This window comes from Haemaphysalis longicornis, unplaced genomic scaffold (assembly GCF_048455015.1).
Source record: "Haemaphysalis longicornis isolate Haplotype H1 unplaced genomic scaffold, Haemaphysalis longicornis Haplotype H1 scaffold_11, whole genome shotgun sequence".
Taxonomy (NCBI): domain Eukaryota; kingdom Metazoa; phylum Arthropoda; class Arachnida; order Ixodida; family Ixodidae; genus Haemaphysalis; species Haemaphysalis longicornis.
In genome coordinates this window covers 100,919,988-100,988,679 of record NW_027526214.1, presented here as the reverse complement: position 1 = coordinate 100,988,679, position 68,692 = coordinate 100,919,988, and the positions used below count along the sequence as shown (strand labels likewise).

The 68,692-nt window shown below is 47.4% G+C and overlaps 1 protein-coding gene and 1 pseudogene across 1 annotated transcript; both read right to left on the bottom strand.

Annotated features, from left to right (window-relative positions):
- Positions 1-23,602: 23,602 nt before the first annotated feature.
- LOC144160733 (uncharacterized) lies at positions 23,603-26,963 on the bottom strand. Its single transcript, XM_077691922.1, has 7 exons — positions 26,866-26,963; positions 26,030-26,254; positions 25,389-25,564; positions 24,518-24,804; positions 24,372-24,433; positions 24,043-24,245; positions 23,603-23,979 (listed from the first exon to the last, which is right to left on the bottom strand). Exons 1-7 carry the CDS (start codon positions 26,961-26,963, stop codon positions 23,603-23,605), a joined length of 1,428 nt encoding a protein of 475 aa, XP_077548048.1.
- A 22,772-nt stretch (positions 26,964-49,735) lies between these two features.
- The window catches only part of LOC144160732 (uncharacterized), a 129,604-nt pseudogene continuing 110,647 nt past the window's right edge, over positions 49,736-68,692 (bottom strand).

Below are 68,692 nucleotides of genomic sequence, written 5' to 3'. Positions count from 1 at the left end.
CTTGCATTTGTCAAGCTGCGTTCCTTTCATGGAACCACAGGGACGCGAAATTGGCGGCCGCTGAGTGCATGCACGGTGCGCCTTCCTTCTGTGTGGCAAAATAGGGAGTTGTCTAGCCCGAGTACCTCTGTTGGTATGCGATCGTTCGGCGACGAGCTGAAGGGAGGCGAAAGGGCGCCGTCTCTTAGTATCGAAAAGTCGCGCGGCGTAGTTTTTGAGGATTTGCGAAGCCTGCGTCGGCGCCGTTCATTGATGGGTCGTTCGCCTCGAAGAAGGTCGCCTGGGCTTGGAGCAGCTCTTCCCGTGGGTCCGACGGCGGAAAGTGGCGTCCCTTAGGCTGGGAGGGGATTTGCCAAGACTCGCTCATTGTGCCAGCGAGCGCGCGAGGGCAAATGTATAAGATGTTAGCCGCGCAAAGACGGTGTAAGTGGTAGGCTTTGGCTTTTGAGCTAGCGCCACCCGCTTAACGTAGTGCTTTGACCACTCTGCACGGCCAGTGACTTTAGGTGGAAGATATCTTGTATTTGGTTGTCGGTTGCAAGAACGTGAGTGGGAAACGTACTATAAGTGCATGAGAGAGAGTGTTGGGTCACGTTACCGCAGGTCAAGACAAGTGTGGAATTGGCTGGTAGTGTGGCCAATCAATGCTTCATATAAATATTTTGAAAGGGGTTTCCGATGTTTCTTGAATGCCCCCTTCGGAGGAGTGGTTTTTGTGTTCAAAACCGGAGTGTTGGGTTGTTTCCGTGGTCTGCCGAGAGGAATCTTGTTCAGTATAAATCTTGGACGAACAGGCTGCTCCGAGCAGAGTGATAATGTAACCGTCATTCTCTCCAGATGTACATACTTGGAGTAATGTAAATAGTGTAAATAAACCTAATATTCAGCATGAAAGGCCGCCCTCATCCTCCACCTGCTTCAAGCATCAGAAGTCGGTCATCGGAGCGAGTCGCGATCGTCCTCTCGGCTAGAGCATTAAAAGAACATCATTATTTTGTCGTCATCGTTCAACAACAAGATGGAGAGACGAAATCTAACTGGCACAGTGGACAGGACGACCTCGATCATGTGCTGGAGCTGGTGGGACATACTGGAGAGACCGCTTCAATGCAAGGTTTGGCTCCGGGCAACTACGAGGCAGACTCCAAGCATCGATGAGGCGGCACCTCAAAGGGAGGCCTTGTGAGTTCCGGCTCAGTGCAGCGGCAGCCGTGATTCAACGGCAACAGGCGACACATCAGCAGGAGGCCTTGTAAGCTCTAGCTCGAGGTTGCGGCAGCCGCGATTAAACGAGGCGGCACCTCAGCAAAGCGTCGTGAGCTCCAGCTCCAGGGTGGCGGAAGCCGTGATTCAATGAGGTGCAACCTCAGCGGGTGGCCTCGTGAGCCCTGGATTAGGGCGGAGGAAGCCGCGATGCAACGAGGCGGCACCTCAGCGGCAGGCCAATTGAGCTCCGGCTTAGGGCACTGGCATCCGCAATTCGACGAGGCGACACCTCAGTAGGAGGCCTCGTGAGCGCTTGCTCAAGGAGGTGGAAGCCGCGATTGAACGAGGCGGCTCCTCTGTGGGAGGCCTCGTGAGCCCCGACTCAGGTAGAACGGCCCCATTCCAGTGACTAGAGTTCCGCATCGGGTCTGCGAGCTGCCTGTCAGCGACACACGACCAGGCCGAACCCGGAGTGAGCACAGGTTGGCCGTGATTTGTTTTCTCCGGGTTCACCATGGCCACTAAGCTAACGAGATGTCATGGCACCGACCGTAAGGTTAGTGCCATTGTGCTCGATATTGAGGAGTTGAGAGCTGAATTAGCTATCAAAAATGCTGAGAACGCTATAGAAAAAGCAAGGCTGGCGGGTATCGCGGGCGCCGGTAGCCCGTCCGAATGAACGGCTGAAGAGCTTAGCTCTCAATTATCCCAAGGAAGTGTAGAGATCGCTTACGAGAAAGCGAAGCTCCGCAGGATTGGTACACACCATGAGGACACCAATGTTTTCACAGTGTTCGTTCTCTCGTGGGCGCTTAAAATGCCGCAGGGTGAGGGGAGTGGTAATGCAGTTCAGGTGACTGAAGCCGCTCCAGTTGCTGACCTACCCCTTAGCGTGCCTACTGCGAGAGATGAGATCACCCGATCTTGTGAGACAGCTGTCCTAGCTTCTGAAATTCTTTCTGTGGAAGCGGACAATATACAGCTGTCTGTTGCCGAAGCAGTACAAGCAAGTGTTGATATTAGAACCTGCCCATGCCCCGATACAGAGTCTGCGGCTGACCGCCAGGAGCCCCTCGTAGATGAGTTGGTGCAGAGACCGAGCGAAGCTGAAAAAAGCATGGTCATCTCAGAGGAGGTGCAGGAAGTGCAGGGGTCATGCAAGGGCAGCGGAACGGCACGCCTAATTGTCGAAGTTGCGTGCGCGAAGGATGAATGCACAGGCGGCACGCGGCGTCATGCGCGTAGGTCTATTCCGATGGGCCCGAGAACACGAAAGGCGGCGGCAGGTGCGGCGACATCGTCGTACGCGTTACCGCCGGATAGGGTGTTCCTTTTTTCGCGGGGGCACAGGACATCGCGAGCCACACCAGGGTTTGTTTAAAATCAGTAGGTGGTGCACGAAGCGCAATCAGCTTCCCTGCGACTGCAGGTATGTGCTGCCGTGGAAAGGGGTGTTTGCGCTGAATAGTGTGCAGTGCTAGACAGGAAAAGTCAGTGTTTGGCACACACTTAGTGTTAGGGTGTTTTGATTTGGGTGTGTATTGATCGCTCAGATGAGAATTATTGTTAGTTTTATTTGCACTGTTGTTCTCCTCGTTGTTGTTATTTTTTTGCGCATGTTTTGGTTGCGTTCTGCTGACCTAAGGCGTGTTATTTGCGAGTTGCGCAGCTCTGCGGTTTTAACGCTGTTTTCTTCAGGATTAGAGTTGCTGATATACCACAATAAGGGGTTTACCGCTGGGTACGAAGGCGAGTGTCTCCGATTATTTACGTTCGTTGGCATGTGGTCATGGTGGGCCATGGATGTACAAGTGGGGCCCCCTTGTGGCGTGCGTGTGCGAACTAGTGTCGGAAATACTGACAAAGGAACTTTCAGTACATCGCAAGTGGGCAGAAACTGAATCGCAACGAGGCTGAACAATCTGTGGTGCATTCTGAAAGAACAGGTGTCCGTGAGTGCGTGAAGAGACGCTGAGCTTTCTCAACCGTTTTGTTATTGGTACAGGAGTAGCCTCTTTTTGTATTTTTAGTATGTTTAAGTGTCCTTTTCTTTCCTTAATAGTGAAAGAATGTTCCTGCATGCGCTTAATGTGGCTGGTGTTATTGATTTAGTTGTCAAGTTTGAACATTTACTCCCGTCATGGGGATGGTTGTCTTTATTGGTAAGGTTGGCATTACATTGTTCTCATGGGCGTTGTACATGTGGTTGAGCGCTTTAGTTTATTGTTTGAAGTTGCGGAAGGCACGGCTAGGCCAACGCACTAAGTGTGCCGGGTGGTTTCCGTTGTTCGTGCAGTTGGGCGGCGTTTAGTGTTCGTAGCCTTGGTGTGTACCGTAATAATATAGTAATCTCGTAGGCGACGGGGAATGTTATTACTGTGCCTGTTACCTGGGATGTTGCGCATACAACTCGCGTACCTTATTGAGTGTATTCCGTTTCGTTCTGACGCTGAAGTTTGACATAACCTGCAGTGAGAATAATGTTGTACATACAGCTGGTGTACGAACAACATTGTTGGTGCGGAGGTGTTCTGGCTCCTCATTTAGTAATGAAAGCCGCTGGTCGCCTCCGCTTGTAGCTGTCACGTTGCGTTCCTTTCATGCAACCGCGGTGACGCAAACTTGGGGGCCGCTGAGTGCATGCTTGGTGCACCTTCGTTTTGCGTGGCAAAAGACGGGGGTGCTTAGCCCGAGGACCTCTTTTGGTATGCGGTCCTTCGATGACGAGGTGACGCGAGGCGAAAGGGTGCCGCCTCTTAGTGTCAAAAAGATGCGCGGCGTAGTTTTTGAAGATTTGCCAATCCGGCGTCGGTGGCGTTCGTTGATGGGTCGTTCGACTGTGATGGTCGCCTGCGCTTGGAGCGCTTGGACAAGTGCGTAAAATGTTAGCCGTGCGAAGACGCTCTAGGTGGTAGGCTTTGACTTTTCAGCAGACGCCACACGCTTAACATAATGGTTTGACCACGCCACAGTGTCAGTGATTTGAGGTTACAGATGTCTTCTATTTGCTTCTCGGTTGCAATAACGTGCTTTTGAAACATACTATGAGTGGATGTGAGACATGGTTTGGTCACATGACCGCAGGTGGGGTCATGTGTGGAATTGGCTGGTTCTTGTGGCCAATAAATTATTCATATGAATTATTTTGAAAGTTGTTTTCGCTCTTTCTTGAATGCCCCCTTAGGAGGCGTGGTTTGTTGGATCAAAACCGGAGTGTCGGGTTTTTTCCGTGGTCACCTGAGAGGGATCTAGTTGGTTATAGATCTTGGCAGAACAGGCTGCTGCGGGCAGAGTGACAATGTAACCTTCATTCTGTCCATACGTACATACTTGGAGTAATGTGAATAGAGTAAATAAACCTAGTATCCCGCAAGAAAGGCAGTCCTCATCCCTCACCTGCTAAAGCATCGGACGTGGGTTATCGAAGCGAGGCGAGATCGTCCTCTCGGCTGGAGCACCAAAGACGACCTTTCATCATTCACCAAGAAGATGAAGAAGCGAAGTATAAATGTTATTTTTATTGCATATTTCGTGGGTGGAGCCATCTGTTTTCTTTTGCATGTACTCGTCCGCCACGACCCTACAAAACGCGAAAGTGTTTTCTGTAGAATTCGTTTTAGGCAGAAAGCTGCTTTACCACTCGAAATCAATTTTGCAAAAGGATGAAGGCTTCATTTTTAAAAAAAAACTGTCAATTCGAGGTGCCTAATGCCTCGTTATGCCAACTCTACTATTATAAAGCGGGCAGTTCTGGATCAGATGTTCGTTCTATAAAACTTTTTAATAAATGCTGGGTGTGAGTGAGAAGATCAAAATTGTTCGGAGGAGAGGCCAAAGTTCCCCTTATCCTTCTCGTTAGCGGTACACTGAATACGAATAAATTTCCCATCATTTCTTTTGAGTACAACGTCAAGACATCTACGTTAGCTGCAAGTTGCTTATATAGAAGCCTTTTCTGGCCCATTGAACCACGTTGTCCAGTGTTTCCTTTATGTTAATTAAATCTAGTTTGTGTACTTTTCCAAAGAGTAACAGTGTACTTTTCAAAAGAGTAACAACTCGACGAATTTTGTGCAAAAAACATTTTTTTTTCATTTCATTTGAAATTTTTTGCTGTTCAAGTGAAGCTAGTGAAATGACGAAGCACTTCGTCTAACCAAGGTACTGCGGTAGCCGACGAAAGAAGACAACACCTTTATTGCTACGTTAAGTGTGCGAAATTGCCACACAGATTTTTGACAACCTCAATTTACCATCTCTATTGTGAGCATACAGGAGGTTTCAGAGCTTTTCATGACGCTTTTCATCCCGCTTTTATTCCAGAGAGGCTCCCCGTATGTTTAAGCTACGTCATCGCTATGAAACAAAAGCGACAGCAATGTCAGCAATGACAGCAATGTCATCGCTATTTACAGACATGTGTTTAGATCGCACCCGTGTGGTTCATGCTGCAGTAGGACAGATTCTAAAGAGATACATTCAAATGAAATGATCTTAACCAAACGACGACAACCAACTATATATAGCCACGTTTTACACTCCACCAGACTGCCATAGTTGAGATGAAGGTGTGGCATCCAAAGCAGCGAAGTTTCTTGTGTCCTTCAATTGGCTGAGAATAGTGTGAATACGTGCAACAGTAGGCAAAGGTGTCGCCTCGGGGTGGGTGCAGCGTACGAATGAGGGTAGCAACTGAACACGAGATGTTAAATTAAGCAGCCACATAGTCTCTGACTGACAAGCGCAAAGGGATCTGTATTCAAAGAATACAGCACGGACTTGCCAGCTCTTTCTGCAGTGCTCTCGTCATTTGGTGACGCTATCCAAAATACTTTCTGGCGCCTTGACAACAGACCCGAAATTACCAGTTTGTGGCTAATAGCTCCTCCAAAATGCATCTCGCAGTATACATTTCCAAGAAAGCCATTACAGAGAGCTGGAGGCTATGAAATATTATAAGCTCCACAGAAAACCGGGCATCACGATGGGATGGCAATTAGGCTGAAATCATGTTATGTCAAAGTGTCTATAAATACGGAAATACTTCCGGCCTATTTTTTTGTACACGCTTAGCCAAAAGGGAACAACGAGGTGTCAGCAATGTGCTTTTATGTACGCAATTTGTTGCCTCTAGCGATAGTGCTTATTTGGACTACCAGGAAGAGTACGAACTGTTCGTCACTGTACACTAGGTACCTCAACGGTTCAATTGCTGGTACACGATAAAGATTAACTGTTGGCCGCTTGCTGATTGACTGTTACACTGAACGACATTTCGTTCAATTGATGAATTCTTCAATTTGTCAATTGGTATATATTCTATTGTTCAATTGGAAATATATTCCATCATTCCTTATGTACCAATTGATGCTGTCTTAAGACCTAAAGTTCACTTTCGCAATTGCTGCCCAGTGGATTGACCGTTCATACAAAAAGATAAATGTTTACCGTGCAATTGCTATGTGCGGAGTAGAACTGCTCTGCAATAAGATAAACTATTCACAAACCGAACGTAAACATACCATACCACAGACACTAATTGGCCTCCTTCATATTCATGACAATGAACGTGTCGTTTCCAATCTTTTACTGCAGCACAGCGTGGGCCACATACAGGACAGAAGACGGTTTTGTATTTTGAATGCTAGTGAGGATCTTATTCGAAGGCCTGTTAGGCACACGTTGTAACGGGGGTCTGAAACGCCAATATTCGGCTATTAAAGATTTTTAGGGGGGTGACATGGCTGCTGGCCTCCGCGATATCGTGGTCCACTTCCGCCATGCGATTGTCTGTTTAGAGGGCGCAATTTCCCTCCATGTCGTTGTCGCAAAGGGAGCACGTGGCCGTGCTTCTTTGAAAACAAACTAAAGAAGCAGACGAAGTGTTATGGTGGCACTCGAAGATAATTTAGGTATGCAGGGACCTCACGGCACCAAGATAACCAAATTACAAAGAGTCGCGATGCGGGAAAAAAACAGTAAACACGAGTTGAAGATTGCAGCTGAAACAAAAAACCTTACTTAAGCGTATTATTATCGTAGATAAGAAATGTTTACAATGTTTCATGCTTAAACATAAATGTGATCTACGTTGCTCTACAAAAAGATTGAAATCAAAGTATTTCTTTGTACGGCACAAAATTGAGAAAATTTAAGTTTCTATCTGACGTGAAGATCATCCGTAAAGCCTAAAGAAGTACTCATAAAAGCCAAAAGATAAAAAAACTGAGAGTTTTTCTACTGCAGCCAAACGTAAGCTACAAGGTGAACTGAGTTCTGGCCTAGGGAATAATTACAGTCGTGGCGCGCGGTCGTTAAGAAGCGAAAGAGTCTTCTGAACAGGATTTACCATTTTAACCGCAGAATTGCTTAGGCTCACACTAACTCAAGCGTCGTAGACAGAAAACCCGAAATCGGAAGCAAGAACTGGTTGAGATCCTAGGAAATTACCGGAACCTCCCCACCGTTTTACCAGCAATGGAGCCACTGGGACACCCCAGGGGCGTGAATGGCATGAGTTAGCAGTGGGGGAACAATGCCGTGCGCAGACAATTGGAAATAAAGAAACGGTTCTCGTGGTCGGAATCAATCCTGAGTGCCTCAAGTTATAAAACTGGCGCCTGACCAATGCAGCTCCTATCGCATTGTAGGAGCATAACATTTGCTTTCGGTTCACAGCACAGTCGATGGCCTTGACCGTGACGTCATGTTCCAGCACGTGGTAACGAAGTCCACTTCGGGGGAGCTGATAATGCCTGTTAAAAAAAGATCTATTCCTGCAAGTCATACAGAACGTAATCGGCAAGTAAGAAAAAGGAAACTCGGAAGAGCGGAAACTCGGTGGCCAGCTAAACAACTTCAAAATCACAATTAGGCCGGCTCAATGAGCCATGGAACGAATAATGTTGGGAATATCACTTGGAGACACGAAACAAACTTCCTGGATCAGATAACCAAACAGAGTAGAAGATAGTGTTCAAATAAAGAGAAAGAAAATCACTTGGGCGGCCATGTAATAAGGCGAACTAATATTAGGTGGATTACCAGGGTGCCAGAGTTGACACAGAGAGACCAGTATAGAAAAAGAGGAAGGCGAATTACTCGCCTGAGGTGAGAAAAAAATTTCACCATCTTCGCATAGGGCGACCCTGAGTAGTATGCGAAGCAGCCATGGGGTCGACTGAAGTTCCCATTAGTTTGCCGTTCGTCGCTTTAGTTGACGTTCAGGTCTGCGTGCCTTCGTGGTATCAGTAGCTTCTTGACGTAGTTTGAATACGTAAAGGACACAAGGGGTGTTCGTAGCACCTCCTCCTGTCTCGGTTTGTAGCGCAGTGGGAAGAGCGCCACGTACCTCCCGTTGCGGCCATAGAGTCGTGGGATCGAAACCGGGTGCCCCGTAACATTCCTTTTTATAGTAGACTGCGCTGATGTCAGCCGAAAGGCTGACGGAGCTGAAGAAACGCGCATGCGCAGTGGAGTGCGGATGGCGGACAGCAGCAACGACAACGGGGGAGGGAGGGACACAACCCGGAGCATGAGATGCTTCACATCTAAAAGAAACTCGGAGGCAAAAGGTGTACTCGAGTGGCACGGTTCACAAGTCGTTGGAGATGTTTTTGTCTTCTCTTGTACCCAGCGGACGGCTGCTGCTTCTGATGATGTAACTGCTCCATCTGCGATGAAGGATAAGGAGCTAGGAGCTCTGCTGTCTTTGCAGCCTTGCACCAATAGTGCAAGCTGCGGTAATGTTGTCTGCTCCGGGGCGCAGATCCCGAAGTGAAACCTGCAATGGCTGCTTGAGCCTTAAGCTTCCAACACAAAAAACTGAACCACTCTAGTAGGTGTACACAAAGGGTGGCGCTATAGAGATATCTCATTAGCCTCATGCAGGTTCGCAATAATGCTGAGGGAATTACGCAGCAGAAAACAAAGGCATCTGTCTTTTTCACGAGACGTGTTAGGAAAAAGACAATGTCAGCAGACAGTTTAATAATGGTATTACGACAATCAACAATAGGACAAGGAGAAAAATTGTTTCAATATTGGAATGAAAGCTGCCTACTTTGGTTTAGTTTGTAGGTTAGGCAAAAATATTTATGTTGTCCAGCTGTGATATCGCAAATTTGTATTTTCAAAAGCACACAGTGCCAATTTTTATAACCGTTTCACCAGTTTTAAAATCGTCGTAATTTAGTCCACATATCTTTGCCATTACATTGATCAAGCAACTTTTCAAAAATTAGCTTCAAAGTATAGCTGCTACTTAAGTGGCACTGCATCTTGCTAAGGCTAATTTCCCAATTTTTGTGCGTAATTTTTTACTGTTTTTATTATCACTGGACGCCGGTCTTGGTGCTGACCAGACAGGCGCTGTTATTTTCATGCGTGCGGGTTTACTGAGTCAGAATATTGGATGCCCATTCCACATTGTCGGCTTTAAATTTATTAACACTGAAAAACTGACTAGCGGGTAGTGCAGGTTGTTTTCGCCGATTCTTTTAATGTCGTTTTTTATTGAGGGGAGACCAGGTGTGCTGTAAAAAACCTAGATTTGCTGCTCAATATACAGCAATATTTAGTCGTTAATATCTGGTATTAATTTGGCTGTGATAGCAATTATAAGGCATGACTACTTTTTGCCTACTCTGCTTTAGCAGGTAAGCACCTCTTGAAGTTTTCGTGTTTTGGTTTTTAGATGAGAAACATCTTTTGTTCGGGTGGATGTCCCGCGTCCGTGCCCCGTCACAGTGCCTCTGATGCTGGTTGTGGCAGGACTCCCCTAGAGATTGGCCAACCAAAGATTCCATCACGGGATAACTTCGCGTTCAGATGCGAAGCATCTCCTGCTTGGGGGGACGTCCCGCGTCCGTGCTCGTCGGCAGGGCCTCTGATGATAATTGTGGCAGGATGCCCGTAGGGATTGGCCAACCAAAAAATCCATCACAAGATAGCCTCGCGTTTAACTACCGTCGTCATCTTCCCGTAGGGGAACCGCTGAAGAAGGAGAAAGAGAAGAAATCAAAGCTGCGAAGAGGAGGGCGTGTACGTTGCTCTGAGCTGGTGCACCAACGTCAACAACCTTGGTGCACCAAGGTTGGTGCACCAAGGTTGTTGCACTTGGTGCACCAACCTTGCCAAGGTTGTTGCACTTGGTGCACCAACGCCACGGAGGCGTTGAAGGAGAGAGACGACCAGACCACGTAGCAAGGCCGGTTTATTCCCAACGCCGTGGGGTCTCTACTGATGCCAGGGGCGCACGAGCCCTCCGGCGGGTGAGCGCGCTCGTGGGCCTGCGTCACGCTGCTGCCGCTGGCACTGTGGCTTGTCACTACATGGCTCCCCCCCAAGAGAGGAGCTGGTTCGACGCTCTGATGAACCCAACGTACATGATGGTCACGGTGGTGTGCAGCCACAGTGGGAAGACTCGTAGGGTTGATGTCGGCGGCAGTGACGTATGCCGGCTTCAGGCGCTCTAGGGCTATGTTGTCGTGAGAGCCATTGATGTCGATGACATATGTTGACGAGTGTCGTTCTACCACTGGGAAAGGGCCAACGTAGTGTGGTTGCAAAGGGCGGCGCACGGGTCCTTACCGCACAAACACATGTGTTGCCTGTTCAAAGTCCGGAAGCACATAAGGTCCTCTGGGTTTTAGTTCCCGTGTTGGCTGCGGTCGAAGGTCCGCTAGGATCCATCTCAGAGATTTCACGTAGTCCGCGGCGGAAGATGCTTGGGACGGTACCTCGAACAGGTCGGCTGGTAGTCGAAGCTGGGTTCCAAAAACGAGTTCAGCCGAAAAACACGTCAGGTTAGTTTTGAAGGCGGTGCGTATGCCCAGAAGTGTGAGGGGCAAGCGCTGGACCCACTGTGTTGGGCAGTCGTGTGCAGTGAGCGCGGCCTTAAGTTGGCCGTGAAAGCGCTCGACGAGTCCATTTGTTTGTGGCCGGTACGCTGCCGTGCGCAAACAAGTCGTGCCGAGGAGGTGAAGGAGCTCGGCGAACAAAGCCGACTCGAACTGCCGTCCGCGGTCGGTGACGATGGATGATGGGCATCCGAAGCGCGCTACCCACGTCGACACGAATGCTGACGCTACTGTGGGCGCGGAGATGTCGGGTAGCGGTGTGGCTTCAGGCGAGCGTGTGAATCGGTCCACACAAGTCAGTAGGTAGCGGTAGCCTTGGCAAGGGGGCAAGGGACCGACGAGGTCGATGTGCACAACAGCGACGCGCTCATCAGGTTGTAGGAACGTCTTTGCCGGCGGAACTGGGTACCGGTGAACCTTTGCGCGTTGGCATGGTGCACACGCGCGAACCCAGTCGCGAACATCAGCGTTCATTCGAGGCCAGAGAAAACCAGCCGCGATGAGTTTCTGCGTGGCACGAATCCCAGGATGGGCCATGTTGTGCAGGGCGTCGAAGAGCTCGCGACGGCAGGTTCTGGGTACGAATGGTCGTGGCTTTCCGGTCGACAAGTCGCAAACGAGCTGCTGTCCGTCAAGTGTCACGTCTTCGAGCTGGAGCGCAGTTGGGGATGTGCGCTGGGAGGGATATCACGTCCGGGTCACCAACTGTAGAGCGCATGCCACGGAGGCATTGAAGGAGAGAGACGACCAGACCACGTAGCAAGGCCGGTTTATTCCCAACGCCGTGGGGTCTCTATCTACTGATGCCAGGGGCGCCCGAGCCCTCCGGCGGGTGAGCGCGCTCGTGGGCCTGCGTCACGCTGCTGCCGCTGGCCCTGTGGCTTGTCACTACAACCTCACCAACGCTGAAGGAGACTACCGAGTCTACCACACAAACGACAACGTCAACAAGATGATGATGCACGAGTTTCGTCACCTCAAGAACCACCGTCCAATCACCGTAACACAACAGTACTTGCGTGCCTGTGCCACCGGTGTGGACCCCGACACGGAATCACTCTGGAGCTAATAAATACTAGATCGCTCTACATAACGGCAACACAATGAAGCACACGGAACCCCCATGATGCTTCGCATCCTCATCAGGGTTCCCTACAGGAAAATGGTGTGATTTTGGTGTTGTTTTGTACGTAAAATAACACGTCTGAGTTTACCGTTGGTCATGTATGCATGGTATTTCTGTATCATAAAATCGTGGCTTTTGTTACGTTGGAGCTTGTAAGTAGAAACGTGGAACCCTTTCAGGGGTTCGACGGTATACACGTGATATGCACGTTTAAACGTTTTCTAACTTACAAGTTATCCCCTTATTTACTCGCGTAATGATCGCACTTTTTTTCAAAACATTGATGCAAATTTAGGGGCGCGATTTTTACGAGGGGTAAATTTTTAGGGAAACATATTTGACCACAGGAAACGCAACAAGCTGGCGGTCAATAATTTTATGATTGGTGTCATGAACATATTACCGAAATAAAAAGCAAGTATGGTTGCCTTTGTAATAAAAGCCCAGATCACATGAACAGCACACCGACATTTTTATTAATTATTTCTCGTTCAATCACCACTCACATTTGGAAACGTCAATAAGTCCACACTGACGGGACAGAAACAAAAGTGATGGAACGAGTGCAGAGAAAAAAAGACGGGACGGGATTTAGCTAGACTTGGCACATGTAAGACCTATCGCTCCAGCAAGTTCGGGGTGTGATGACTGCGCGGGAAATAAAAAAAAACAAATTTCGGCGACAAATTTCAGTGGTGCGATCATTACGCCAGTGCGATCATTATGCGAGTAAATACGGTATTCAAAATTTTCAAATACAAAGTCAGCGGTTCGCTTTCTCTTTGGAAGCTGGTCTTGCTCGTGTGCTTATTGGCTTCGTTGTTCCGTCGCTGCGACAAAAACTGTTTTTTTCCTGTCATTGGATTAGTCAAAACATTTCGTAAAATCAACAGAAATAAACTAAAATTAGGTCGTCGTTGGTAGTAATGAGTAGCGAACTGAATAACAAAATCGTACGCTCTCAGGCTTAAGTAAACGATTACAAGCTGCCGCGGCAATGCCTAATTTCTGCGTCGCCGAGTCCCCGGCGCACTGAACAAGTAGAAACAAATCTTTTGGCCACTGTGAGCGATATAAATAGCCTCGTCGAAGGAGTAAAAGGCGCTGTTAGTCATTCTGTTGGTCCCAATAAAATCCATGGTCCTACTTTCGGTCCGTCAATATTGCACGCGGCTCTTAAGGAGGCTCGTTTGGTATTTAAAGAGCTCATTGTTCTTCACAAGGGCTAAACGCAGCAGCTGATCTTTTGTCGGCCATTTTGGCTAAGCGTATGCTCACTGTGTAGTAGCTTATAGGAAAACAAAAAATTACAAAACAAAAAAATATTGGTAAATACCGTTATTATTTGTCTTGCCGGTAAAGCTGATACTTCTAATATGATCTCAATTTTTATTGTAGTGTTTCTGACGTCTAAGGCTGTAGGAATATATGATAAGAACAATTGTAACTCGAAATAGAAATTTCAGGGCTAGAAGGGATAGACAAGCAGAGCAACACTAGTAGTCTAAGCTCGTTTCACTTCATAGCCATGCCAATAATTGAACTGCCGAATTCCGAACAATTGAGGAAATAAAATTTAGATGCATGAGTTGTCTGGTGGATCAACGGGTAGCATTTATTTTACATTTTTGAGAAATTTGAGCTATGTGGGACTGCCTTCGTTTGAATTTTATATTTCGTGCCCTTGTTTGAAGTAGATTAGAATGTGGTATTCCTTATATTCCCGTTAAATTTTGAAAAGATTTTTTCTGCAATGTGTTATATATCTCATCAAACAGTCCGCCAGTTAATATGACTTCAGGTTAAGTAGGTTTAAATGCACATATATTTGCCAAACTGCACAAATTTTCATCGTAAGGCCAGACAATGTGGCTGTCCTTGTAACCACAGACATTTGTGTGAGAGATCAGGTTGGTTTTACAAATAATATATTTTTAACCGTGCCAATTTATTTTTTTATACTTTACTTTTCTACAGCCTATTATATTGGTAAGACTTCTGTTAGGTGTTCTTGAAGCTACTTTTTATGTGCTTGCATGCTCAACCTTCCTTAGGTCAGCTGAGTTCTCTTATAAATGCTTTGTTTCATGAGAACTGCTGCCCCTGAAACCAAGCTTTTAACCTCTAAATGAATAGGAATTATCTCACGCAGCACCAGTGCATAAGTTTGTGCCAATTTTATTTTTATTGGTTCTTGTGAAAATTTGTGAAGTTGGTTTCGTTATGTTTAATCTCCGGGTAAATAAATATTTCATCACGCTATTGGTAGAAACATGTTACTTAGAAATTTTGCAATCCCGAAGCAAATGGTATAGTACGTATTGTCACTTTTCTGCTCGAAAGGTCTCCGCTGTATTATTGTTGAAGAGTTTGGTCCAGAACAGACACATAATTGAATTTATAAAACGCATGCACAAAAAGAAGCAGTGTGTCTTAATTCAGATTGTCATGCCCGCCAACCACCGACGGCGTTTGCGTGAGTAGGCCATAACCTTCTTTATGCTAATATTGCTGCCTTCCGAGCATCGATAAACCTCTTGCAGTTTTTCCTTGATTTATTGTAATCAAGTAAAGCGCTTCGCAAGGCTTCGCGAGCGCTTCGCAATATAAACCTACTGGCATGAAAACCATTAGTGTTTATCAAGTGGCCATTTTACAGCTTCAATATGTTTCTAATGTTTATGCAAGTGCCCGAAAATGAGTACTTATATGCACTTGGCTAGCGATGTTGCCTTTGTGTGTGATGGTGTGTTTGCTGCCCTTCTTCGTTTTTTTCTTCAGGAAGGTTACACCCCAAATGTGAGAGATTGGCAGGTACTCGTGACAATGTGGCAGACGTGCTCAATAAACATTCCAACATTTCACCATCTCTTGTTGTAAATCAGCCAGATGCATAAAACACGTGTTTAAATACTAGCTGCCGCTTTCGGGGTCTTGTGATTGAGCTCTGCATCTTTGCTATTCAAGAATGTGCGCAATTAAACACGATGACGAGATAAAGAACGCTTATGTGCGCAGCCTGGTCAAAAGTTGGACTTGATGCAGTGCGCATGGTGCCGTTATTTCAAAAACACACCTACGAAGGCGTGGCCGACTGCACAGAATATTTCTACCTCGCATCCGTTTGAAGCAAACAGGCGAACCAGCGCAAAGAGGAAGTCAGCCAGAATATATCAATCAAACCTGCTGCCATAATTGGTGCATCACACACGAATTTGCAAGAGTTTGAAGACTGTTAATTGAAATGTATACCAGTAATGATCGGGAAAACGACAAAATAATTGTTCTCAGATTAGGGCTCAACAACAACAACATTGAAAATATTTCCACAGCTCAAGCGACGGTTATGAGAAAGATACAACGAGAACGCTCGCAGTAAGACGTGGACTTCATGTACGTCAAAGAAACCGAGGCATTTCTGGAGGTAAATGAGGTTAGTGCCGAAATTCATTGAGAATTTGAAAACCCTTCTTTAACTGGCAATAGTCCGCGAGCCTGACGCTACGCAACTACGGGAATGCGACACACAATATACGTAAACCACCGGTTTATTCGAACAAAAAAAAACCGACTTGTTCGGAAACATCTGCATCAGCGTCCAGACAACGGTACTCGTAACGGTTAAGGGAGCGACTTGACCCCGAATAACGCTTTGCGGACATTGCGCACAAAACTTACGGCTCTATCCTCGACAATAACGGGATTTGTCATGTCAAAATCCTTTTTTGAAGCTGCATTGGGCGCGCCACCACAAGTGCTCTCAGTTCCAGCTCTCCGAGGGTCGTGCTTAAGTGGTGTTTCTTTCTGCTCCCATACGGGCCATTCTAAGCGGCCAGCGTATTACTTGTAACTACTCAGTTCCACTCGTGAAAGCATCGTTATGCGGAATGTGTGGTGCGATTGTGAATGGCTTCATGCGCACTACACACGTGTTCGTACGATCTAAACCTTTAACACATGTGCACCAACGGGGCGCTTATCATAAGCAGCTGACATCTTTATCTGTATCCTTTGCGCGCTCTCTTCACCTTCATACATATAAGTTGGGAAAACAATACCCAGTAGCTGCGTTTCTACAATGCCCTTCCGCGAAAGCAGGACCGCTCCTGATTTCCCCTGGAGTTGAAGGCAGCCTGCAGCCACAGAAGCATCGTTTTCCGGATTCTAGATACATGCATGCTGCGTGGGTTCCCGCACCAGCACTCCTGCTATACCATTTAGCTGCCTCCAAGAATATGACCAAGATTTGCTTTCTTCTCCAAAGGATATTTTACAATATCAACTAGGCCCAGAGATGTCTATGGGGACAGCTTGCAACATACACAAAAATGGGCTCGTTGCAGATTGGCAAGAACGTAAGCTGAGATGTCCAGTTTAAAGCCTCAAAAAGACCTTCGTGTTTGCAGTCAAGGAAGGAGAAAACAATTTTTCTCCATCATTTTGCCGATGAATTTCGTGTAATACCGGCCCAAGAATGCTGAACTGTTTCATGACAGAAATGTTTCATGACAATCATATTTGGTATAGACCTATCACGCCACACGGTGGCGTCTGTCAAGTGAAATGGCTGCCAAAAGACTTCCTAAGGGTAGGTGGTTTGCATCATTTTGTATTTAGACACTGGGAAATGATGAGCGTGAGAATATTCTATAAACGGGCTATCACTATCTGCAAAGCGTCGCTATCATACCGAGCGCGACACCACTGTTGCATACGAAGTGCATCTTGTCCCGGTAACCACCAATGGGAACAATTAATGAACTAGGTGGAGTGGTCTGGCCTCCTCCGTTTATTGAGAGTGCGTAAGCTCGTAGTGAACTTAAAGAGGGAAGACAAGCGAGAGGCAAACCGTAGTGTTCGATCTGGCACTTGCCGATCCTCGTGCTTTATTCCTAGTGGCTCTAGGGGGAAGCGCTGTAGGGGATGAACCACCATTTGCATTGAGAGACACTATCATCACCACCGCACACCACCACCATTTAAAAGAGTGTATGCGCTGAAGCATGATCTTTTTCACGTGACAGATGGAGAATGTTGTGGGTCTGGGTGGTCGTTTGTCTCTGCCGCTTCCCGTTCAGACCGGGCATACACACCCAAACAGTAGGCCGCACCACACCAGCGAGTCCACGGCTCCTTCCTTCGTGTGGTGACAAAGTTGTTCCGAGCCTGTGACCCGTTCTGTAGTAAACCAGCATGGCGGCGTGTGACACACCAGTACCGGATTTCGAGCAACGCTGCATCAGAGATGGTTTGTCGAACTTGACGTCGCTTCCTTGACAAACCGTATAAGTATAAAGCCTTTTAGGCGCTCATGATTTTTGCCTACGCTACCTGTTGAGCTCTGCTGGCGGTTCTCCCCACCACTCAATGCAACCCCTTACTAGAATATTTGCGCTGCCGTGCTCGCGCAGTACGGCATCAGGGTGCACAGCATCAGCGGAAGATATGCCCGGGTTTTCTGTGCACACGTCGCTGGGGCCCATTGTAGTTTGTGCACAATCGACCTTATCCGCTTCTGTATCTTTATTGTCCCCCTAGAGCCCCTCGCCAGCATGGCAGCTGCACTTGCAACGACAGCGCTTGCGGCTGGTAACATTGCGGACGCGCAAATTCAAAGCCTGCCTGGCTCACTGCCGCCACCTCAAGAGAGGGCTTTGGTGAACGACTTAGCCCAGTGACTACAGAATCCCTACTAACCTTGACGCCTGATACGCCACCGTGGAACGTCGTTTCCGACAGGACATTGACTCAATGTCATCACCTACTACAGTCGCAGCATAACTAGGGTAAGACCCAATGGGTTGCTCTTCGCGCCAACTCCCTGAAGTCTCGTCTACCATTCTGATACATTCTATAAGCGCGCATAAATGTTCGATGGAGGGAAACTACACACCAAGACGACTACAGTTTGAGATGTCAGCCACCACAGGAATGCCCAGATATAGCAGTCCTACTTAGGACGACAACGCAGTTACAACTACTGCGCTGTCCCAAACCTCACGAGAGCAGTCCAATCCCGACACACCGGAAACTGTCAACCACATTCAGGCCAGTTTGTTGCCGCCTCCAGTTGAGCTTGGGTGTGCCATTTGGGGACGCTGCCACCTTCGACTCCTTATACATCCATCACAAGGAAAAGTTTCATCGCAGGTTTAACACCAACGTACCCGTACGAGTCGCGATTGTCCCTTAAGCCAATGTCTTTTACACGCGTGCACTCGAAGGTGACTTTATTTCACATTTAAAGTCGTCGGTGTTTGAACAAGTGGACGTCGGGATGTAGTTACGCACGCCAAAGCTGTCATACTGTGGTACTACTTCGATCCTGCCCCACGATGCTGTTTCCCTAACCGTGGTCAAAACGTCCTCGTAACTCAAGTGTGCCCGCACACATTGGCGTCCAAGCGACAACGTGCACGCGTCACAATTGGCATGTCGCAGCCATCGAGTTTAATAAGCATCTCTCGATTTTTTCGACCCCACTGCCATGGTAAGATCCTTGTTCAGTTCAGAACTTGAAAACTGCACGTAAGATTGTCCGCTTGTGGAGTCCCAGCCAAGGCCACCTTAAGCAAATAGAATTATCTGCCGCTCTAACTAGACTAACTAGAACCATGTGAGGGCAAGACACACTTACATACTTTACTAGTCAGCTGTTTTGTACATACCTGCAGCGAGGCTTTTGCACAATGCGTAAGATTTGTAACATAAACGAGCTCGGCACAAAACGAGCATAATCATAATTATGACAACACGCTACCATCATCAGAAGCAGTCCCATTTATGCCTTAGCTGTGCCAGGCATAAATCCACCGTTACCCAGGGGTTCGCTTGTTATCACTCCTTGCAGTTCCAGCTGAGCTTACACACCCACGATAAATGTAAGACGCTACACAACTCCACCGTTTTCACGATTTCTTCCTACAGCTTCACAACTTTTCTCATACAACGCATGGTAATACAAAGAGTGTCATAGTAATACACTGAAAGAAGCCTCCTTAGGCAGTTGGTTATCAATGAAAAAAAAAGATACTGGCAACTGCATGTGCACGTGCTTAGAATGCAGTGGAGTAGCAAGCCGTCCTGGCTTTTAACACAGCACTAGTTGTAAGATGCGCTAGTTGAGGTAACGTTGTTATCTTATGTGGTTATAACCGTGTTCCTGATTGGTCGACACTCTTCACGACTTCTCCAAATCACCTGCTTTCTCCAGACGCATTCCCCTACGAGACAGATGTTAAATTTTTATTACAAATGGGAACGTGCATTGTAACGAGCATTCGTTAAAAGTACTGTGATCATTGAGAAGATTGGATAACGTGGCATAACTCACCCTAATGATCAATAGGAGATGACGATGGTCAGGCACTGCCAACAAACCTATCTGGAGTGTTCAACGATTTGACACACTTTACGTTTCTGGGGCAGAATGCAAATGAAGTGGTTGAAGTGGGGAAGCTAGCCTTTATGAATGACAGATGGTCGACCCATTCTTACTTTGTGTGCTTGCCATAAAAGTTCACTGCGTCAAATCAGGATATTCTGAATCGCTATTCTGGGCTAACTTCGAAGAAAAGAATTCGACAGAAACAAGCAAAAACGTCACCGCCTTTTACAGAACTTTGTATTGCCGGGTGTGAAATTTGACAGAAAATTTATTATATCGCTAGGACAGGGATTTTTTTAAAGTTTTCACTCAGGAAGTCACCCTCTCCAAAAAAATCGACTTGGTTTTGCAGTAATCATTTATTGTGTAGAGAAAACATTGTTTACATGTTTTTGCCTTGCAGGTTGCAGCCTGTCGCTTTGAAATCGAAGAGAACCTAAAATATGTTCAGCCTTCCCCAGCTCGCTGGGATGTGCGTGTCTCGAGAGAGAGAAAGAGCAAGTTAATGGGTCTCCTGCTCTAACCCCTATCATCCCAACTTCTTAGGCAGGTTTTTGGGGCAACGTGGCCGGACGCCTTCTTAGCGGGGACAGCCGCTTGCGGCGGGCTTCAGCGTACTCGGGTTAACCCTTTCTGCTTCCATCCCGTCTGGTCGCTGCTTCTCGAGAGCCGCTAGAATCTTCTGGATGGCCGTGTGTTGGACGCCGTAGTCTTCCGATCTCTTCGCCTCCTCCATGAGGGGCGGGAGAACGTCTACACTGTTGTCTGCGTTCGCGCACTCGCAGTCTTTCAGGATGAGGGCTCACGTGGCCCTCTCCCTCCCGCACAGTCTGTACAAGTCTGTTACATATACCTCTGGCCACAGGTGCTTTGCTAGCACTGGGGTTATCACGGAATTAGTCTGCAATTGGCGTAATACCACCGTCTCCTCCCCCGTCAGACTAGGGTGGGGCAGGGCCGTCGTTGTTCTGGCTAACTGGTACCGCAGGCTTACCTCGCTGTATGTGTCCATGGTTTCCTTCTCGAGGTGATCCACCATGTCGGCGGCGCCCGTTACCGAGACGAGGCCGGCGAGTCCACGCGCCACGGCGTTGGCCGTCTCGTTGCGGTTGGCGAGCCCCAGGGAGCTCGCCACTCCTTCGCCCGCGTGTGCGGGAGACCACTTTATGACTGCACTGGTGATGACTCCGTTGGCTTCGGCCTTGTGCAGGATGCGCGTGGCTGCAATGCACACTCGGTGTTTCGCAAAGTTGCGCACTGCAGTTCGCGAGTCGCACAACACCGTCTTTGTTCTGGGGTTCGCGATGGCGAGGGTCACCGCCACTTCTTCCGCCTGGCTGGGCACCGTGGTTCGTAGGCTTGCCGCCTTCGTGGTCTCAACCGTTTTGGCTCCGAGCACGCTGACGCTGAAGGCGTCGCCGATGTTCTTGTAACTGGCCGCATGCACGAACACGGCTCCCTCATCGCTGGCGTGTAGCGCGATCAGCGCCTTGGCTCTGGCCTCTCTTCTTTCTTGGTGGAACGTCGGAGTCATGTTTCGCGGGATTGGGCTCACGACGATGCGCTTGCCCAGCTCCCGCGGTATCTGCTCCTGCATCCAGTGGTCGTAAACCTTGGCTCCGATGCCTAGTTGTTTGAGGATAGATCTGCCGGTCCTGGTTTCCGACAGTCTGGTGAGCTGCGCCGTCTGCTGTGCCTCGGCGATCTCTTCGAGGCTGTTGTGGAGTCCAAGGGCTTCGAGCTTCTGCTTGCTCGTGCACCCTAGGAGCCCTCATGCTGATTTGTAAGCTTTGCGGGTCATCGCATCGATCTTCTTCCGCTCGCACTGCCGCCAATTATGGAAGTCGGCGACGTAGGTGATATGACTGATCACGAAGGCTTGAACCAGCCTGACGAGTCTTGCTTCCTTCATCCCACTTCTTATATTGGCGAAGCGGCGTATCAGACGCCGTGACTAGCAAGTCTTAGCTTCGTGCTTGGGGACCATTGCCCCGTTGACGTTCTGCCCTGGATGATCATGCCCAGAACACTAATCTTGCTTACGTCGGGGATGATGCGCCCCCCTTGCGTTTGTATGCGGATTTTTTCGCAGTCTCGGATGGTTTGCTTCCTGCGACTCGCTCCCCTGGGTGGGATCACCATCAGCTACGAATTTGCGGGGGAGCACACCAGCCCTGAGCCCTTCAGTTGGTCCTCTATCGTTTTTACTGCTTCTTGCAGTGTATAATCTATCTGGCCGTCACTGCCGCCGGTGACCCACAGCGTCACATCATCAGCATAAACCGTGTGGCGTACCCCTTCGACGCTTCGCACCCGGCTGGCGACCCCGATCATGACCAGGCTCAAGAGTAGCGACGAGATTACCGCGATCTGAGGTGTCCCCTCGCGGCCGAGCGTTTTCTCTGTAGTTGCAGATCCCCGGCGGAGATGCGAGTTGTTCAGTCGGTCAGGAACTTCCGAATGTAATTGTAAGATCTCTGTCCCATGTTTAGGTGCGACACCTGAGCGAGGATCGCAGAGTGCCGGAATTTGTCGAAGGCGTTCTGCAGGTCCAGTCCCAGTATTGCCCTGTTGTCGCTGGTGTGCGTTTCGTAGTCCACTATCTCCTTCTTGAGTTGGAGCATGGCGTCTTGCGTTCCAAGCTTGCTTCGAAAGCCGACAACAGAATCCGGGTAGAACTCCGACTCTTCGAGGTACTGCTGCCATCTGGTCATTAGACATGCTCTAGCAGTTTGCCCACGCACGATGTTAAAGATATTGGGCGTAGGTTATCGATGTCGGGTGGCTGGCCCGGGTTCGGAATGAGGATAGATTTCTTTTTCAGTATATGTTTGTGTTGTGAATCACATGCGGTGTTTTGAAGACAATATTAGGAGTCCACTGTCTCCCAGTAACAATTTATTGGCTGCACTATGGGTCTCATCTCATAGGTTATGTTGGTTTTATCGGATTTCCTCTACACAAGTTTAGGTTCTGGTCATGTAACTGGCAGGTATTGTGCGAAGAAATTTTTATATTGATTCTTGGTGGTTGCTTTTTTGTTTTGTAGGGACGGTACAGGTTTGTGGTTGACAAAAAAGTCCTTATATTCGAGAATGCGTGATGTTCCTTCATTCGTGTGTATGAGAGAACGCGTGTCTGTGAGAGGTCCAGGTGCGCCATTCGGCCGGGGAGGTGCTACGGCAGATGTGGGAAAGACAGGAAAAGTTGTTGGCCACTGGCGTTAAAGGGAAGGAAACTTTTTGTCCTTGCCCATGAGTGATGATGGCATTTGACGAAGTTAGTAAAGTTGATGGTGTACGTATTGTTATTGGGGCCCGCAATGACAACTGTTTTCTTTTTGTCGTGTTCTTTAGGATGTAATAATTCATTTTTCATAGAAGAGCTGTAACTATATTAGGCACCGCGAAAAAGAGCGGTAAAAATTATTATAAAGTAAAATCTACTGTAGTTTTGTATTCTGCTAGAAGGATAGATCAGTGTATTGAGCTTTCGTGTGAAAACGTCGAGGAAAAGCAATGTAACGTCTATGTCGCTTTCTTTGATAAACTCACTTTGGCTCAGTCAAATTAAGGTACACAAACACGCTAACCAGGTGTGCATTTACACAAAACAAAAAAAAACCCAGAAAAACACCGTGTCACTACTTAGCCCGCGTTCGTCAACCTAGGAGGGTAGGGGTACCCTACAGCCGAGTGACGACATGCAGCGTGCTGGTGGTGACGGTGACTGACCGCGAGCAGCCGTACTCGGCGGTGTTTATTGTCCGGCCACCCACAATGTTGCCCACCGAGCCTGGAGGGGCCACTGAACTTAGCGGCCAACAAATATCAGGGTTGGGGAGCGCTACCCACTCGTCACACCCCTCACCCCCAAGTTCGTTTGTCCCACGCAAACACAAAACAACATCTGTCACCCCGGCGAGTAACGATTCGCCGGTCTCCGCAGTCTTCCACTCCACCTGAGCACGGGTGTCGATGTAAGGTGGAAGCATCGGGTGCAGCTTATGCAACTATCGCACTGTCAGTCAACCTTCCAGGAAGCACGGGACTTGCAAGTGGCGTCGCAGAGGCACGCGTAGCACCAGCCCCTGGTGCTGTTGGCAGCGGTCGGTTTAGCTGGCTCCCCTTCCAGCTGGCTTCCTGAAGGGGCGGTTGAGGTCGCCAGGTGAGGCCTTACATCGTCGGCATGCCGGTGCAACGTGGTCCCATCCGACATGCGAACGAGCAGTGACGACACCCTGGCAGGACTGACCACGTGCCCGGCCAACCAGCGTGGACCAGGCTGGAAGTTCCTGGTAAAAACCGGCGCCCCAGACTCCGGCAAGAGCCCTGGACGGCAACCTGGGTCAGCCGCCAGCTTCTGCTTGAGATGCTTCAGCAGCGCTGTTGACTGGAGGACTGGGTGCAACACGTCCAACGGTGTCTTTACCATCCGGCCCAACAGGAGCTCGCAGGGGGCACGGCCCGTGACGTCGTGGGCTGTGTTCCGGTACTGGAAGAGGACCCGGGCAACCTGCGTCCGGAAATCCCCAGCCTTGCTCTTCTTGAGCTTGACTTTCACTGTTTGCACCACCCGCTCGGCAGCACCATTCGACGCAGGGTAGTATGGCGGAATTATCATCCGACGTATTCTGTTCTTTGTCAGCCAGGCCAGGTACTCCTCGCTGGTGAAAGCGGGACCATTGTCGGACACGATGACGTCCGGCAACCCCTGGGCTGCAAAGACTTGCCGCAGCGCCGCCATTGTTGCTCCTGCCAACGGAGTGGTAACTGGCAGTACCTCTACCCACTTGGAGAAGGCGTCCACCGTTACCAGGAAGTAGTGGCCGTTGAAGGGGCCCCCGAAAACCACCTGCAGGCAGAACCAGGGTCTCTCCGGGAACGGCCAGGGGGTGATCTCCACATGGGGCGACGCTCGCTGGTTCTCCTGGCAGACTTGGCAGCTCTGCACCATGCGAGGAATGTCTTGGTCCAGGCCAGGCCACCAAACGTGTGACCGAGTCACCATCTTGGTCTTCCCCACGCCCGGGTGACCGGCGTGCAGCAACTGCACAACCCGGGACCGCAGGCTCTGTAGAATCATCACCCTGGAACCCCACAGCAGGCATCTCTGCTTCAGGCTCACCTCGGCGGCCTTGTGGCTGTATGTCTGCTCAGCCAACTCCTCCCCTCGGGACACTGCCTTGACAACCTGCGACAGGACTGGCTTGCGACACTGCCGATCTAGACATCACCTCAGGGTAAGCGTGCTCCAGCATGAACACTTCGGAAGGTTCAGGAACGGCAGCAGGCACCTCCGGCAGCGGCAAATGGCTCAGGGCGTCAGCAGGTGCCAGGTCCTTTCCCGGACAGTAGACCAGCCGGTAGCTGTAGGCCGCGAGCCTCAAGGCCCTGCACACCACTCGAGGCGACGCCTGAAATAGAACAACCTTGTCAGGCCCCAGCAAACCCAGCATCGGCTTGTGGTCCATGACCGCCTCGAACTTCCGGACCAACAAGTACTGGTCGAAGCACTCAATCCCGGACAAGAGGGCCAGGCCTTCCTTGTCCTGCTGGCTGTACCGCTGCTCTGCCGCATTAAGCCGACAGGACCCAAACAATCAGGGCGTTCCTGGCCATCCTTCTCCCGGTAGGCCAGGACGGCTCCCACGCCGTACGGTGACGCATCTACACTTAGGACGACAGGCGTGGCCGGATCGAAGTGCACCAGCACAGGAGCCTTGGTGATGAGCTCCTTGCTGGGTTGGAAGGCCAAGTCCTGCTCCTTCTTTCAGGCCCTCTGCTGCCAATCTCGAAGCAGAAGATACAGCGGTTGTAGATGCGACGAAAGGTCTGGCAGGAAGCTCCTGTAGAAGTAATGACGCCCAGATAGCTCTGTAGCTCCTTCTTGTTCTGGGGCTTGGGCGCCTTGAAAACAGCCTCATCTTTGCAGGGTGCCGGGGCCAGGCCCGCCATAGAAACGACTTGGCTCAGATACTCAAGGCTGGGGGCCAAGAATACACGCTACTCAAGCCCGGCATCTTGCAATCGTGCCAGGACGTTGTGTAGGTTCAGCAGGTGGTCCTCTTCGGCTGTACCGGTCACCAGGATGTCGTCCAAGTACACCGTCACGTGCCTCATGCCCCTGTATTGGTTGTCCATCTCCCTCTGGAAAATGGCAGGAACTGAAGCCACGCGGGATGGTATCCGCGTGTACTGGAAGAGTCCTAACGTTGTTGATATTGTGACGTAATTCCAGGACGACTCCTGGAGCACCAGCTTCCAGTACGCATCTCTCACGTCAAGCTTGGTGAACTTCTGTTCCCCAGAAAAAGCTGACCAGAGATCTTCGCTTCGAGGCAGCGGGTACTTTTCCACGGTAGCGACGAGGTTGATAGTGACCTTGAAGTCACCGCGGACCGTTGCACTGCCGTCTTGCTTCAGGACTGGCACGATGGGAGCAGCCCACTCCGAAGATTTCACGGGCACCAGGATCTCTTGTCGCTGCAACCGTTGCAGCTCCTGGGTGACCCCGTCTTTCAAGGCGAACGGCAGCGGGCGTGGCTTGGCTCCCTCTGGCACATGAATGCTCGCTGCCGTGCCGGTGAAAGTGCCCACCCCGGGCCTGAACAGGGCCTTGAACTTGGTCAGCAGGCTCGGGATGTCTTTCAATGCATGCATGTGCTTCCTGGTACTGCAGCAGGCTCACGCCCAACGCCTGTGTCCAGTTCCGACCCAGCAGCGTCGGTGAGGGCACCTTGGTCAGGAACAACGGCAGGGTAGCCTCCCTGTCACCAAGGCGAACGCTGACCTGGGCTTGAACCTCGTCCTGGGTGAGCTGTCCGGAGTAGCGGTGCAGCATGACGCCTGACGCTACGATGGACGCGCCAGAAAACGTGCGCTTGAACGCTTTCCGGCCATGACCGACACACTGGCCCCTTGGTCCAGCTCCATGGAGATGGGATGCCCGAGACTTCGATGGTCACCATATACGGCGGCACAGACGACTTAATAACGTCCGTGTGCTACATGTCGAAAATCTGCGGGTATAGGGCCACGACGTGAAGCGTAGCCGCTGCACCCGAAGCTGCTGCCGCAATTCCCCGCCGTCTACCTTTGCGCCGACTTCCTTTGCCGTGGGCAGGCGCGGAACCTTAGCTCGACGCCGGCTGCTGCTCCCGTCCACTCGAAGTCGTCTCCCCTCGGCACGCCCGAGCAATGTGCCCAGTTATTCTGCAGGCAAAGCCCTCTACTTTCGCGAACCAGCACTGTGAGTGGGGGTGGTCACCACCGCAGCGACTGCACCTGCCATGCCATGTCTCCATCTTGTTCACTGCCGCCTCCGTCGACGGTGAGCCGGCCGCACTAGCTATCTCGCCAGCGTCCTTGGCCGCAGCATCCATCGCCAGCGCTGCCTTCACGCCGTCGTCCAGCGAGGGGTTGGGAAGCTCCAGGAGTCGCGTCTGCATGGCGGGGTCTTTGATGCCACCGACGAAACGGTCCAGGATCAGCGAGTCGAGCTGGTCCCCAAAGGCGCAGCCTCTCGCTAACCCTCGCAGCACTGCGATGAACTGCCCGAGCATCTCCCCTTCTCGGCGGCAACGGTTGTTGAAGCGAAAACGCTTCATTAACGTCGACGGAGGCGTGCTGAAGTGCCATCGCAGCGTGGCGAGCAGCTCACACAGCGACTTGTCGTGAGACGTGGCCGGATTAAGCAGGTCGAGCAGGAGAGCGAAGACGCGGGTCCCGCAGCTGGCCCGGAAAATGTCGCGCTGTTTGGCCTGGGTGTGTCGTTCGCCCGGAAAGACAGGCCCAATTGATCCTCGTAGACCAGCCAGGTGGACCCTTCACCGTCGAACGGCTCGAGTCTCCCGTAGAGCGGCATGGCGTAATGGCGGCTGCCTTGGGGTGGCGGTGTCTCGGCGTTCCCGGTGGCAGTGCTCCCGGTGACGTCGGCCGTTGCACGGGCGTCGTCCCTCGTCGCCAGTGTCACAATTTAGCCCCGCGTTAGTGAACCTGGGAGTGTAGGTTCACGAACGTGGCCTACAGACAAGTGACGACATGCAGCGTGCTGGTGGTGACGGTGACTGACCGCAAGCAGCCGTGGTCAGCGGTGTTTATTCTCCGCCCCCACAAGGTTTCCCATCGAGCCTGGTGGGGCCAGTGAACGTAGCGGCCAGCAAATATCAGGCTTGCGGGGCGCCAGACCCTTGTCACACATCCATTTATTTTTCCCATGTAAAGTCACAAAATGCCTTCCTAGCTTCGGCTCTACAGCACAAAAAAACTGCGCGCTCAACCGAAGAAAGAAGAAAGCTGATCGTGTCGTTTTACGGAAACTACGACATCATCAAGGTTAATCACTGCGTACAAATCATCTGCACCAATTAGGCCAGATCCAAAATAAGCTTGCTCATAAAAATGCCGCCCTTCAAAACACTTTCCTTCATATCTGCACCATCTATCCCCCAACTCCACCCGTCTGCAACAGTCCTCTGTAGGTTTAAATAGCAAGAGCAGCGGTAATATCAGTTTTAAAGGAACACATTACGGTAAGCCCCAAGCTGACGTACTATCGACATGGCCAATTCCACGACCAAAAAACCACTCTCTGTTAAACCGGAAGGCGCAGAGGTCATTGCAAATTTTCTTCTGCTCAAATTACTTTGGAAAAACCACAGACTTTGCAAAACGGCTCCGGAAGCACCAAAACCACCTATAGAATTTGAAGATACAGCCTTAAACGTGAGATGTACACCACAAAAAAGCAACGTGAGCACCGATTTCTTCAAAACGCGGGTTAGTGGAACAAAAAATTTACTTAGAAATCCTACTCCAGCCATGGCGGAATAAAACCGGCCGGGAAATTTTAGAGTTTTATTCGGTCCTCCCTGTTTATGCTCAAGGCTTGTAAAGTGCCACAGCAGGTGAAACAACCATGCCTGCTGTTCTCGGGTGGCTGTTTCGCCTTTACCTGCTGTTCTCGGCAAAAATGTAAGCTTGTGTTTCCCTGTATCGGAGGTTTTTTGCACCTTGGTTGTATTGATTTGTATTGCATCTTTGGTGTATTTTTTTGCACCTTCTAGACATGAAGCTAAACAAAGTTGCCGACGCATTGATTTTTATGCATGTCACTGCTGATAAAGCAATCATATAGCATCGTAAGCGTTGAAAAATTTTGAATAAGATGCTCTGGTGCACTATTCCCCGTATTTTAATGAGGCATTCAACTTTGCGCTGTAGTGTTAGAATTACGTTTATTCGCTGCAAGGGAATCATCTGCTCGTTCTTCATAGTGACGTTACTACACCAACTGAAAAATACAGCATGGTGGCGGTGCAACAGGAGTGGGCAATAATCCACGCTGGTTAACGCTGTTCTTTATGCCGAGTGACGAGAACAGTAGCATAATACGTCGGTATACCTCTTCCTTGCTGACGCAGAAGTAGGTTTAGAAAAGGAATACAACGCACAATTTTTGGACACTTCGAAATATTTCCCACTGCGTACCAACCCACTGCGTCCCCATAAAAGAGATTTCTTCACCATAACCTAATACACATGACTATTTAAACGACGCTTTATTACTCCAGTAAGTTGACTTGTTAATCTACATATTCTTGTCGAAATTTTTAGTTTACATTATCGTGCATATACTTTTTGCGGCTGTGTGCCGAGTTTTCGCTTGTCAGAACACCACGCCAGTGCTCGTTTTTGGCCTTACGGCACACACGTTTCTCAAGTACGTTTTCCCGTTGAAACCAGATGAGTATATAATGTGCCACCCCACAAAGGCTGCTCCTTGCGTTGTTCTGCGTCGCACGCGTTGCGCTACACTCCTTCTTCCACCATGGTATCTTTGGGTTGCTCTAGCCATGGGAGGCCTTGGAAATAGAATCTTCGTCAGCGTTCAAGATGTCAACAGGGATAAGTTGGACTGTTTTTCCTCTGGTAGGTGTCATACGAATGTGTGGGGAAATTTAAATGTATTTTGTGAATATATTTCAGTTCACTATGACTCGGTATAGAATTTAACGGTAAACTGAATTGCCTCTGATGCCCTTGTAAACTGGTTGTTGATTACAAGTTTATAAGTGTACATTGATTACCAGTTTACAGCATTCAGTGTACAACTGGCTGCTGTAAACTGGTCCTGCTCAAGAGATTGAAAGAGAACTCACGAAAATAGTTGTGTGAAGATGTGATTAAATGTTGTGTCTTATACTATGGCTTAATAGCAGCAGTAGCACCGGGATCAATTTTTGCGCCCTCGATGAGACTAAAACGTTAGGCACGAAGGAGTAGACGTTGTCTTCTACTCATCTTCCTCTCATTTTTCTCAGTCGTCGGCCACAGTTTCTAGATTTTGGTTGCAACCTCGTCTGTCCAGAGGAGCCGATGTTCCAGTCCGGGATAGGGGGTGACCAAAGCAGTGTCCCATTCCTCTATATATGTTGAAGCAGAGGAAATGCTCCCAGCGTTTGCTGCGATATTTTAATTCTTTCCAGCAGCAACAACCATACCATGCGGTAACGCCCGCGAAACACACGCGTAGCTTACTATCTCCAGAGTATATCCCGGTGTTGCAGCGACTAAGTGGATCCTGGCGTTCCTCTGTAACTGCCTCCAAGGTACCGATTCTGTATTAGTAAGGCTGCGGGCCGCAGAAGAATTCGTTCATCCTGCCAGTTTTTATTATCAAATATTCTTTGTGTCATACCATGTTATCTCTTTCCATTCTGTAAGGTCGGCTGAATTGGGGTTCATGTTGGAGTGGTGGATTACATCTCGGGCATAGTCCTGTGCTTTCTCGTCTCCTGTTACACCCGAGTGCTTGTGTGTCCATCTTATTAGAATTGTTCCTAGATTTTTGGCGGTGGCTTGTAAGGTCGTGGTTCGAAGTTGTACACTACCTTTTGCAAAACGTCTGACTGCTGATTTCGAGTTGCAACATAGAATTTTGCACTGCTGTTCCACGTTGTCGAAACATCAATGGCACCTCCCCACTTTCCGCATTTCTCACAGTAGCGAGTGATGCGGACGTGAGTAATTCTCTCTGACAATCCACCATCGCTACCGTCCCAGCGTCGCTGGCACAATACACGGCTGTGTGAACCTAGAACACGAGAAATGATCGCTCAAATCGTTTGCCTGGTTCGCGCGCTTGTTCCTGTCTCGGCGTGATGCTATGCATATTGTTACGGGGAAGAGACTATATTTGGAGGCTTGGTACAGCGGGATGCAAGCATCGGGCAAGACGAACAAGGCTGAGCGTGCGAGAGAGAGCCGTGATGATAATGACAGGGTCAAATGATGATGATCGCAGTTAGTCGCGTAGATTGTCCACCTTGTATCATGGGTCCTGCTCGCAACAACATAACCATGACTTGTAACATGACTCCCGGCTGAAAAAGCGTCGTCCCGACGCTAACTTGTAGTCGATGAAGGCGCACAGTATGGCTTGAGGTGGTACACAAGCACAATGCTAGTAGGCGGGGTACTCTCGGAAGGTGAAGCAAGGACGGGGGTGATCTCGTATGTTACGTCCGTAACCGAGCGGAGAACACGGTAAGGACCGCTATAAGGCGCCAGCAGTTTTTCTGAAAGTCCCACGCGACGGGATGGTGTCCAAAGAAGGACCAATGATCCCGGAGGGAAGTGTACTGGCCGGTGGCGCTGGTCATATCTGTTCTTCTGAGAGGCTTGTGATGCGTGAAGACGGTCGCGGGTGATCTGCTTTGCAAAAGTAGCTCGGGTGATTGCATCCTGAGCGTATTCGGTGGACAAGGGGGCAGAAGGGGCCAGTAAGGTGTCCAGGGGCAAAGCAGGCTCACGGCCGTAAAGAAGGTAGGAAGGGGAGAATCCCATGGTGTCGTGACGCGAAGAATTGTAGGCGAATGTAATGTAGGGAAGGGCGATGTCCCAATCGCGGAGGTCCGCTGAGACGTAGGCAGACAGCATGTCCGTGAGTGTCCGGTTGAGTCGTTCGGTCAGTCCGTTTGCTTGCGGATGATATGCTGTGGAAAATTTGTGCTGAGTAGAGCATGAGCGCAAAAGGTCGTCAACAACTTTGGATAAAAAGTATCGGCCACGATCGGTGAGCAATTGACGGGGAGCTCCGTGGTGCAGAATGACGTCGGCAAGGAGAAAATCGGCAACATCGGTCTCGCAACACGTAGGCAGGGCACGCGTGATGGCAAAACGTGTTGCATAGTCCGTCTCGACGGCCACCCACTTGTTTCCGTACTTGGATAGAGGAAAAGGGCCCAGTAAGTCCAAACCTGCACGGAAAAGTGGATCAAGTGGAATTTCGATCGGTTGAAGCTGACCGGTGGGGAACGTGGTCGGTGTTTTCCGCCGTTGGCAGAGGTCGCAGGCGGTGACGTATCGTCGCACGGATTTGTACAAGCCAGGCCAAAAGAAGCGACGTCGCACACGGTCGTGCGTGCGGGTTATCCCGAGATGGCCAGCCGTGGAGACATCGTGAAGCTGGTGCAAGATGGCCGCACGCAAGTGCTGAGGTATAAGAGGGAGCAATTCGGGACCGTCGGCGCGGAAGTTGCGATGATACAGGGTGCCATCACGAATGGCGTAGGCACGTAGAAAAGGGTCAGGTGTTGCGCATTCGAGACCGTCAATGATTAGGCGTAATGATGCATCACGGCGCTGTTCTTCAGCAATGTTCAGGAGGTCGGAGATGGCAAAAAGGGATACATCAGAACTTGCTCCGCTGAGGTCTGGACGGTCCACAGGATTCCGTGACAGGCTGTCGGCGTCCTGGTGTAGGCAACCAGATTTGTAGAGCACAGAGAAAGTATACTCTTGAAGGCGGAGAGCCCATCGACCAAGCCTGCCCGTAGGGTCTTTCAAAGACGAAAGCCAGCAGAGAGCGTGGTGGTCTGTAATAACAATTAATGGCCTACCGTAAATGTATGGGCGGAAGTCGGCGACGGCCCAGACAAGCGCAAGACACTCCCGTTCGGTGATGGAGTAATTGCGTTCGGCTTGAGACAGGAGGCGGCTGGCGTAGGTGATGACGTGGTTCTGGCCGGGCTGTTGTTGTGCCAAAACCGCCCCTATACCATGGCCGCTTGCGTCGATGCGGACTTCAGTTGGTGCCGAGGGATCGAAGTGGCCAAGAACGGGTGACGACGTTAGGAGAGCGATAAGCGTAGTGAAGGCTTCATCCTGTTTGGAGCCCCACGCGTAGGTGACATTCTTTTTAAGGAGGTCTGTGAGAGGACGGGCAATGTCGGAAAAATTCGCAATGAAGTGACGAAAGTTGGAACAGAGGCCTACGAAGCTCCGGACATCTTTTGACGAATGTGGTCTTGGGAAGTTCTCAACAGCGTGAACTTTATCGGGGTCGGGTTGAACGCCGTTGGCGTCGACAAGGTGTCCAAGAAGCTTAATTTGGCGGCGACCAAAGTGACATTTTTTTAGTTTAGCTGAAGGCCTGCATGTCGGAACACTTCCAAGATAGCCGAAAGCCTCTTGAGGTGAGTGTCGAATGTAGGGGAAAAAACAATCACGTCATTGAGGTAGCATGGGCACGTCGACCACTTGAACCCATGGAGTAGCGAGTCCATCATCCTCTCAAAGGTAGCAGGGGCGTTGCATAGGGCAAACGGCATTACCTTAAACTAGTAGAGGCCGTCGGGTGTAACAAACGCCGTTTTTTCGCGGTCGGATTCGTCAACAGAAATTTGCCAATATCCAGACCTGAGGTCTATAGATGAAAAATATTTGGCGCCATGCAGGCAGCCCAGTGCGTCATCAATGCGCGGCAAGGGATAAACGTCTTTCTTGGTGATCTGGTTAAGGCGTCGGTAGTCTACGCAGAACCGCCAGCTGCCATCTTTGTTTTTAACTAAGACGACAGGTGAAGCCCAGGGGCTCGACGAAGGTTCGATGATGTCCTTACGGAGCATGCTTTCGACTTCCTGCTGAATGAACAGTCGTTCAGCGTAGGACACACGGTATGGAAGGTTGTGGACAGAGCTTGCATCACCGGTGTTGATACGATGTTGAACAGCAGTAGTTTGACCCAAAGGACGATTATCGAAATCGAAAATGTCTCGGTAGGTGCTCAAAAAATGGCGTCGAGCGGCAGATTGGTCTTCGGGAAGGTCGGAGGCGATCATGTTGGCGAAATCCTCGACAGAAGGAATTGAAGTGGTTTGGGTATCGGAATTTTGTGGTGGGTCTACGCACAAAGCTAAAACTTGGTGGTCACCTATCGGCCGCAGCGTAGCCAGATATATACCCTTCGGTAGAAGTTGAGGGGATGATTTAAAGTTGAGGACCGGTAGGTGAATGCTGCTATCCACAACTGTCACAACAGTGTGTGGCACGGCCACTTCACGCGATAGCAACACTTCCAGAACAGGCGAAAGCACGTAGTCACCGTTAGGAACCGGAGGGCTTGACAACAAGGTAATGGAGGTTACTGCTTTTGGCCGTAAGCGAGCATCATGCGTGGAGACAATGCGGCATAAAGGTACTTCGGCGTTGACCACATCTGAAGGCATCTGGGCGGGTTCTTCGGGGGACGAATTGGGAGAAGGCAAGTGAAGACGGAGGACACCAGTGGAGCAATCGATAAGAGGTGAATGCTCCGACAGGAAATCATGGCCTAGTATAAGGTCATGAGAGCATCGCTCCAATACGGCAAATAGAACGACAGTGTCGTGGCCCCCAATGCGAATTCGGGCAGCACACATTCCGGCGACGGCAGACGTCCCTCCATCGGCAACCTGTACGACACTGGGCACCGCCGGAGTGAGAACTTTCCGCAGGCGGCGGCGGAGGTCTGAGCTCATAACTGAAATATGGGCGCCGGTGTCAATGAGAGCACTTACTGGAATACCATCGACAGTAACGTCTAGTAAATTTCGTCTGGTGGGCAAGGTTAGCAGAGGATTTGGTGGCCGGGTCATAGATGCAGCGTCACCTCCGGGAGCTGAACTGCCTAGTTTTCCGGAGAGGAGCGGTCATACGGGGTCGGCTACAGGAAGCGGCGGGCTGCGGCGAACGGGACTGGCGGCGGTGCGGTGACGGCGAGCGATTGTTGCGGCATGTTCAGGCTTCGTCGTCTCGGGAAGGCGTCTAGGACGGGGAGAGAAGCGAGCAGGGCCTTCTTCCGGATTGTTATAGGCAGGAAATCGGGGTCGGGGCGGTATAACTCGACGACTCTGGCAGTATCGCGCCACGTGGCCAACACGATGACAGTGGAAGCGTATGGGTCTGTCGTCAGGCGTTCTCCATTATGCAGGGTTTCTGATCGGGTAGTTAAAAGTACTAGTATAGGGCGCTCGCCCATCACTGGTAGGTGGAAAGCGGCTAGATGGGAAGTCAGCGCGGCTAATGGCGCAGACGGATTGAATGCCTAGCTTAGCAAGTTCTTCGCGCACGACAGCTTGAATTAACGGTACGGGAGGCCTGCTGTCTTCAGCAACGTATTGGTGAAGAGCGGCGGGGGCCATGGCCTCGAGCTCTCTACGTACTATTGTCAAACCGTCAGGTGAAGCCGGGGCCGTGGTCACGCCAGATGAGACTGGCGGTGAACGGTCTGTGGTGGAATGTCTTCGCAAGATGATGTGGCGGCAGTGTTTGGGAGCCGGGTGAACTGCGACGTAATTCGGCGGCTCTTCGCCTGCTCGAACCGGCGGCACTCGGTGATGATAGCCTCGACCGTAGCACAGTCTTTACAGATGAGCAGGTGGAAAGCGTCATCTGCTATCCCTTTGAGTACATGTCCCACCTTGTCAGACTCAGTCATCTCGGCGTCAGCTTTTTTACAAAGGGACAGGACGTCCTGGATGTAGGCCACGAATGATTCAGTGGAGGTCTGTGCGCGTGTGGCTAGCGCGTTCTTGGCTGCACGTTGGTGACCAGCTGGGTTGCCGAAATATTTGCGCAGCCTTTCCTTGCAGATGTCCCAGCTTGTTACCTCCGCCTCATAAGTTCGGAACCAGGTCCTGCCCGGTCCGTCCAGACTGTAATCGACGTTGGCCAGCATGATGGTTGGGTCCCACCGATTATAGGCGCTGACCCGCTCGAACAAGTCGATCCAATCCTCAACGTCCAAGTCGTCGGCTCCGGTGAACTTACGAGTTTCATGGGGTTGTTGAGAGACGACGATAAGTGGGGTGGTTGAGCCGTAGGCCCCATTGTTGGCCATAACCGTTGGTGGTGGTGGAAGGTGACGTCCGCTGCGAAGCTCCGTTGTGCGTAAAGCGTTACCCCGCACCTCACCAAAATGTTACGGGGAAGAGACTATATTTGGAGGCTTGGTACAGCGGGATGCAAGCACCGGGAAGACGAACAAGGCTGAGCGCGCGAGAGAGAGCCGTGATGATAATGACAGGGACAAATGATGATGATCGCCGTTAGTCGCGTAGATTGTCCACCTTGTATCTTGGGTCCTGCTCGCCAACAACATAACCATGACTTGTAACGATTCATATTTTTAAGAAATTGCGGAGTGTAGATCTCGGCAATCTATTTAGCGAGAATCTCTTCTTGCCGGCCGGTGTGCGTTTCGTAGGCTACTTCATGCGAACGAAGAATGCGTCTTCTGGTAGGCATCTATGGTAGTCTTTCGTAATGGGCTGTTGTATGTGGTTCTATCAATTCGTCTGGCGTGTTTTTAATGCCAAAAGCCTATAAACGACCCTATTCAGTAATGAAGAGAAGGCCTACCGCTTGCATGAAAGTTTTGAAATGAAACCTTTGATTTTGCTTTCCTCGCAAACTTTGAAATTGATAAAGGGTGTCACATAAATAAATTTGATTACCAAGATGAACCTAATGAGTCCAGCTAGGCGTTCTTTTATTCCTCTGTGTTTGTTCTTAACCATGCAAATATTCTTATGATTACTGTCGTGTTTTGTGCCATTCGTTCAATGGTTTCCTTTTTGCAACCGTCACATTGCATTCCGAAGCCACGGACACGGACACTGGACACAGTAAAAATGAGTTCGTTGCCCGCGTAGATCTCGATGTTCGTTGTAGCGTGGAAGCGGTGGCGCGCTCTGCTCGTGGCTCAGTATATCGAGTTCTGACTTTTGGGGGAGCAATCGAGGGCTGGAGGAAGAATGTAATTGATTATGGAGAATAATAAACCCAGTAACATGCCTTCGACATTTCCATAACTTCGGCCGACAATCTCGACGGTCACATCATTGGAGTAAAGAATGCGATTTTTAGGTGTCTTTTCCTTCAGTCGGTCGTTTATTCCCATAAGCCTTTTTCAAAGCGCAAGATGGCGGTGACGTTGCATTCTATTTAAAGGCACCCTTGCGCTTTCGTGAGAAAATAGTTCGAAGATGCATTATGTGTATTCAGGTCACGAATAAAGTGGAAAGGTTCAAGCAGCTGATCTAGCAGCTCCTCAAAATAAAAGCCTGATTAATAGGCATGACTACTTATTTGAAGGGGGCATGTTTTTAATATTTTCATATAACATATTTTATATTCAAATCGAGAAAGTCTCATGTGCTTTATTCAAACTAATGAAATTGCATGCCAGTGATTTTAAGCGACGATGGCAACACCGCCGCACATGTGTGTGCAGCCATCTCTGTCATTTAAAAATACCGTGTATAGCATAAAAATTTGTATGAATAGTTTAGGATGTGTTTTTTGAAGACACATGACACTTAGCTGGTTAGAATGAGATATGTGTACACATAATAAAAATTTCTGATAAAATATCTATAGCTTCATTACATTGTAAGACCGTTCAAAGCGCAAAACGTAAAACGAAGGACGACGAGAGGCACAGGGACACGCACAGGGACACGTCGTCCCTCGTTTTACGTTTTGCGCTTTGAACGGTCTTACAATGGAATACCAACTTGCCCAGAAATCCGCCTTAATCAGCTTCATTACCTACGTTTTCCTTTCCCCTTATTTACTGTTCAGAGTGACAAGAATGTTTGTGTAATTAGTGAAGTATTTCGGGGCAATGATTTTGATCTTTATTGTATCCCGGCAGGCTTGGACTTTGACACCACATGCATTGCACTGCGCACGGATCAGAAACAATTCCAGGTTCACGTCGTGGTTGCAGGTTCCACGACTGGCCGTCAAATTAGCCTCCTTTGACATAGCAGATTTCCGGGTGTCCTATGCTGAGAGGCAAGCACTGATGTCCTCGGGAGATTCACAAGCCGAACAGCCAATGCAGCGAAAGTGGGAGTCACTAAGGGTCTCTCTTTGTTCATCTCCTCGGCTCCCTAACGCATTCTAGGAGCTGGGTTGCCTAACAGGAAATAGCGGAATCTGTTCGGTCGGTATTTGTTCTAACTGAAGCTGCAGTGTGCCTTGTTTGCGTTGTGGGGTCGCTTCTGGCTTCCAGGGGCAACCTATTACAGGGCGAGGCTGGCACCAGTTGAATCTCTCTGACCTGGGTCACCAAGAAAAGTAGAAGCTACTCTCCCCCGGCCAGCTACGTCGCGAAACTTCTACGGGGAAAAAGATGGGAACATACTTTGCGTCCCTGAGGAGCTGGTGTTATCCATGGCATTGATCTTATATTGTTGTTCTAGTTGAGCATTTTTACTGGCTAGTAAAGGCACGGGGCAACTTAGAATTTAGGAGCATGTGAAAGTTTGCGAATTACCGTTCTCACTTGCATCGTCATGCCTCAGGCATTTTGCGAAGACCTAACTTTGAAGCAGCAGCGGGGGTTTCGCACGGTACGCAGAACTTTCAAACGAAAGACACTTCCGTTGAGGTATTGTCCTATTCTGCCATGTTTAAAAGTAAAGATTATGGGCTTTGTGTCTTTATTATGTGGTCTCTTAAAATATTTTGCACCCCACTGCTGTTGCGCCCTGAGCCTTAGGCCTTGGAACAGACCTGCTAATGAGTTGGCTAGGGGATCCATTTCAGAGATGACACCCAGAGACCTTACAGGGCCCCGAGGGTGCGTGAATTGTAAGTCCAAATCAGCCGTACGTTACTGAGCGTGGAGCTTGGTGGCGTGCTGCTGGTTTTTGGCCTCTAGGAGAAATTCGTTTAAGTTTTTTTGCATTACAGGATTTGTTAGCAAACCGCTAAGGAACTCTGAAGTAAGAAACTCGGACTTCGAGGTTATATGGCGCTCTGTGTCAACTGAATGCATCATAATACCCTTGGGGTGGTTTTCTGTCGTCAGAAAGGACATGTTTAGAAACAATGAAGACTCGGTTCGGTACCTATAATGGAGTGATTAATAACTTAAAAAAATTAAAAGCCATACGGCATAGAAAAAGCGGAAAACGGCGCTAATTTCTCATATAATTTAAACTTATGGCTAACAAGGTCCAGTATCCCAATTATGGTAGAGCGAGAAGGAGCCCATCAACCGTAGTTTCAGCAGGGTTGAAACAGCCCGTTCAAGGATTCCGTCCTCCACCTCTCAGCACGAAACCACCATTGGCGAGAGCTGTTTCTGCTATAGCTACAAAAGGCGCGCGTTCAAGGGCAGCTGCTAAGATTCATTTGGGTGTTACACTTTCACATTGAATCATTTCCCTTTATTATCACTACTCCCGAAACCGTGTAAACTCCCCGGACGTTACCGTTACTCTTGCCAAGGGCTTTCTTCAAACAAAATCTACAAGAAAACCCCAGATATGTAGCAGTATTCGAGTACCACAATGGGCATGGTATACACTGCCAGAGAGCAACCCTATATAGCACAACCCCATTTTAGGAGAAAATGCGCGAACCAGTCCAATGTTCACTTAAGCTGTCAAGCATCTCAAACGGCACTTTCCAAAATACCAAAAAAATGATATTACCGGTGCCATTGTGTCAGTTGAACAACTGGGCGAAATGGAAAGCTTTTGAAAGACGCCTCAAATTATAATCCGCAAAATAACCTTGTTTTAGTTAGCTCCTCAATCACTCTAACCCTGTCATTCTTAGTACAAAAACTTACATTTTTATTCAACGTTACCACCGGCAAACAATTTTCCTGAACCCCACGCCTTGTCAGCCGATGCCGTTACAATACGAGCGACATACCTGTCTCATCAGCCGAATGCGCAAGCACTGGCCGTTGGCCGTGTGAAAAACATCTATGTGAAGTATGCCCACAACTGACCAGCACGAAGACGGCCACCAGCACGGCTTCACACTTGTAAGTAATATAAAGGGTACTTTCAGGTTGACGCCAACAACAAGTATAGTTTCTCGAGCGAATTATTTTTGACAACAATATTTCGCCACAACTAAACCTCCTATTCGTTACGGTTCTGTATTTCCCGGAGTAACGCGATTTTTTATTCTTATTTGCCTTTGTCAAGAGATGCGCTCATCCTCGTTATTTCACTTCAATTTCTTAAAGCCATGATTTGACATCCACTCTTAAAACCTACCACATCAGCGAGGATCAAGACTCAACGCATTTGTAGGTGTAGGTGAGCTTCACTTGTGATCATTACAATTTTTAGTAAACTAGCGTTCTTATCTCTGGAGCAAAATTAGTGACCATAAATGCTCAACATTGTTTGAACTTTTTCCGCAATACTTTATGTATGTTCACTAAAATTACCGGCCTCATGTAGCGCAAACTCTATTTCACCCAAAACATCTAAGCACAATCTCTGCGCGCCTACTACCTGAATCGGGTCCTGTTAAAGAATACAGTTATTTTAACCCCCTGTTCTTGCTAGACAATAAAATTTTCGTATTAGGCTTACGGCTGTGGTACTAATCTTGTTGTAAATGCTTATAATGTGATGTGTTATATCTTTGTCTCCTTTCTTTAGTTTATTTGAGTTTTTCCTCTCTCTGCTATGTATCAAAATACGTGCATACAGGTGTCTTTTTTCGACTTCTAATATTCCCCTATGTGGTACTGGCCGTCGTTTGATGAACCTGCTTACATCTGTCTTTCTTACTTGGGGCTATTTTTGCACTTAGAGTACTTTTTAAGAACAATTTCGCATTCGGGTCGGAGGGCACAAGCCTATTACACACTTTATTTATTTCCCAAAAGTACCCGTTGAGATCCGACTCCCGTCTATTATCCTTTTGTGTACAAGATTTTTATTCTTTCTTTGATTTCCTGCTGTCTCGAACTACACGCGCAAGTCAGCTGTGATTGTACATACAACTCATGGTTATTGGTTGCTACCTCATCTTTAGGTGCTGTTGTTTCTGCAATCACAACAACTTCATATTTGATTCAGCATTTTGTGCCTTGCCATTTGTTCTTCCCACTTTTTTCTCCCAACCAGTCTGTGTTTATACATAAACCCTCAGTTTCAAAGCATCTTTCTCCCTTTTCACCGTTTCCAGTAAAGGTATACAGTTAAAACCCCAGATAACGAAGCCACCGGGAGTCGCGAATTATTTGGTTAGATCTCGAACTTCGTAAAATTGGCACTGTCGTATAAAATCAGTTAATTTCATAAATTCGACGTCTGAAGGGAGCCGCTTTCCAACAGCTACCATGACTGTAATTGCCGTGGCGGCAGCGACTGGGTGCCGATAATTTCCCAATGCATTAAATGTCCGCGGTGTAAATACTAAGCCAGCCTGCTCTTGCACCGAAGTCGTCGACCTCAGCAAGTGTGCGAAACAAATCGTTTTTGGTTGTATCACTTCCCAGCTTAGCGGAACGTTTGCGACCCGCACATCTATGAGCCACGCAAACAGGACTTCTTCCAACTCCTCGTTCGGTGTGGTCTTGAGGTTCTTTCTCTTTGACGCCATTCCAGATCAATTAGCAAGGATGATGGCCTCCTTTCCTTCAAGGTTACGGAACACGTACTGTCCATGATGATGTTGTCTGCGGCCACGGAACGAGTGAGTTTATCTCGCAGATCTCTGTAAAAACAAAACTATATGGCTCGTCTTTTTGGTGACGTGGCACAATACTCGCCCTGGAGATGCGAGGAAACGTATTCAAAGTTGCGACTTTTTAAGTGTCTGTTTCTCGAAATACAATGAATAGGTAATGACGCTCAATCCATTAAGGTGGTTTGAGCTGACAAAAGCATTGACCCGTTAGGGGATCCAAATGCTTTTCGGAAATCAGGAATTTCGCAAGATCGGGTTTGGTTAGCTCGAGTTTTGGCTATATAAGAACCGTGATTGCAGCATGAGGTGTAAGCATTTCTCTGATAATAGCAAGTCTTTTGCCGCTACGAGAGGAAACGTCGTTGATTCTGTCCTTGCCACGTGTTCGACTATTTACTCATTCTGTATACATATTGTATTCACTCTATGGATCTGGTAAAGTCCGTTCCGTGTGCTGAGACGGGAAAAGTAGATAATAGGTATGGTCTTCTTTTATCACCGATGCTGTTCTCAGCTCTATGTCGCATGAAAGCCTTACCTGTTGAGGGAAATAAAAACAAAATCCCAAACAATTTGTATGTAATAAAGATGGAACGTTACAAAAGACATTCTTAAAAAGTATTGAAGACAGCTTCAAAAAAACACCCGCATTTCCCCGAAGGGGAGCATGGTTAAGTGCCAATGCACGGGTGATGCTATGAGGGGGAGTTATATTGAACTGTGTTGGCATTCGCCCGTTAGTTGCATTTAACACCCCCGCGTGATCAAGTGGGGATTCACACACCCCGTTAGTCGTTCTCTGGAAATCTTGGTGAAATAAAGTGTATGTTCGAGGAGATCACACACACACGCAAGTAAAGTGAAACGACAGTATTCTTTATTCAGCACTTGTTGGTGTTGTCGTTGTAGTTGACCGTCATTATGACCGCCTTGTGGTCACTGAAATGTACGGTCAAGAGTTGTTGCAAGACCGCGCGTATCAGACAGTTCCTCGCCAAGGCCAGGTCGATGTAGCTGCCGTTGATGGTGGTGGGAGCCTCTAGCGGTAGGCACGTGCATTCGCACTTAAAATTCACCCGCATTTCCCCGAAGGGGAGCATGGGCAAGTGGGAATGCACGGGTGATGCGAAAGAATTCTTCTTGGCCAATCGCCCTAAGTGGGTATGTGCTAAAGAAATTAGGAACTCTTCTTGGCCAATCGCCCTAAGTGGGTATGTGGTGCGGTCGGACGGACGGCGGTGGACGCGTGATTCAGGGTCGCTTAAGAAGTGCATTCGCACTTAAAAAATTTCGGTACAATTTCTGCCCTCAGAAATTGTATTTCACTTTGCGATATCCTGTCATTTAATCCCCTGAGATTACGATTGCGACTGTGAAGCTTTTAGCAAGTCGCAATTTTTGTGTCGGCAGTAAAAAATACCAGGTTTTTACCCAGCACGCGGATGCGAGGACCGTGCAGTGCCGAGGGCGCATGTTTGCGAAGCCAAGTCTACACTATACGGAAATTGGCCAAGGGTGCGGCAACCTCCCGGCAGTCGAAAACAAGACAGGAAATGCTGAGTGTTCGTCAGCGCATCCAATGCAGCCACCACCAAGCGTCGGCGCCACACAATTGCAAGCCAAGCAGATACAGTGAGATTGGCCAAGCCTGGACACAAAAAAAAACAAAAAACTATAGCGCTCGCCGTAATCGTTGCAATACTTGCTCGGACAGAGAAAGCCCGTTGTAGCGTATGCCCTTCCAATGCGATGTTTATGATTATCACTTCCAAAATTATAATGCTGACACGTATGGCAACAATGATGAAGTAAAGGTCGTTGTGTCACGGAGTAACAAAAAAATCGCCTGCAGTCGTGAACGCAACCTTAACGAACGTCACGAAGGTTGCGCACAGATTCACTACTTTCAAGTCTGAGCTTATCTCCATATTTGCAGAATGTATATTTGACGATGTAAATTCGCAGGAAAAGATATGCATTTGAATATCTGTATATTTGCAGGAGTAGGTGTAAGGGTAGATGTACATTTGCATGAGTAAGTTGACTCGGACATCTTTTTCAGGTTTGGCCATCGGTGAGTGCGTAACTCTTATTCGTCAGAACACGACAATTGTGTGATTTGTCTTCCATCATCAGAGCTACAGATGGTTCTTTGAATCCATACTGGTTTTGCAAGATATATAGTCTGAATAGGCAGCTAGGACGTTTTTTGTCCCAACGAAAAAACTATCAGCGAGACATACACCCGAGTTATGCAGTTTCTTGAACCCCATAGATGTTCTTTTCAGAACCAAACGGCTCAAGCTCAGCTCAAAGGTGTATTTGCATGAACATACAAACAAAAATTATTGCTTTTAGAATTAGAGCTAAATTATACAAGAAAATGTAGTTGCTTTACAGCCCTTAAGGCGAACTTGTTTAAGACGCATTCTCCCTCAGGCCGAACAGCGTAGGAACGTTTGTTATTTTAACATAAATCCCGTTAAAAAATCCGCTAAGAAGAACAAAGTTGCACCTACGTTTCCGTTAGACAAACAACTTTCGGGGTGACCACAACGGGTGGCGATTCCGGTTAGGGAATCGCTAGGAAATTCCGGTTAGGGAACATGGCAGTGTTCGCCCGGTGCGGCGGAGCATGCACGTGACCAGAGAAAAAAAAACACAGCGCGAACCGAATTCGCGCACCAGAGAAAGGGAGGCAGGTAGAAAAAAAGACACGCAGACAAAGCTACCACTTCCCCTCCCTTCAGCCAGTGGAGGCCACGCAAAGCAAGACAAAACAGGCCAAGGCCACGTTTGTGGCCGCTCCGCTGGTTAAAGGGGAGGAGCAACGCTAAGAGGATAAAACAAGTAAAAAAGCAATGACGGAGCCTTCCTATTCGCAAGCGTAGTAGGGCTCTCCACCAATACGGTTTGCAGCGAGTGCTTTTGAGTTCGCTTCGGTTCGCGCCGCGAGTCCCACCACGTTCACCGAGAGAAAGCGAGTATTTTCCTCTCGGTCTCTCCTGCCTTCTCACTTGAGTTAGCGGGCGGACTCTCTCTTCGCGCTTGGGCTGGACAAAACAAAGGTAAAGCTGAGTATGTCAGTCTTGCCTCAACATGGGCATGAAATTTCTTTTTTCTTCTGGCCCCCAACTGTTGTAAAAACTTTTTCATTCACCGTCTTGAAGCAAAATAATTGCATGTAGGTTCTGACTCTTTTTTTTGGAGGCCTTCTTATAAGACAAAATTCTGATACGACGAAGAAACCATCATGAGCCGTTGGAGTTCATTAAAATATAATGATAAGCGTAATGAAATATTTAGGTTTATTTTAATTGTTGTTGAACATAACCACCTCGTAATGTAGCGAAATGCTGCACTACGAACCTCGGGCAATCCTCACGGGGTGACCAGTTTGGACGTTCAGAGCAAGAGGTCAACACAACACCCCTTCCGCAAGCGCCGGGCTCGAAGCTTCGGCCCCATGGCGAAGAGAGACGGCCGGCAGGAGACAGATAGGCGAGAAGGCCACGGCAGCATAAATAAGGGCACGCCAGGAATGTAGGCCAGGTGGCCACATGCGACTCAGAGTCGTGTGTGATGGAATAAGACAAACATGCAGCTGTGGTCACTCGCGCAGCGGCGTGGCTTACACAGCCCCGTGAGGCGAAAGAAAGAAAACGCGGTACCCTTCCGAACAGCTTCGCTACCTTCACGTCTTATGTGTTAGTGTCATCTGCCTTAGATCTCTTAGTTTCATCTGCGTTAGATGACATCAGTTAGTGTCATCACGTTCTTTCTCCTGCCGATCATTAACGCTGTTTTTATTTCAATTGCTGTGCACTAAACAGCACAATTCATCTTCGTAAATCTGTTTGCCGAGACCAGCTGCACCTGTGAACCTCCGCAACCCGCTTCAGCCTTGCTCTGCCACGCGAAGAAGCCGAACCTCTTGTTCACTATTTGCAATTATTTTTGTTTCCTTTATACTGAATTTTTTCCTCTTGTTGTGCACAAGTCCTGTCTGCACCAAAGGTGAACTTTTGCCGTTGCTTCATGCATATTGTGCAGCCCGACAGGTTTCTGCTGCGTGGTCGTGTGCCGAACAACTTCTTCCGTAGATCAACCAGGCAAATATACTTGCCAACTAAAATATTCGCTTTAGAAACCGCAGAGATACTCGAGTTAAACTAAGACAGACCAACAGATAACGACATTAAAATGATGCATTCATGTAAATTGAAAAAACTTTTGCATATTTTAGGTTTTGTAATATTGCTGCACAATGGAGTAGTTTTACGGAACTCTTTGACCATTTAGGCATTCACGACGGTGCATCATTAAATTTGTTTAGTAGGTCTGATTCAAATACACCACCCTGTTTGTTTTTGGGGCCTCGGTGGCGTGTTATTTTGATATACACATCGACCGTTCTTGTATGAGCAAACATTTTGTTTCTAGCTGTTTGTTTTATAGTTTATTAGAGTTTACCGGTTCGGTTCGTTGTTTTTTAGTTACATCTCATTTTAATGATGTTACGGAGAATATTTGATATCAAAAACCCTGACTATGTGTCAGTGCGATAAACTGTTGGAACAATTTAGCACAAAAATACCGCAGTAAATGTCTGCAATAAAAATAATGCACCCATTCATCACAGCTGTCTCGTTATAGACTCTGCGTTCCACAATACGACACTTTGAAAATGTGCAACTTGAGAGGCACCCCACTCTTCTAAGAACATTCACAGACATTCACGGGTGTGCACTCGGATGGCGTAACGTTTGGGTTAAGGGTCTATGGTGCGAATTGCCACCTGCAGCGCGTTCATTTCAACCTTGCCAAAATGGAGCATTCGGATCCACCTCCGATTCATAACGCGAGGAACAAATGTTCGATAGCAGCTGGGGTAGCATTTCAAACAAAGCATTAAAACGAAGCTCATTGATTCGGTTGTATGCCAACACACCGTGCAGGAATGCTAACTTTCTCTGATAATGAAGAAAAACCAGTGATGAGCTGGTAAGCCAGTGTCTATCCACTTGTTGCATTAAGAGATGGTCGATGTAATTGCCGTCGTACACTCCTAAACCAAACTTTAGGTGAATGGAGTGCACACCCGAGAGTTGGTGTGATATTAGGCATACCTCCAAAGTATCACACACTCGCAGAATGGGTTAGTCCAACCAAAGAATTCTTCACGAGAAAGCTTCCCGTTCAACCATCGCCGTCGTTACACGTAGGATTGTATTATTGTCTGTAATACTTTATATACATGGCGAGTGTGGAGAAAGAGACGAACCACCGTGATCCGTTCTGATGGTTGCTTTAATGGAACATAACACTGATGATGATTATGATTGCACGATGGACTCGAGGTGGCATCTTTTTCTACATCATCAAACGCGCGAAAATGTTTACAAGTTTATGTGTTCAGAGTTCATGGCCAAAAGCAGTCCAGTTGACAGTCATCAAGAATTCAAGTTAATTGAAGCAATCAGATTCGGGGGCCTCGCAGCTCCTGCTTCCATCGGTGAAAACGGCGCTTATTAGCGTGCCGAAGAGCGAACCTGTTTTCTTGCTTTAAACTGTGGAAAGGAGTCTCAGAGCAGGTATTTCGTCGCCTCTTCTGGGTGGAGACTTCGTTCGCCAGCCGGCAGTCATTTTATTCATTAAAGACTTTTGCTTCCACTGTATCTTCTGGAAGCACCTCGTAGACATCCTTCTAAATAAACCGTCTGCTTTTTTCGCTATTTCGTTTCGCCTAACCCTCGCTGCCGCAATTAGGCTATCTTTCATTTGGTGTTTCCGTTTTATTGTAACAGTCCGTATTCTTTGAGACCACTTGCATCTTGAATACATCAGGTTGCAAGAAAAATTTGTCCTAAGTTTATTTCCCTTCGGTGTACTTGTGTCTTTTCTTTTTTTCTGGCGACATTTCAGAGATTTCATGTGGTCGGCTAATTCAGGGAACCTAAACGTGTGCCAAATTTCGAGACGTGGGCTGCCTGTTTCTGCTGTCTTTTCAGATGTCCTTTTTATTCCTTCACTCCAGTTCTTGTTGTCGGGTACCATAATTGTTGCTTTAACCGGACAAGAGGATGCAGTATTTATTGCTTCCGATGTCCAATCACCAACGGTAAACTCAACTGTAATTTCTGGTTGTGCTTGTTTCGCGACCCTCACGATCATTGCTGTTTCTTCTGCATGTTCATTGACTTTGGGGGCACATGGTGTCTTCGTCAGGCAAACACAGAAAGCTCCTTTTTATTGGAGGTAAGTCTTTCTGGTCCATTTATGCTTGTACAGGCCTTCGTGTTCTCTGATTACCACATCATTCTTGTTCCGTGTTTCCGTTGGCGCGGAACTTATCTCTCCATCCGCCCGGTGCTGTCGTAGCTCTGACCTTGCTCCAGTTGTAAAGGATGTAATACGCACCTGGGGGTGTGTTCGAAACTAAGTTATTTTTATTTTCAGCTTCACATTTGTCGCTATGACCAAGCCCTCAAAATAAAATGCTCCAAACTCTCGGATTGTAGCTTCTCAATTTTCATATTACCCAAGAGATTACCTCTCGGGTAATCTGGATCAATGACTCCTTTAGACGAGTCAGAGTTTCGAACAGGTGAGTCAAATCACCTATGGGTGGTGGCCCCACGCGAAGGAAGTCTTCAACCTTGCCGATCACATCTGCTAGTTTCGCCGGACGATCCGCCATTTTTCGTATAGCTAATCTATCGTCCAGTCCAGCGTCGAAGACGTCGTCGATGATGGGATCGAACTCACAGGGAAAGGCCGGCGTGATCATTCCGGGAGGTACACAGCCGCAAATGTGAATATCATGTGTCGGCTAAGGTCAGCGCAAATGGTTCCCGCTCTTGCGTCTTCTTATTTGACCGACATCCAGCTTTATCAACGGTTCGTGGCTACGGCGACTTCATTCTTGTTCTCCAGAGGTGAGAATTCGGTCAAAGGTAAGACAAACCCGCTCACAGTACACACTAAGAAAAAAAGGGCTTTCCATGACCCTCTTCGGGGCGCGGGTGGGGCTTTACTGGCAACAGATTTGACTCTTCCTCGACCCCCTTTCTCAGAGTCACGCCACTCTTTTTGAAAGGGGATCATGCGGACCCCGTCACAGTAGAGTCACAGTAGAGTGTGGGTGACTACCTTCTTAGGATCAGCGCTGACTGCCACGACCCTACCCTAATAAAAAAAGAGTCACCAGGACTTCTTCCCTCTGATCATTGCGACACTGTAGCAAGAGTTGAGGAGATGCCCCTTTTATGAAGAGTCCCGTGATGCTTGTGATGAAAGAGTAGTGGAAGCGTATGGGTCACCCTTCAAGAGATGGTCAGTGCTACTGCCACTGGAATCGTTGCAGTATATGTGCAAACGTGACGTAGGTGGTCAACAAAGACCCCCTAGTTACCCCTATTTATTTATTCAGTACATACTGCAGGCCCAGTTTGGGCCCAAGCAGGAGGGGCAATACAGCCCATACAATACACTCAAATAAACAGCACAAAAATATAGCCGCACATTATGGCAAACGAAATATCAAACATAGAAACAACAACAAAAAAAACAATTCACTACCAAAATCAAGCAACCGCTAGTTAAAGAAAAAGAACTATACATGGAAACAAGAATATCTTAAGAGAGTCATGATTGTTGCTTCATGACCACTTTTCCATGTTGAGGAGACCCAAATCTCATGGCAGCCAGTCAAGTAAGTCTGTCACATTGTCAAACAAACATAGGCATTGTAGTCATTAAGAGACGTCTTTTGTTTGTGTGGAAAACATTAACTTAGCACACACAACTTCAATTTGAGCCCACATGCATGCAGCTTTATGAGCTGTTTCATACAAGTACAGCAAAGCAAACCAAAAGTATTTCAAAACTTTTTTATTAAATACGAATGTCATATATATTTGAAAGAAATGCCTGATTAGGGTATCACAGTTGTTTCACATAACACAATAAACAGCAAATAGCTGAAAAATAATGGATACACGAAGCATGTTTCACTGTTTGCTATGTTTTGTCACAACAAAGGTTTGCTAGACTAACAGGAATGATATTGAATAACAACAACAAGTTTTGTGTTAACCAGCTTTGCATATCTGCTGTTGTAAGGTTAAAGTGGTGTGAAAATAAATTGCAATAATTTTTAAAGGCTTCTTCACTGCTTGCAGTTTTTCTGAGGCTGACTTCTTACATAAAAAGTCCATGTAGTCAATCCAGAAATATTCACAGGCCGTGCACAAACTCGGGTCCTCACGTCTTGGACCACGCCTTTTCTCGGACCTGCCATAAATATAATAAAAAAAAAACACAACGATAAGACAAAAGCAAAGTGAAATTGTAGCCGGCACAGTAAAAGCATCTAGAGCAGGTAGCTGCCCAGTGCCTGACAAAAAAGAGGGCGAGGAACACACCACTTGCCATTACATTTCCTTGCTTCGCCGTTCTTTTGTTATAAAATGTTTTGTATAGGGGAACATATGTATAATGTACAAAGTTACATATGGACACCCCAGAAATGCAGTCTTCAAAAATTATTAAATCCGTAAAGAGGATCTTACAGCTCCATGGAGGGAGACTAAGAATTTAGGAGTGCAAAAGGCTGCTGCACCCCACTTTTGATGGTATAAAAATATCTACGTAGAGCTTAAATGCAGCACGAGTAAAAAAACAGTAAGTGCACTGAGACACCTGCGGCACAAAGGGCATGCTCCATAGTGCAAAACAAAGGAGGGGTACAAAGTCTAACTCAACCTGTTCAGTTGAAAGCATTAGGCAAGTTGGCACATAGTTCTTAAAAAGTCCAGTCCAAAGCACATGACAAAGAAGATGATACGACAAGCACTGGCTTGCAACTAAGTTTATTGAACGCATCGTCTCAAATAAAACCCTTTAAAGTGGGCCGCACAATGGTAACAAAACAATCATAGCGAAGTTTCTAAAGAATAAAGTTCATTGCTATACAGAATCACTGTGCTCATTTTCTTGATATAATAAACATCCAAGAGCTCTTCCAAATCAGTGTTATAGCTTCTTTCCAGAAGTTAAACTTGGCCCAAGAAAGGCTTGTACTTGCATGATTCGCAATGAGTGGGTACATCGACTTCTCCAGATGAAAACGACACCATTGATCCCCGCCCCAATAGCTGCACAAAAACCGCTGGGTTTGCTGCTTCCTGCACTTTCCTTTTGCGTTTAGGCTTGATAGCAATTAACCTGAACCTTCAATGTACACTTCACTGAATAATTTTCACACTTCTTTAAAGTTATTCAACAAGCCTGACTATATTTTCGACTATTTATGCAATCTCTGCACACCGTTTAGTTTTTCCTTCAACAGTTGTTGGCTTAAGTGAAAGTATGAAGCACTAAATAATGCTTTGAGGTATAGTTATCGAGATCACACTTACTACTGATGGAAAAGAAAGCTAAGTTGTCAGTGCAAAGGGCACCACTGCCTTGTTTTGTGCCTCGGTTTCTTCTTGTTTTTAGTGGCTACAAGAAAATAAAATTCTAAACCAATTGCCTACTTGAATTAATGTCAACGTATTTAGTTTCCGTGCCCCTATTCTTTTACTTCTCATATTCCATTTTGCACAAAACTTGTTTCGAAGTTTCTGATGCACTGGACGGGCTTTTCTGCACAAATTGTGAGCGATGCAGTAAAGCAGACACTACAGCCTTGATGGGACATGCCGCCATAATTAGTTTCACTATACCAATTTATTTACTTTGGATGTCCAACTTTTTCTCGAGTTTCTCATGCACTAGAGGGGCTTCTCTGCACAAAGGGAGCGATGCAGTCAAGCCAACAAAAGAGTTGAGCTCATCAATTTTGTTACCGCAAAAAATTGGCAAGTTTATAGGGCTCTTTACATTTTTTTCTGCTAAATGTGTTGGTTAGGCATATAGTGCAGTGGCAAACAATGCGGACGATTCAACGCCCTTTCTAACACCAGTTGTACATTGTGTGCATAAATAATGATTGCAGCAAAATCCAAATAAAAATTGTGGTTAACATAAAGAAAAAAAAGAAGTTCTGCATAACAAACCACCAATAGTGGAAAAAATGTAGAATACACATTTTGAAGGTTCACATTTCGAAAGCCTGTCAAGGAAAAAATTCCGTTCTGCAAATTAATTTGTTTGTCTGGTACCCGATTTGTGCTTGTACGCGTGGTGCCCACCTCTGATGATGAAGCCGAACATTCATTCCAAAATACACAGTTTTGGATGGTTCTCCTAAATGGTTTGATAATATTAGAGGCCCAACGTAGTCCCTACGTTATGTAGAAACATCTTACTAATGACAACAGCAAGCACCAGATTCAGGGCAAGCAAGAGATGCAAAGAAATCCACTTGAAATTGAAAACCAAACTGAGTGGTACATTTCTTTGACATTCTGAACATCAATGATCTACCAGAACTTTTAATTGCGGTTTATTGTCATCTTCTTACTTGGTATGCTAACCCTGTTTGCAGGAATAAGTTTCGATGCACTAGAATTGTGCCCAGCAAGCTTTTGCACAACGACGAGAGTTCAGCTTTATGAGCCTTTAACATTGCAGTGCTGCCTAACATTTTCAAAAAGACACTATGTCAAACCTTGTGAAGACTGTGAGAATAAACAGTTCCAGTAAGAAGCAACACTACACCTCTAAAAACATCCTAGTACTACCAAAACTGGCCAGTGAACAGCTGGCAGTGTTGAAAGTTGATTGCAAATCTCTCCTGTTATGAACTGATATCCGATGACTTGGTGTTATTTTTTGAGTTTCAGCTGCAGCTGTTATCGCGAAAGTAGGGCACCGGTGAAGCGATATGTCGAAAGGCATTCTTTTTTCGAGGAATAGTAGAGGGCGATGGGGGTGCTATGGCAAATCGTCTTGAAGTTGGGTGACTGCGTAGTATCACGAAATATAAAGTTTACAACACCAAAACAGAATAGAAACTGCTGGAAAGTGGCTGAAGATGTCAGGTCCACTTGATACACTAGCGGGGAACCTTCAAAGGTAAACTTCCGCAAAATAAAAAGACTCTTTCTCCGAACAAAAGCTAGTAGTGGACAGCTGGTGTGAATCCCATGTAGTTATCATCTGTCACAGCCTTCGGATTTCAAAGCGGACAACGTGATTTGGTATTTGACTTGCTGCGAGACTTTATATCAAGAAAATTTGATGGCAATGCAATATCACCACGAGCCACATGCATTTTTGTCAAGCGCAGCAGCCACGCTCTCTTCTGAGAAAACATACACACCTCAGCTTCCAAAAAACTGCCGAAAATCTCAAGGTTGCCTAAGCGGGAAAATTTAAAACAATTTTAAATTTGCAGTGCCTAGACCTACCGGGGTGCATGAGAAGCAACTACAACTTCACAAAATCGGCAATATAAAGCACCGATCAAATATATTCAATGCTGTATAAGTATTCACGATATCCATGTTGTCATTTCTCTTGCACCTAACGCATCCATCTGGTTTGTCTAGGCACTGCAGTTTAAAATCGGGTCTAATTTTTCTGCTCTGGCTACATTGAGACTTCGGACGGTGTTTTTTGAGGGTTGAGCAGCATGTGCTTTTTCGATAGGTGCGGTGGCTGCAGCGCTAGACAAAAAAGTATGTCACTTCTGGTTACGCTGCATTACCATTAGATTTTTTGATCAAATGGCTCCCAGAAAGTCAAGCATCAAATTATGTCGCCAGCTTTGCAATCCGACTGAGTTTAAAAATGAGAACTACCAGAAAATGACTCCAGCCATTCACTAGTGAGCTTTGGCTTGAAGAACGTGTAGCTTTTTTCAGGCAAAAAGTATTTGTGAAGGTTTCCGCATGTCTAAGAAGTGAACTAAGCATTTTCAGCCTTTTTCGGTAATTTGCTTCATTTCTGCATTGCGCGATTTATATTTGGCACTACTACACAGTTACAGAACTTCAACCCCATTTGCCATAATGCCTTCGTCGCCCACTATTGTTCCTCTAAAAAAGCATGCCGTTTGTGATTTCACTTCACCCATGCCTTACTTGTGCAATAAAAGTTCCAGCTGAAATTCGATAGATAACCTCAAGTCATCGGACATCAGTTATAATAAGGAGAGAGAGCTTCAAATTGGCTTTAGTTTTGATCCTGTACGAAGATATTTTCGCAGGCCCAGAGTTGCTCCTAAGTATAACTCCGTATCCTGGCAGTCTGCAACAAGTTTGGTATTGTTTGTTTTCGAAAATGTTAGGTGGAGCTGCAATGCAGGAGGCTCATAGGGCTAAACGGCCTTTTCATTTGTCACGCGACAGCTAGTCGGGGATAGCTAGCTGGGCACTGTTCCAGCGCATTGCATCTCGTTCCTGAAAGCGGGGTTAGAATAGCGAGCCCGAAGATTATATTAACCAGCAAGGAAAATCTTCAACAGATGAATGATAGTAAACTGAGAGTGACCGAGTTTTGTTTTCAGGCCCAAGCAGTTTTTGTCACATCCCTGAAGCTGACGATCAATGCGATGTCAACCATTTACAAGATGTTTCTACATCATGTGGGGACAAATTAGTGCGTTTAAAAATGCCAAACCACAAGATTTTTATTTTCAGAAAACCATCCTAAATTGCGTATGTTGAAACGGAGGTAGAGCTTCACTACAGAAGGAGGGCACCACACATGGCAATATTTTTTTTCATACCTGACAAATTGTACTGGGCAAGTAAGTTTTTTTTCTACGACGTGCTTTCGTGATGTTTGGCAAAAATGTATACTCAAAAATGTTTAAATCATTGGCGAATAGGTAAACGCAAGTTCTTTGTTATCCATATTTTTAGGGTTTGGACAAAAACTGATTTTGTTATTTTGCTAATCTGCTCTTGTTGAAAGGGCATCAAATATACTGCATTTTGAGCTGCGGCAGTAGGTCCCTAATCAATGTTTATCACAAAAATGTTTTCTTAGACCCCAGAAATTGGTAGATTTTCTGCGGTAAAAAGAAACGTACCGTCCGCCGGTCTACGTGCCATATTCTGAAGTCTATCCTTGGGAGATATCAGCGTCACGCCAGTAGTGTACTGAGCGAGTAATGGCAATGCATATGGCAGCTTCTGGATTTTCGGACTATCTCGAGTGTTTTGATGTTGGGGACAGGTTTTAGTAGTGGGAAACATCGTTTCGTTCAAAGAAAAACAATCACCTTTTAACTCTAGCTGTAATCGGCTGCCATCAGACAAATTCAACCAAGATAATTTTTCTGAGAAAACTGTTACTGAACACAACTGTTTTTCTTGTGGCTCATTTCATCCATGACTACGTTGGCTGAAGTTGTTGAAATACCGACGGTGTGAGAGCTTGTTATTCGTTGAATAAGCCAGCTCTAACCTAATTGCTTGTAGTATTAGCATGACAGGGTTGATCTGGAAGTTCATTTTGAGAGAAACAAGCGGTACCACTGCCAGAATTGCTTTACAAATACAATAACTGCCCACACATCAAGATATTCATTGATGCCAAGGTTCGTATGTGAAATTTAGGAGGTATGTCACAGTTTCGCAGTGGTGGCGTGGTTAAAAAACCAGGTAGTTCTTTTGAAGTTTGGTAGCTAGTACCTCACAATACGCCATTTTTGTATCTAAGTTTTTCTTGCGGAACATTGTTCGGAGCGAGAATATAGAAAAATCGGAAAATGATTTGTGAATACTGGGAACAATGGCAAGAAATTTAAGTGATTTTGCTCACACAACCGTTTTTTTAATCTTAAAACCACACAAATGAGCAACACTCAGTTGTTCCAAAGATCCTGTGAAGTGATTTCATTAGAATTACTGCTATACTTACCAGTGCTCCTCTGAAGGCCTCGGCACCAGTTTCATTCAGCAAAACAGGCCGCAGGACAGTGTATCTACCCCTCTTGCATCTAACGATAAAAAAGGATGAATATCACTGTGACACAGAAAGTAATAAGGTTTGGGCAACCAACAAATTGGTATAGAGTAGGCAATAAGAAAAAAACCTCACAGGACACCAGCTTCACAAATGCAATGTGACAATTGCTACGTTCCTGATATTTTCACGGTGTCTTAAGTTGCTTTGTTATTAGGGTCCCTATTTTTACATAACTTCCATTTAGCAATATTAGATGCGGAACTGGATCACAAGCTTGTGAAAAGCGCTGATTTGCTGTAAGACGACAAGTGACAACATCAGCACTGTTTAGGCAGCAAGCAAGTAATAGCACATGCAGTAAAGGGTCCATAAAGACCGAATACAGCTTTGTTCAGTTTGAACGAACTAACCTTTGGGTACAAGGCTCCATTCCAAGCCAGAAATACATTGTTTAGTCGGAAATACGCAGGCAACGCAGAATATTATGACACTTCTCACTGAGGCTTTGGCATGAGTGATGCAATATGGGCTAGCACTAAAAAATGTCGACAGACAAGAGTCTTCTGCCGGCCCTGCTACATTACCGTTGTCACGCTGGTGCTTCTCCAACACATGCTCTTTTAAGTATTTTCCTAGCGTTTTCTGCGCATGTGCTCGCTTCTAGACTTACCACTTCAGACTACTGACCTGGTCGTTGAAGGCAGGAAAACGGCTTCTTCCTGTGTTGTGGCCCACAAAAATTATTAAAAAAACACCAGGTGTCATCATGCTACCAAAATTTGCCACAAGTGAAGACAGAAGGCACACGGCACATAGTGAGCTCTGTCTGGAACTTTTACCCAGCCTGATAATTTTAGTGAGATTTTGTTTCTACGGCAGGCCGTATTTGACCCCTCGCACCAATTTGAGCCCTCCGAGAAGGCGTTGTTGAACTCTGCCCTTCAAGTTTCTCTTCTTCTATTGCTCCATTTGTCAATTTCTGCTCTTAAGGCTGACCAGTCCTCCTTTTCTTCTGTCACCCGTTTTACCCTCCCCCTGTCTGCTTTGCCTCTGTGCCGCAGGGAATAACTGGTTTGCATGTTTTCATTCATGTTGTTACATTGCTCACAAAACTTGAGGGTGAAAAAAAAACTTTTTCGAAGTAGTGTTTGCCGTGCTCGGCATCATTTAGGTTTAATGTTGCCTTGAGGAAGCTCTGTCCACTGATCAAACCTGTTTGAATATTCAACTCCTCGATAGGGTTTCTACATCTGTTGTATGAAACTTTTGACATATTCGCAGTAGCTCAGAATTCCTTCACCTTGTTTATGTCTGTGCATATCAAGCATACATACACATACTTTTTAGGAGTCGAAATATCGGCAGCATAAGCCCAGAAAACAACAGTCAGTTTCAGGATGCCTTATTAAGGGATACGTTGCTTCGGTGATACACCATTGGTGAGACACACAAAGTGTGAAAGAATAGTTGATCTCACATGAGTGACTTAGCAGAAGATAAATCAGGTGTTGCTGGATGCACTTTTGAGGGGAGACAGTTGGTGAAAGGGAAGTCATGTGTTGAAGTAGTTCTTTTCAGTGAGGAAAGGGGGCAGGGAGCGGAAGGCACTGGATAGTGAAACTGCAAGACTTCCTGTCAGGCTCTGGGAGAAATTAGTAGGAAGGCAAGTACGAGAGTACATGACTATTGTATTACTGCATCATGACATGCACAGGCAAGGCGATATTAAAAACACTTCCAAGAGCCCCACTTGGAAGAATAGAAACCTAATGTTATTCACCCGCAGATGTCCAATTCCTAAGTCGCATACTTCCCTCAAGAGCATTTATTGTTGCGAGCACTGCTCTTGGACGTGTTCATTTTTTTATCGCACTACCTGTGCGTGTAGGTATAAGAGCACTGGACTTCCTGTACCACCCACATTCTTAATATTGTTACGTGGCGACAGGAAAGAAGACCTGAACGATGAGGCAGTCGAACGATGTATTCACGCTATTAACATGGCGGCCAAGCTGCGCGCACACAAAGAGCTTCTTCGTCGTCCGAGGCTGCGATGGCAAAGCCACGCTGCATTGTCCACTTCATCATCTTCTTGTTACGTGGTCCCCTGGTTGAAAGCGACCGTCCCGGTCACCGCCGCCGTAATAGGCGATGTGGTGAGGACGAAAGATGAGATGACTTTGTACAATGAAGTCCTTGCCGCCTCATAGGATAATGATGGTGTGGACGATGCCCGGTCCCGCGACACGATTCTGTCAGGGCACCGACGAAACGTAGAAGGTATCCGGAACCACGCCTGCCCTCAGGGCTGGGGACACGTCGTCGTCGTCGCCTGGTCACACGTCGTCGGGTCTGCGCGGATATGGATAGGCTCGTCACGGGCTGGGGGACACGGGGCGGAGGGCACGTCGTCGAGTGCTTGTAGCGGCGGGGCTTGGGCTGCCCAACGCGGCTGATCACCCTCGATGATTGCGCAGATGGCGATAAGAAGCGAAGCTTGCGCCAGGATGGGGATGGACCCCCGCACTCCACCAAATGTTACGTAGCGGCAGGAAAGATGACATGAACGATGAGATAGTCGAACTATGTATTCACACTATTTACATGGCGGCCAAGCTGCGCGCACACAAAGAGCTTCTTCGTCGTCCGAGGCTGCGATACCAAAGCCACGCTGCATTGTCCACGTCATCGTCTTCTTGTTACAATATTGTCTCCTAACGCATCAGTCGAAGTGCTGCAGCATCACAATCTAGCACCATCCAACCCTCCCCCACGCTCTTTCTGAATTGCAATAAAAAAGATATTGACATATGGCTTCCCTTTCCCCAATTGGCTCCTCAAAAAAGCACCTGCAGCAACACCTGGTTTATCTTTTGCTAACTCGCTCTTGTCAAATCAACTTTCCTCTCACAAACTTCTTCTCCCTCGTCAACCGTCTTAGGCATGCCAAAGATCACCGCTGTTGCTCGGGCTGAGGCTGCTCCTCCAGATCTGTCTCCTGTTTGCTCCCTATCTTGTAAGCTTCATCCTTCCATATGTATGTGCATGTGTCGGTACAGCATGACGGGCATATCATGTCTCTTACAAGAGATGAAAATGACAGCTATTGTACATTTTATAAAAAAGTAACTACAATCACAAAGGTGCATTTACTCTCTCCTACCTGGTCAGTTAAAACATTTTTGTAATATTATCTTTGTAACTGATGATGGCAACGCACAATGCTGTTGAGTATCCCAAAATACACTGGATATGAAATAACTGCACGAGCTTTTTATATAAGGGAAAGTTGATGACAGTCGAATGAAATACAAAGCATGTAGCTACAGTGGTATAACCATTCATACGCATTTGCTTATAACAATGGGTCCTAAATGTTAGGAATTTTATCCAATGCATAGTGAAATCAAGTACAGTGTAGCGCACTTATAGCGAACCCGGTTTTAACAAAAAAGCGGCTATAACGAACAAGTCTTCGTTTCCCGTTACCATTGGTATACATAGTTTTTCTCTTCAGATATAGCGAAAAGCGGATATAACGAAGTGATTTCGGTTTCCCGTTGTGTTCGTTATAACCGGGCTCGCCTTCACACGACATAATTTCTTGCAAACTACAGCATTACGTGTACCTAGATAGCCTCTAATTAACTAAAAACGTCTCAGCTATACACATTCTTAAAATGTTAATTAGTTTTATTGCCATTTAAGATGCATAAATGACATATGATAGCTTATGCTACCATTTATTAGTCATATTGCTCAAACATTTCACATTAGGGTCATTCCATGCGAAACGTCCCACCCCAAAAATCGACCACAGCCAAATTTATTGAAAATTGTTTTTTCATTGTGTGAGGGCTAATTAAAATTTCTGCAAACGTGCAAAATGTGGCTGTAGAAAAAAAATTTAAATAAATAGTAAAACTACGTAGAATGACAAATATTTTAGAACACTCCGATTGCATTGTTTTTTTATGTGGGACCGTGACTGAAGCCGCGTAAAAAATATTTGGTGTTGTATTGGCGAAATAGAAACGCTAGATAAGGCGCATTTTCAGACATTTTTCACAAAGGCACCACAAAAACATGGGCCACCGCAATATTCCCACCGTGCGTTGATATGGTCCTTCAATGTCTACCAAAAATAATTTAGGTCGATTCAAGAGCGTACGTTTTAGGCAAAGCGTTTACAAGGATGCAACAAAATGCGTTTTTTCTACAATTCAAACCTAAAAAAACACCAAGGCCCTCGAGGTAAAATTACATGAGATTGCTCATTTACGCATCCGCACTATAGCTTTTAATTTAGAAAATTTCTTTGGAGTAAATTTTGTTTGAGGCGAGAAAAAAGGTTTTAAAATTCACAATGAGCCATACTTGTGTCCTCTATAAAACTGTGTCCCCAACTCGGAACGCGTACGTGCCACCGGCCTTTTTTGTGGCACGCATGTGGAAACCTGGCTCTCTGCTATAGAAAGATGGTTTGTGTCGCTTGACATTATGAAAAATACAACGTAAATGGCTATACTCCATTCAGTATACCACTTTTTATTTTGGGGTTTTCGCGCACTCACTTCATACAGTTGCTGCTCATATATTTCAGAGCCCAGTGCTGAAATATATACAGAATACAAAAACAATATACAGAATACACAAACAAGATCTGCCTCAACTAAAATAAATTCATCATTACTGTGACGGAGCTTCGCAATAACAACCAAAAAGAACTCCGTGAATCATTGCTACCACGAGGACGACCATAAACTCTCGGCAGAATGGAATTTCTTGGCCACTTCGCGCGGCAAAAGTGCATGTGACGGCGTCGGCAGCACACTTAAAAGTCCGGCAGCAAGCACAAGTCTCTAGAGATCATTTGAAGATCACATTCAAACCCGAAAGGACCTGTATGCCTTGGCTGAAAACGTTAAAGTAATAACAGTAATCTGGGTTCCAAACTCAAAACTACAAGAAACAATTGGACAAAGTGTTTCACAATTTGTAATGGTAATACTAGTCAAGGTAGCGCAACAATTACATCACTTTGGGCCAGCTACACCTTCAACACTTGCGTCCTACTCAAGCGCCTCAGAAATTCAGGTAAAAAAAAATAAACTAGGCAGCTTTCTTTGATGCTGACTATTCATATGGTAAAGCACTCAACATCTGTCGGTAGAAAAACGGAAGACAAAACAAACAAGTAGCAAGAAATTTTATGTTTGCAGTGAAAGGTATCCTGCGGCGAATTTCGCTGGGCCGGGGGAAGTTCGGTGGGCAGGCAAAAATTACTCTGCGATCCATCTTTCTTCGCATCAGACAGAGAGAGGCAGGTTAATCTAGACAGGTTAAACTAGTGGCAAGTGAAACTACAAAAAGCTGTCTCTGCCCCTGTAAGAGAGTGTGCGAAAACCCAAATATAAGAAGTGGTGGACTTGAGTTTGCCGTTTACGGTGTGTATTTGTATTGTCAAGCGACACAAACTATGTTCCTTTAGCAGAGCCAGTTGTGAACATGCGTGCCCCAAAAAAAGGCTGGCAGCACGTACGCGTTCCGAGTTGGGGACACACTTCCACAGAAGACACAAGTGTGGCTTTGTGAACTTCAAAAATTTTTTTCTCGCCTCAAGCAAAATTTACTTGAAAGAAATTTCCTAAATTAGAAGCTAAAGTGCTGATGCATATAATCGGACATATCATGTAATTTTACCTCGAGGACCTTGGTGCTTTTTTTGGGTCTTAAGTTTGGCAAAAATGCATTTTCTTGCATTTTTGTAAGCACTTTGCTTAAAAAATACGCTCTTTAATCGACCTAATTATTTTTAGTGGTCACTCAAGGACCATATCAATGCACGATGGGAATATTCTGACCCAACCTCTATGGTGGCTTCGTGAAAAGGTCCCGAAAAACAACCATCTCTTGCGTTTATACTTTGCTCATACAACGGCAAAAAGTCTCACATCGCTTCAGCCATGGTCCCACATCAAAGAACAATGCAAGCGGAGTGTACTAAAATATTATTTTTCATTATACATAGTTTTACTCTTTATTTGAAATTTATTATCTACAAGCACATTTTGCTCGTTTGCAGAAATTTCAAGGAGCCCTCAGACGACTGAAAAACGTTTTTCAACGAAAATACTCCGTGCAGACCTCCTACACTTAATCGGCAAGTAGCACAGATTTTCTCAATGAAATTGGCGGTGGTCGATTTTTGCGCTGGGACGTTTCGCATGGAATGACCTATTAGTATATGAAGCTTTGGTTTTTTTCTGTGAAGCCTTTGGTGTGTAAACGTAAAGCACAGAACTCACACAACCTCTCTGCGAGTAAAAAAACGAGTGACAACAAGGTTAAATTTTAACAATTTGCACAGCATTATAACATCCAAAGATGTCTTCATGCAATTACAGTAGCCAACCGCTACTTCGAAATTATTTGAGATCGAGAATATCTATACGATCCCTAAGACAAGAAATGCCGATGAGCTGAACTGAAGGAAATGAGATAGAGAAAAGTGTAATACAAACCTGTAAAAAGGCGGAGTACACCATGAGCATGGGCATCCACAGGACTTGAGGATTAAGAGCCGCCACATCTGATTGAGCCAAAGGTAAAGGCAAAAGGTAAGGGCGGGATGACAATTCTACACAGAAGATAAGCGGCAGAAGCGATTCGAAGTCTCAAGTACCAATCTAAAGCAGGCACAAGCAAATTTTAAATGCCCTGAAATCTACTACAAGAGGGCTCGACAACTCGGCACCTCCGGCATCACTGCAGACAGCCATGTCGGTGAACATCTGCAGCCTTGCAAGATTTTACCTGCAATCGTGACATGTTTTAGTGCTGGGTCTTTCCATGCCAAACATCCAAGTGTACGGTTCTTGAGATTCCCTTATTAATTATTCCCTTATTAATTAATTATTGATGTGAAGATTCGCCTGGCCTTGCAGGAGAGTGACACGTGGACACGGAACTCGGGAGAAAGGGAACAGAATGAGTTGTATTTGCAACACTACAATGTCGAACGGTGAAAGGGAAGCTCAGGACCAAACAAGAACACAAGAGTAAAAGTACAGACCCCGAATTTCAGTTCAACTGAGGAGAAAAACGGAAATGCTCTCCCCGACTTGAGAAGCATCGTCCAGCAATGTGTGTCGCGGGTCATCTTTGGTCCAGGTTGCAGCAGAGCATTGGCCCCTGAATGAAAGTACTGCTCGGACAAAGCTGCACATGCAGCAGCACGCCCTGCGCGGCAAGTGAGGTGATCCATCCCGGGCCGTGACCAGAAACAGCGGACAGGTGTAGAACCGAGCCCGGTTGTCTGCAAGCCAACTCGCTCGTCTAGAACCACTGGTAAACAGGATCTGTGGGCCCATCTCCAGTCCTCGTCAGCTCGCCATCTTCAGAGTCCTCTGCTTCCGCGATCGGCCTCCACCCGAACCTCGTCCCACATCACTGCTTGAGCACCTCCTGCTTAATTGGTGTTGACAAGCTGATGTGTCTATGGCTCTGTAATACAGTACATACAAAATATAACGAGAGGAAACATTAAGGGCTCAATAGGACTTGGTTGCTGGCTAATTGATTTATGGCACACAAAGACTGCGCAAAACTTGAGGGTGACAGGAAACGTGCTGTCATGTCACCCTCGTCTTCATCCTCGTCTTTCGTGCAGTCTTATTCCTTCGTGTGAAGATGAAGCACGTCTACTTGTGCAACACTGGTCTGCACGCTAGAGTAGTGCCCAAGTGACAAACATGTTTTGCAGACAATAATGATGCAAACAGGCGACTCACTAAATACAGGAAGTACACGCTGAGTGCGTGATCAGCACATGTAATATTTCCCGAAGCGTTATGTTGGGCTAGTTAATGTAACATGCTTTTGAAGGTAAGTTGCGCTTTTTATGATCACAAAGACGGGCCCAGGAAAACTATGTACTCTTTCACGAGAAGATGGCGCCGTCTTCTGGTGAAATTGTACGCAGTTTTCCTGGGTCCGTCTTTGTGATCATAAAAAGCGCAACGTACTTTCAAAGAATATTTTGCAGCATGCTCCACAATTTCTTTACCTGCAAATATCGCGTGAACGTGACAATACCAGCGAATATGCATAGTGGCTTTTCCACATAAAAAGGACATTAAACGGTCACAACAAGTTTGCCTATACGGGCACACCGTACTGTCAAGAATAAAACTGCACCAAAGTGTTGAAGAAAAAAATGTTTCAAAACGATTAACACCACCCATGTATTGCTTTTTGTAGTTTGGTTTGTTATTTCACGTATCGTCAGAGAAGAAAACTACAGAAAATAGCCTGCCGTTGCAAACTAGCGCCGTGTATTACATAATTGTACCGCTCCGCCCAACGGTCAAATTTCTTTTTCTGCGACCGACGGTGCAAAACGCCGCCGTTAGACAGCGAACACAACAGTAGCGGTAGAGACCAGCTTGACGTGGGTAATGCACGAGGGCAAAACGAGGGTGTGCTAAAGCATATGGACGGGATGAACGGGGTGAAGAACTTAGGGCAGGTGCCTCGTAGGCGTTATAAAATCCCCCTCCGCCCCCCCCACACACACCCCGAGACTATGTTAATTCCCTGCGAGGCGGACCCGGTCAAAGCGTACGCCGTAGGGGAGCGTTGGCGAGCGAATACGGTAATTAACGACGCCTGACGTTGTTGTCGAGCTTCACGAGTAGGGCGCATATCGCGACCACGACGCATATCGCGGCCCGAAGACCGCGAGAAGGCAGACCCAAGGAGGTTGTAAGAACTTCTGGAGTGGAGACGGCTCTCGAGAACTGACGCCGACGGCCGCCATCTTGCCTTGGGAAAAAAACTCACTCCGGCGCAGCAGCCGCAACGCATCGGTCGCATTCTGCCGGCTCCCTGCTCAAAGTTTTGCGGTGTTACACGCTTGCATGAGTGCATTTAAGGCTTAGTTTATCGTGAATATTTTTCGGACGCTACAAACCTGTAGAAATCAGCAATGCTTTGCTCGTTCGTCGCATTCGGCTGCGCTAGTCGCGCGAAGAAGACGCCGGGGATAACATTGGGCTTAGTTCGTTTTGTGTCTAACGAGTACTACAGCGTTATAAGTGTACACTTTCCCACTATTTGTGCAGTATGGTGCCGATCCACCTACCTGTTTAAGCACTTGTTCACGCAGATATGCAAATTTTTTCACTCGTAGTTGCGGTGGTTAGTAGTCGCACGACTGCGCGAGATCACGTGTTTGTTTAACACTATTAAACAAACATGTGACATACTATTAAACAATGGCAGTAGTGCGGAAGCAGAAATTGCAGCACACATGATGTGTCCCGCAATTTCTGCTTGCGCACTAATTTATATGCAGAGTGTTTGCTCAGATATATGCAGGGGGACCAACATTAAGTCAACAGGTGCTGTTTTTTTTAAATAAGGCGCATAGATTTACACGGAGACTACTTCTACAGTGAAGTTGTGCGCCCTGGGGGACATAGAATAAAGTACTAACTATTGATGTCGGTGGCTTAATTAACTAACATTGTTTAATAATGTTTTAGTGGCTGCAGTAAGCAGGCACGTTTGTTTTGCTAAGTTAGATGCAATCGTGTTTCTGCGCAGTTTCATTCGGCATATTTCTTCTACCGCATCCGAACAGCAAAGTTTAATTGCCCTTTCCACGATTACGCATGCTAGACCACGATGACCGGAACAGAGCTCCGACCCTTTTTTCTGTGTTTTGATAGGTATTCCGAGTACTGCAGATTGCGATAACTCCAGCCAAGACGGAAAGGGCGCCAGTTATAACTTTTGTCTATGCCTCCACCCCGTAGTCAACCTCAAGACCATTCACGGCAGGCACGTGACAAAAGTGTGTGGGATGGGCAGGTGGCGCTTCGTGCCGGTCCTCACTGTCTTGCATAGGTAATCATGCGAACGGCAATTAAACTTCGCGGTTCAATTTCTCGGAGTAGCGATGCGCTTGAAGATTTCTGCTAAATGATACTGGGCAGAAACACGATTGCGCATAAATTTGCAATACAAACATGCCTGTTCACTCCAGCCATTAAAAGATAATTAATGAATATTGTGAGACACCCTGACCACGACTCTGTGCTCTTCAACACGTTACAGACATTTCCTCGCAATCGGTACATTATCATCAGTGCTAGCTCTCATGGCCCCGCCATCATCATCGCCTGTGCATAATCATCATCATCACTTAATTGTGCTTTTCGTCCGAGTGTCCGAATAAACCGGTCGCGCTTTCCATCGTCTCTCAAGTGGTGGAGGGTGCGTTTCGGTCTCGCAGTCTACCTCTGCAGCGCCAGTCCTGGAGCTCCGTTCGGGCCGCCATCTGACTCAGGAGACCATGCCTATGACGCTCGATCCAGCCAGCGCCACGGCTACGCCTCCCCCGCAATGTTTTATCAGCCGCCAGCGACATCCGCCCGACTTCGCTGGCCTTCGTGGGGATGATGTAGAAGAGTGGTTGGAGAACTTCGAAAGGGTCAGCGCATATAACGGGTGGGACGACAAGCTAAAACGGCTGACTGTCGGCTTTTCCCTCACCGAGATCGCGAAGACGTGGTGCCGCAATAACGCGGGACGCCTACCCGATTGGACGACCTTTACAACCGAGATCCGCAAGATTTTGGGACATCCGCAGCTCGCTCTGAGGACGCAAAAAAGAAACTGGAAGCGCGTGTGCAACACCCGTGCGAAAGCTACACGTCTTATAACGAAGATGTTCTCGCACTGTGCCGGAAGGTCAATAAGGATATGACAGAGTCGGACCGCGTGCGCCAGATACTGAAAGGTATTAACCAGTTCGCTTTCACTGCGCTCGCCCTTCAGAACCCAAGAACCGTCTCGGATGTCACCACTACTTGCCAACGTCTTGACGATCTGCAGTCAATCCGCATTCAGCAGGAAACATCGGCCACGCGCTTAGGCGACGAGGACCTTCGCGTGCTTATAAGGCAGCTGATTTGGGAGGAGCTTGACGGCCGGGCCTCCGTGTGTGCTTCTGCTCCTGCTCACCACTCAGCAAGCACCAATCTTCGACAGATAATCAAGGAGGAGCTTGCCTGTGTGCCTGGTCGGTCAGTGCCTGATCTTTGCACCCCTTATGCCGTACCGTCCTATTCGGAAGTCGCTAGAAGGCCGCCCCTGCCCTTGGCCCCGGTTACCTCGCAGCGTCTGCCTGGATATGTGGCAACAATCAACCATGCCATTCGGCCAAAGCCTTACTATAACACGTGGGGACCGCCGAGCCCCGAGCGCCCACCTAACCGGCCAGTGTGTTTCTACTGCGGAATTCGCGGCCACATTGCTCGGTTCTGTCGCAGGCGTGCACAGGATGAACGGCGTGACTACGACACCCACGAGCGCGACGTAGCGAGCCCTCGTTATGGATACCGCCAGCGGGGTTACCAATCTCCGACCCGCCAGACTCCTCCCCCGGCCGATTCCCCTGTGATACAGCGGAATTCACGTGATCAACGACGCCGCTCTCCCTCACCTTTCCGCCGATCTGTATCGCCGCTTCGCCCCGTCGTGCACGACAGCGCTCGTCACTCGGAAAACTAAGCCATGCAGTTTTTGGAGGGGAAACTGCATACAGGAAAAAGATAAAATCTCCTCCAGAGCATCCCTCGAACATTTTGTGTGTATTCGTCGAAGGCATCCGCGTCGAAGCGTTGGTGGACACTGGTGCAAGTGTCTCAATTATTCATGCTGATCTGTGCAAAAGGCTACGCAAGGTGAGAACACCGTCTAGAGGTACCTCATTACGTGGTGCAAATGAAGCACGCATCGATCCTTCTGCATATTGTACAGTGCGTGTTTCCATTGAAGGAATTTGTCATCATATCCAGTGTGCGGTACTCTCCATTTGTCCATACGACCTAATTCTTGGCTGGGACTTTCTGTCATCGACGTCCGCTCTTATTTGTTGTCGAACTCCTGCTATTAGCATCACAGATACTAACCATTCAACTGTTTCCCCGAGAGAGCCAATTTCTTTGGTGCTGACGACTGATCACGTCGTACCCTCCCGTTGTGAGCGCATCCTTTCAGTTTCTGCTAGCGCTATACTTGACGGTGATATCCTGGTCGTTCCCTGCAGCCGCCTTCTTTCCCGTGGACTTGCTGTTGCCGCGTGTCTCGTTCGTTTTTCCGAAGGGCAAGCTCTTATACCTGTGCAAAACACCACTGCAGAAGACGTTCTGCTTCCGCAAGGTTCCACAATTGATCTGTCTCCGATGTCGAGGTGACCATTCTGCCTTGGCGTTCCCGTCCCCTTACATGCCTGGCTTCAGCGACTACGTCCTCGAAGCCTTCCCTTGCAGTCACCGTCAGCCAGGACCTGACAGAGTCACAGAAATCACCAGTCCTGGAGCGTTAATATAAGCACCGTGCATGGTTCGACTCCTACTCAACCGTTCTTCCCCACACAACCACGGCCACGCATCGCATCGAAACCGAAGGGTCGTCTATTGTTCTCCGTCGCCCGTATCTCGTCTCCTCATCAGAAAGGCAAGTCATCGAGGAAAATGTGGCTGACATGCTGAAACGCAATGTTATCCGGCCTTCATGTAGTCCTTGGTCGTCCCCGGTCATGCTAGTAGAGAAGAAAGATGGCACCGTACGCTTTTGGGGTTACTATAGGGCCCTCAACAAGATTACCAGAAAAGATGTATATCCCATGCCACGCATAGACGACGTCCTGGACTGCCTTCAATGAGCCGAATACTTTTCGAGCCTTGACTTGCGTTCTGGCAATTGGTAGATCCCGATGCATGAGTCCGACAAAGAAAAGACCGCGTTTGCAACTCCCGATGGCCTATACGAATTTAATGTCATGCCATTCGGGTTGTGCAACGCTCCGGCGACATTTGAACGCATGATGGATTCGGTGCTCAAAGGACTGAAATGGAAGACCTGTTTCTGCTACCTGGACGACGTCGTTGTCTTCTCGTCGACGTTTACAGAACATCTTAAGCGTCTGGACGAGGTGACACATGCATTTCTAACGCCGGACTTCAACTCAACTAAAAAAAAATGCCGCTTTGCTACCAAAACCATCAAGGTGCTTGGCCATGTCGTTAGTAAAGATGGCATCAGACCCGATCCTGAGAAAATCGCTGCCATTGTCAGCTTTCCTCGTCCCCGCCAACAAAAAGACCTCGGTAGTTTTCTCGGGTTGGCTTCGTATTTCCCCCGCTTTGTCCGGAATTTTGCCACCATTGCGTCCCCACTGAACCATCTCCTACAGTATGGCGCCCAGTACGTTTGGTCCGATGACTGTCAACGCGCTTTTGACGATCTGAAAGCCGCTCTAACGTCCGTTCCGGTGCTCTGCCACTTCGACGAAACAAAGCCCACTATGCTCCACACGGATGCTAGTGGCCATGACATTGGCGGTGTTCTCCTCCAAAGTGATGATAAACTTCGGGAGAAGGTCGTCGCC

Bases quoted from the DNA above. Each gene is read 5' to 3' on its own strand.
- LOC144160733 (XM_077691922.1), bottom strand. From the start codon at position 26,963: ATGGATGCTGCGGCCAAGGACGCTGGCGAGATAGCTAGTGCGGCCGGC. The intron at 26,255-26,865 runs GTGCAGTCGCTG...AGCCTGCTGCAG, and splicing joins ATGGAGACATGGCATGGCAG to TACCAGGAAGCACATGCATG. The intron at 24,805-25,388 runs GTATCTTCTGCT...GGTGATGTCTAG, and splicing joins TCGTCGCATCTACAACCGCT to ATCGGCAGTGTCGCAAGCCA.